Source organism: Thamnophis elegans, chromosome 4 (genome assembly GCF_009769535.1).
Source record: "Thamnophis elegans isolate rThaEle1 chromosome 4, rThaEle1.pri, whole genome shotgun sequence".
In the NCBI taxonomy this organism is placed as follows: domain Eukaryota; kingdom Metazoa; phylum Chordata; class Lepidosauria; order Squamata; family Colubridae; genus Thamnophis; species Thamnophis elegans.
Window position 1 is genome coordinate 58,292,053 of NC_045544.1, and position 72,089 is coordinate 58,364,141.

Sequence of the window (72,089 nt, forward strand, 5' to 3'; positions counted from 1 at the left end):
CCTGTACGTCAAGGTGTCAAATGTGAGTTCCACCATGCACGGTTAGACTACCTGAGTTACCGAGTGTCAAATGAGGGAATAGAGATGGACCCAGCCAAAGTGCAAGCCATCTTAGGCTGGCAACCCCCTCGCACCCGCAGACAACTACAAAGTTCCTAGGTTTTGCAAACTTCTACAGGCAATTCATCCCCTCCTTTGCAAAAATTGCCAAACTTCTAACAGATCTCCTGAAGACAGGGAGCCCAGGAACGAAACCCCATCTGGGACAACCACTACAGTGGGACCTAACCTTCAAGAGGCGTTCAAAATACTAAAAGGAGCCGGTGCTGAAGCATCTGACCCCGAGCAGCCTTTGTGATCCAGGCAGATGCCAGTGACATGGCAGTGGGAGCAGTGCTACTCCAAAGAAACAACCAAAGAAACTTACAACTCTGCACCTACACCTTCCACAAGTCCACAGACACAGAGAAACGCTAGGCCACGTGGAAAAGGAGGCTTTCACAGTGAGAGGGGCACTGCTAACTTGGAGACACCTGTTGGAAGGGGGCCAGAAACCATTCAAAGTCTGGATCGACCACAAAAATCTAGAGGTGCTTAGGACCCCACAGAAGCTATCACCCAAACAAGTCCGATGGGCTCAATACTTCAACTGTTTTGATTTTGATTTAAAGCACATTCTAGGGGGGAGGAACTTTCTAGCTGACGCCCTCCTCCCGCATGCCTCAGTACAAATGCAAACGGGAGCACGTAGTGAATACCATCATTCCCTCTACCCAAACATCTGCCCAAGTGACCACCAGATGCAACGCCATGACTGGCAAGACCGACTTGTAAGTGACCCCTAACCACGAGGCTCAAACCTGAACTGCTAGCAGACCCCCTGGTTCCAAAACAACCAACACATCTTGACAAAGAGAGATGGACCTTGCAGGGAAGGAGACAAAACTCTATGTCCCAGAATCCTACATACCTAATTCTCCAAGGAGTCATGATGCCAACCAGCAGGCCATTTTGGGTTGCTAAAGACTTTTACACTTAGCCCAGAGCAATTCTGGTGGGCCTGGCATGAGAAAGATGTAGATAGTTATGTGAAAAGTTGTACCATCTGCGCCACAATGAAGAGAATGACCAGGAAAAACCCCCTGGACTACTGCAAACAGTAGCAGAGCCAAGAGGCTGTGGAGGAGATCACAATGGACTTTATAGTAGAGTTGCCAAAAAGTGGGGGCAACACGGTGATTTGGAACTGGAAATAGACCTATTCTCCAAACAGGCACCCTTCATAACCTGTAGCGGACTACCCTCAGCTCACAAGCTGGCTAAACTGTTGTGAAGCATATCTACCGACTGCATGGAGTACCTCGAAGAATTATCTCAACAGAGGGGTCCAGTTCACGGTTAAGTTCTGGAGGGAGTTCCTGCAGTCCATTGGATCATCTCAGCATCTTAGTTCAGCTTTTCATCTGAGCACCAATGGGGCAGTAGAGAGAGTGAATGCCATGGTGGAGCAGTACCTGAGGTGCTATGTGAACTATCAGCAGTCCAATAGGGCAGACCTTTTATCTTTTGCTGAGGTGGTGTACAATAATGCTGTTCACAGTTGCACAGGACTCACACCATTCAAAATAGTGAGCGGTATGGATTTCGTCCCAATGCCTGAGTATGCAAGGGATCCCCCCCTCCTCAGTCAGCTTGGCTGACTGGATGTCGATGCTGAAAGCGACCTGGGAAAATGTCAAAAGGCACTGGCTAAAGCAACACACACCTATAAGAAACAGGCAGACAAACACCAAGCTCCACAACGGCCATTCTGGGTGGGTGAGTAGGTTTACTTCTCCACAAATATTTGAGATTAAAACTGTCTAGCAGGAAACTGGGGCCAAAGTTTATGGGACCTTTCCCCATAGTAAAGATCATCAACCCAGTCACAGTGCAATTGAAACTGCCTCGATTGTTGGGGAAGATACATCCAGCATTTCATAGCAGCCTCTTAAAACCCGTGATTGGATCCACTCTGAGACCACTACCCCGGGAGACCCCATGCCCTATGGTCATAGGGGGCCAAACCCATTATGAAGTCAGCGTATCCTTGATTCAAGGTGATACAGGAGACAACTCCAATAGGAAGGGCTACCCCTTATCAGAGGCATCTTGGGTGAAAAGTAGAAATATCCAGGCTGATCGCCTTATAGCAAAATTCCATGCAGAAAATTCAAGCAAGCCTGGGGGAGGGACACTTCCCTAAGTTATACACCTGTACTCAAATTGCTTTGTTTTACACAGGTCGCTTTCAGGAAGTGAGGGGAGCCGGATGTCAACGTCTAAAGGGTTTCCATGACTACTATCAACTTTAGGAGGGGGTGGGGGAAATACCATGCATACTTTTGGCCAGAGCAAAAGTCTCATATTTCTGTACTGGGATGTGAATGCGCATGTCCCAAACCCTGCCATAATGTCCTGTTGGAGAATGTGATTAATGACTTCAGCCAAAGGGGAGGGGACATAGGGGTAAAGTTCAGACACCATTAAGTGGGATTTAGTTTCGGCTCCACAGAAGTCCATGCCCAAGATGTTAGTCCTAATAAATGAAATGTGTTTTCTTTGAACTTTGTCTGGAGGCTCGTAAATTAATTAGGCCAACTCTTGGAAACTTCACAACATTACTTAAGGCAAAGCAAAAATTTTGAGTTGTTTGTGGAACCAGTAACTACCACCTCTGGCTGGCCCCACCCTCACCTATTCTCTGCGTCCCGAGTCTCAGTGATGGGAGGAATGGGGATTTTGCAGTAACCTTCCCGTGAGTGGGGAGGTAATTGAAGATTTTACAGTATCCTTCCCCGGCCATGCTCACCAAACCATGCCCACCAAGCTACACCACGCCCACCAAGCCATGCCCACCAGAATCAGTAGTAAAAATGTTTTAATCCCCCCACTGAATTATAGTGCTAGGTTTTACCAAATAGATAATTACCTGAAATTTGTGACATCCTCTTTAGTGTCTCATCAAAGGTCTTCTGAATCAGAGGGCTTTTTAAGCATAGCAGCATTCCCAGAAAACACCATTGGTGTCTGGATTTGAGGTATTTTATGCAGGGGAGACTTTTGTAGTAATTGATTTTCCTCATAACTGTCCAATCTTTTTTTGAGGACCTCATTGATTAAGCCTGCAAAAGTAATTACCTTAAGTTAATGTTTCCCTGAGTAGATAATCTCTTAACTGTAACGGTTTTGACATTGTATTTTGTTTCATCAACATAGACTCAGGATACACATAATTAAGGAAGGCAATAGAACTGAATAAAAAAGGCATAATTTGAAAGCAACAAGGATAGCAGGTTAATGCTGAAATGTATGTTCAGAAAGAAGTACCGGTAGATAGATAGAAACTAAACAAATAAGCTGCTGCTGTATCTTTTGGTTGTTGTGTGTTTTCTGAGCAGCTTTACAATAGAGATGTGTAGAATATTGGGCAAGAAACTCCTTGGAGTTTCACATCACCATTTTCAATCTAGAGGTAACATAACATAAGCAGGCAAGAAACCAAAAACTTCACTCCAAACACACTGCCCTCTTGGCACACTTTACAACCAGTTTCACTATGACATGGTTGTGTACTATGCAACATTACCAAAAACATGTAAACTCTCAGCTATTTCAGATGGAAGATTATTAAGTGATATGCCAGGGAGGGAGGGAGGAGAGAGAGAAAGAGAGACAGAGAGAGAGAGGGAGAGAGAGAGAGAGAAACTACGAAAATTAAATCATGCAGTTTTGCCAAAATGAAATTAACTCAAGGCAGTTACATTGATGATCATATGTGTTTTAAATACTTTTCCTTTTCTGTCTTATTAAATGCATGACAAAAACATTGGATGGGATTGTGGAAGCTATGACCAAGGCTCTTGATGGTTCACCCAGTTGTGCACTCCTGCATTAAAGCAAGCATTGAGTTCTGGCCATTATACTAGTGTCCTTTCCTCTCATTTTTGAATAATTCAGATGTTCAAAATGTTAATTGCTTGGGCATCACATTGATGCAGCTCTTCTCTGAGCAGCAGGAGAGATCCTGGATAGCCAGAGCATTTCGGCATACTTACAATCTGTCATTATTCTTCCTAGAAGCTTCTTCTGCAGCCGAAATTCTACACGGCCCATCACATATGGAAGGAATCCTTTCTCAATATCTATGCAAAGTACCAAAGGAAAACAAGTACTATACAGTGCTGTGATTCTTAAATAGGTAGAAAACTCCTGTCCACTAAAGTACAATGACTGGCTCTTTAGAAATTGTAATGAATAAGATTATACTTATCAGGTTCGTATTTTTTGTATATTATCTAGATAATTGTATGTGTGAAGTAAAGTGAGAAAAATGAAATATAACATGATCTTAGATGTACCGTAATTACATGGTGATATATCCATTCTGTTTCATTAACTTTCTTCCCAGATACATAAGAACTTTTCTCAGGTTAGCTAACTATGCTGTGCTATTTCTTTATTTTCTTTTGCATTTTAGATATGTACTCTCTTTCTTTTCTTACAAATAATTAGAATAATTTAGTGTTTTAAGTAATTTTTAATCTATCCAGAGAACTAAATAGTAGTGGTTTAAAAGTATAATAGAAAGGCTACTTAATACATATTTTAAAAATAAGTACAAAAATCACTGTGTGCTTTTTTATTTATCAGCATTATCCTTTATTCAGAAATATTTCCAACTATAAAATACTAAGGACTCTCACTTTGAAAGAAGGGGTAAGCTTGAAAATAGCACTGATTCACAATATCCGGAGGAGGACATGGTTTTTTGAAGTATACCATGTGGAACTCAAGAATATTCTTTATGAAACTAACATGGGATTCTGTATGGAACTCTTGAAGAATTCCGTAAGAAACTAATGTTAAAAAAGTCACTTGAAAATAGCTTTTTCTATCACTAGAATTTTGACTCTCAATCAGGGGTTCCTTATTATTATTATCGCAACAACAGAATTGTATCACAGTGGCCAGTTGTTTCGCCGGATTTCGCATTGATTACTAGTCGGGCCCCACCAGAGGGCCCGACTAGTAATCATATTTCATAATATATGTGCAGATCCAAGCAGTGCGGCTTTTTGCATTTGACTGATGGTGATTTTGTCAATTTTTAACTGTTTTAAATGTAATTCCAGTGCTTTTGGAATAGCACCCAGTGTGCTGATTACCACTCGAATTACCACTGCTGGTTTGTGCCATAATCGTTGAATTTCAATTTTTAAGTCCTGGTATTCCGCGATTTTTTCATATTCCTTCATGTCGACCCTGCTATCACCTGGTATTGCGATGTCTATGATTGTAACCTTATTTTCTCAACCAGTGTGATGTCTGGGGTATTATGTGCCAGTATTTTGTCCGTTTGTATGCGAAAATCCCATAAGATCTTGACCATCTGATTTTCAGTGACTTATGTTCCCACAGTTTGTTGTGTTTTAATATTATAATTTTTGCACAAATTCCAATGGATCATTTGTGCTACTGAATTGTGCCGCAATTTATAATCAGTCTGCACGATTTTTTTACAGCAGCTGAGTATGTGATCAACAGTTTCATCAGCTTCTTTGCAAAGTCTGCATTTGGCATCATCAGAGGATTTTTCGATTTTGGCCTTAATGGCATTTGTGTGGATAGCTTGTTCTTGCACAGCCAGGATTAGTGACTCTGTTTCTTTCTTTAATGTACCTGTTGTTAACCATAACCAAGTTTGTTCACTGTCCACTTTATCTTTTATTTTTTCCAGAAATTGGCCATGCAGTGCTTTGTTCTGCCAACTCTCCATTCTTGATTTTCACATCTTTTCTGTATTCTTGTTTTGTCTGTTGGGCCTTCAGTAGATTTTTGTTCTTAACTTCGATTAATAGATGTTCTTGACTTTCTGTTAAAAAATCAGCCAGTGCATGTTTTTCTTCTTCAACTGTTTGCTTCACTTGTAATAATCCTCTGCCACCTGATTTTCGGGGCAGATATAGTCTATCAGTATCACCACGTGGATGTAAACTGTAGTGCATTGTCATTAGTTTCCTGGTTTTTCAGTCCAAAATGTCCAAATCAGCTTGTGTCCAGTTAACTATACCAGCTGTGTATCTTATAACTGGTATTGTCCACGTATTTATGGCCTTGATTGTATTTCCACCATTCAATTTAGATTTCAAAATGTTCCTAACTCTGTTGGTATAGTCTCGCCTGACAATAGTTTTTACTTCTCCATGCTTGATGTTATCCAACTGCAGAATGCCTAAGTATTTGTAGGCTTCATTATCGTTGCATTTAATTAGTTGGCGATTGGGCATTTCAATTCCCTCACATGCAGTGATTTTGCCTCTTTTATGGATACAGTGGCGCATTTTTCCATGCCAAACTGCATTGAAATATCGGTGCTGAATATTCGGACTGTGTTTGTCAATGATTGGATTTCTATTTCTGACTTTCCATAGAATTTCAAATCATCCATATATAGTAAATGCGAAATTTTTTCAGCTTCTTTGGCTGTTTGGTAGCCTAATTTCATTTTTTTTAGGATTACTGATAGTGGGATCATTGCGATGATGAAGAGAAGAGGTGAAAGTGAATCACCCTGGAAAATTCCTCGCTTGATATTAACCATTCTGTAGATCTCATTCCCTACTGCTAACTCAGTTCTCCATTGTTTCATCGCCTTTTCAGTAAAGGATGTAATATTTTTGCTAATGCCAGTTGTTTCTAAGCATTTTATGATCCAACTATGTGGCAGTGAGTCAAATGCTTTTTTGTAATCAATCCAGACCATATTCAAGTTCGTTTTTCTGTTCTTACAATTTTCTAATATCATTTTATCAATTAGAAGCTGATCTTTTGTGCCCCTGCTCCTTCTTTTGTTCCCTTTTTGCTCTACTGGCAAGATGTTGTTTCTGCAATAATGCCTGTGAGTAATTTGAAGGTTGTTGGCAAGCATGTTATTGGTCTGTAGTTTTCAGGTGTTGTTCTTTTAGTTGCATCTTTCTGAATCAAGTATGTTTTCCAGTTCATCAATTTGGCCCTTTTGTAAAATTTCATTCAATTGCCTGGCCAATATAGCATGTAAACTGGTCAGATATTTGAGCCAGAAACCATGTAATTGGTCCTTTCCAGGTAATGTCCAATTCTTTACCTTTTTTACTCGATTTTTGACCATCTCAGTTGTTAGTTCTAATACTTGCATTTGTTTGTTGCCAATGCTTTTCTCAAAGTCATGTATCCACTTTGCTTCCTTATTATAGTCCTTTGCATTTTCCCACAATTCTTTCCAGAATTCAACTGTGGCCTGCTTTTCTGGTTTTTCACTTTTGGTGTCACCATTCACATTAAGACTTTGATAAAACACCGTTGGTCTGATCGAAATTGCTGATTTTGTTTATATTGGATGATTCGTGCCTCATATCTTTCAATTTTTCTAGCTGTTGCTGTTATCTGCTTTTTACAATCTCTACAGCTTCATTGATGTTTCTTGTATCCAATCTATATCTTCTGATTAGCCGATCTATGGTTTTCTTCTTTTTAAGCCGTTGCTCATGCATGTTCTTTAAGTTACTAGCATCTGCCCTTAATTTTTTGACTTTTTGTTCTAATCGGATTTTCCACTTTGGCTTTGATGCTTTTTCTGTTGTATGACTAGGTACTTTGATTTTAATGCCTAGTTCATTAGTGACTATTACAGCTGTGCTGTACATTAACTGGTTCGTTTCCAAGATGGATCCCGATTCAATTGTTGAAAACACTGCATTAACCATTTTCATGATAGGGGCCAAAATTTTCTTAGGCACAGTTTTTAGTGATGGTAAACGTTGCCTTTCCTCATTAAGCAGAAAATGCTCCATGATCTTATCCTTCAATTCTTTTGTTTTTGAGTTAGTTCATCAGTTGGTTCAGTGATAACTGGTTCTAGTGGTGTTATTTCCTCCCCGAGAGCTTCTTCTGGGAGTTCTACTATAATGTCTTTAATTGTGTCTTGAATATCAGTTATTTCCGCTTGTGATATTGTTTTTTTGGTTTTGCAATTTGCCTGAATTTCCTCAAGTTCAACTTCACTAAACACTTTATTCCGTATAATAAATCGCCTTTGGTCTGCTAGTCATTGTTCACTAACATTTGAATTGGATATTGTTCTTTCCATAATTCATACATTCGCTTTAAATAACCTCTTTTTTTCTGGTTCTGAGTTGTAGTAACAGGCCATTATGGCACGGTTTTCTTCTGCACTATATTTTTGTCATTTTGTTGGCTGGTCCACTTTAGCCCACTTGTCGACGGATGTCCAGGGACCCCAACATCCGCCGTGGCCCTTGTTAACCCGTGCGACGACCGATGCGTTATAAAAATTTTATTTGTTTCTTTCACCATATTGTATGGGTTGGCGGGGTTTTTTTATGGGGCCAGTTGCCAACCTGACCCCAACCCTCCTCCTTCTCATCCGGGCTTGGGACCAGCAATGGTGGAGTTGTTGTTGTTGTTGTTGTTGTTGTTATTATTATTATTATGATTATTATTCAGGTACTACGGTCTGAAAACTTTGAAGCCCTTGCTTTTAGGAGATAATCCAGTTGTCTAACTCCTCCCCCCCTGCTTGGCCTAGAATATTTTCTTTCTCCGTCTTCTCTCAGAGTTTGCGATTCCTTTCTGAATGTTTTGGGAAACCAATAGCTTTCTTTCCTTTCCTTTCCTTCCCTTTTTAAGTATGCAAAAGCAGCAATAGGTAACAACACAGTGGAGACTTTAGGATTCACTATTACATTTAAGACAGAAACCTTTAGCATATAATAAATGTTTGTGGTTTATTGATGCCAGCTCATCTTTAAATCTAAGTAACCTTATGCTTATTAACTTGAATATTTCAGAAATCAATTAATATTGATACAAATCTTTTCATTTTAATGGTTTAATTGCTTTTAAAATAATTCTACCCACTAGTCAACATTGTATAAATATTACTGTTGATTGATTTTGTGCCATCAAGTTGTTTGTGATCCTAATGACCACACAGATTTTCTCCATGGTAATCTATCCCTAGCTAAATACCACTGTCCCCAAAATAATAATAATAGAAATAATAGTTTGGGATCAAGCAACATAAATATTTTCCCTATCTGAATTTTCTCTCATCTTAAAAATAAATGACTGAGGCTCATGGTATTGTATGGATTATCCTTCTCTAGAGATTAGGTGAGATGATTAATGGATTTTAAAGCTCCTTTATACTTTGGCTGCTGCTGTTTTTACTGTAGCCTAAGTATCAGCTTAAGACACTTCTGCTTTCTCAATAGAACTTAACCGTCAAGGTCCTTGTGTAATTATATTACTTGCCAGTTTAAGCTACTCATTTAATTCTTACTGTAGGAATTTTCTTTTAATCACATCCATGTTATATAGAGTTTATCAGGGTTGATTTAAAAATAATAATTGCAAAAGATATTAAAAGGCAGTAATATCTGAACTTATCAAGCAAACACCACATGCAATCTTTTTCATCACCTTGAGAATTTAAAATTTTTTTAAAAGTAAGTAAAAAAAAATACTTATCAAGCAGCACATGAACAAAAGAAATACTGTCCTAGCCAAGCCGTTTAAAATATTCTACACATTTGGGTTTGACACATTTTGAGGGGGGCTTCTGCCAATTACCTCCCTACGACCTATAAGATCCCATAGATTAGGCCTCCTCCGCATTCCATCGGCCAGCCAGTGTCGGCTGGCAACCACAAGGAGGAGGGCCTTCTCAGCAGTAGCCCCGACCCTTTGGAACGAGCTCCCCGTGGAGATTCGTACCCTCTCCACCGTCCAGGCCTTCCGCACTGCCTTGAAGAACTGGCTCGCCCGTCAGGCCTGGGGATAAGGATTTCTACCCCGCCCGAATGTTGTATGCATGTTGCTCATTATTTTATTATGTGTTGTTGTCTCAATGTTGTATTTCCCCTTTCCCTGGTTTTCTGTGAGCCGCCCTGAGTCCCCTCAGGGAAAAGGGCGGCCTACAAATGCAAATAAAACCTCTAAAACCTCTAAACCTCTAACTGTTATCACACAGGATGATTTAAGGGATTACTGCACGGATGAAATGCTACCGGTTCAGACCAGTAGGGTTCAGGTGGACTGGCCTGAACCGGTAGTAAAAATGCTACCTCTTCGCCTGAACCAGTAGTAAAAAAATGCTACTGGTTCAGGCGAACAGGTTTTTCTGATGATCAACTGTGATGTGTGATTAATATTAAATGGCATGGCACAGCGGATTCCCCCCTCGCTATTCCCTTACCTTTGCAGGCGTGTTCAGCGAATGCGCGGAAGGTCTCTTGTGCAAACGCTCACATTGCTACTGAACTGGTTGCAAGGGTAAGTGGATTTTACACCTGGATTACAGATATGGATTAAAAAAATATTTCCAGTATGGACGACACTTACCTCTTTGGACTTCATCATAGAAAAATCCTTTACTTCGAAGGCTAAAAAAGACTGAAGGAATCAAATCTTCCAGATATTGGAAAGAAATGCCCTGGCTGCCACTTTCTTAGACACCATTTCTGCTTCTGCTTGTATTTGGTATTTCTTTGCCATCCGATGTTCCTTTAAATAATCATCAATTTTTCCATGAGACTTTTAGCAATGCGGATATTTTTACATAATATAAAAACGTGCAGACTTTTCCACTTCCCCCTTTTCTGTAAGTGAAGGTGATTGTTGTATTTTGATTGTCTTTTTAACGTTTGTATGGATCCAATTACAAGTCATTTCTCAGACTGCTTTCAAAAGTCAAGAAGGGCAAAGGTCTAACAAATTATAGCTGGGTTACCTGTCCCAAGGGACCTGTCTACTTTCTCAGGAGCTACAGGACCAAACTCCTTCCAGGTAACCAAGCAAAACTGCACTCCTGTCACCTCAACTCAATCTGTCTAATTGGAATTAAATTCCAAGTAATATCACCAACATTGTTTGATAAGCACTTGACTTATATTAAGAATATGCTGTCTGGATAAAGCTGTAAAAATCTATTTTTAACCCTAAAGTCAGGACAAGAAGCAATGGGTGGAAACTAATCAAAGAGAGAACCAACTAAGAAATATAAAGAAATTTCTTGGCAGTTAGAACAATTAATTAGTGGAATGATTTGACTTCAGAAATTGTGGGTGCTCCAACACTGGAAGTTTTTAAGAAGAGACTGGACAGCTACTTGTCTGAAGTGGTATAGGGCAGTGATGGCTAACCTTTTTAGTGCTGAAACGGCCGTACCAGTAGTAGCAGGGAGCAGCTGATAGAGTACCTTTATGGTGGCTCATTTTGCCCACCCTCCCGCCTGCATTCTATACATGTTTTTAAAGCAACTGGTCAATTGTGCGAGCTCCAACAAGCACCTGGGTGTCACAGGGGCGGTGGATTGCACATGTCTGTGCAGTATGCATGTACGAACAGGACACATGGCCCCTGAGCAGCGTACCAATAGCGACGGTAAGAGCAACCCCCACTGGCGCGTATGTGCAGTGGAACTGGGCTGGGGCAACACCTAACATGCCCATAGAGAGGGCTCTGAGAACCACTTGTGCCATAGATTTGCCATCACTGATACAGGGTTTGCTGCCTGAACAGGGAGGGGGTTGGACTAGGAGACCTCCAAAGTCTCTCCAAAGTCTGTTATTCTGTTACTTGAAGTATTTATGTTCTCTATCCCTCATATTTGTAGTTAATAGTATCAGTTTGTATTTCTTTACTTGCTATAAAAGAAGCTGTCATTTTGAGATCATATCTAATTTAAATTATTTGTAATTTCAAGTCACTGAAAACCTGACTGATCTGAAACTAAGTACATAAGAATCGCTAATTTTTAGAGTGGGATGAAAACATTTGATGCTCAAGGCAAAGGACAAGACGGCGCCTAGCCTAAATTCCTTGTTTAAAAAATACTACAGCAAAATACATAGGCATTCAAGCAAACCACTAAGTAATGGTTTCTACAAAAATTCTACCTTCTCTTCTCTATGTCGCCACTCTTCTTCTTCGAGGCGTTGCACTTCAGCCAACTCTGCATTGCGCAATTGCTGATAGATATATTGGTGTTCCCGAAGTTTGCTAATATCCTCTTCTTCCATGACTTCAAGCAAAGCTTGCTCCAAGGTTTTCCCTAACAACACCTCAAGCATTGGTTTAACTTCAACGTCAAAGTCAAAGAGCTGAGAGTTAAAAAAAAAGAGAGCCAAATAAATGCCGTACAATATCATTCTACTCCATGACAGGAAACAAGAAATATATTCTGGTCAGGTCATGCACAAGCTTTTCATTTGTTCAAGGGAGACAATCATTCTTATAAAGGAGAATATTTGTAATTCAGGGTTGACATGAAAAGTCCTTCGTGCTCTCTGACCTTGATTGTTTCCTTGCAGATGTTTCATTACTCAAGCTAGGTAACATAATCAGAGCACTAAGTTCAGAGAACATCAATGTCCCCCTCGCAATCACTTTTACCAAGCTTACAGAGTTTTGAAAGACTAGCTGGGAAATGGGAGTTCGGAGAAAGGCAATAAACATGACCCATTCCTAAGGATCGCATTGGGATTCTCAAAGGAAAATGAAATCCATCAAGGTTATAAAAATTGAGCAGATGAAAGGCTTTATGATACATATTGATATGCCTTAACTTTTTCCATTCATGAAGAGCATTAGGATCAATAGGAGCCATGGGAAGAGAAGAAATTGCTGTAATTGCTCAAGAGTCATTTTCCCTGAAAAGAAAGACGATGAAAAAATCCCCTTTCTCACTGCAGTGCCTGCAAAGCTCTGCTAAGCCCAATTCTGTTTCCAATCTCTTTGTTAGATGTTGTCTTTTTCTTCCTCCAGCTTCAATTGACCTAGGATAAGAGGGGGAAACTTGGATCCCTCCAGATGTTCTGAGCTACAAGCCTCAGCTTCCCAAATTAGTGGTCATGCTAATAGTAGAAATTAAAATCATCTGGACAAATAGAAGTATCTCACTCCAGGTCTAGAGGTAAACAACTTTGATATGGATGGATATCCTATGAGAAGTACTTTCTGTTTGCTTGAATTTTCCCATAGCCCAGAGACCACGACCTCCATCATTTCTCAATCAGGAATTGGAGACTGGAGTATACACCATTGTTATTTGTCTCTATTTTCCCATTTCATCATTATTGTTGTGTTTGGGCAACCAGTTCTAGCAATGAGTGTGGACATCATTAGGGCAGCTCCTTCAGTCCTTGTATCTGAGCATGCTCAGACGCTTTAAACATGCTGAGAGTGTAAATACAGCAAATGTTGTTAGGAAAGCAGGTGCAATGGGGTTTTTTCTGGAGCATCTGCTAGATGCCTGATTGCCAAGGAACTTAGAGACAGGTCTTTATGGCCACATCGCTGCCTCCCCCAAAATTAGCTGCCTCCCATTTTCTTGCAAGCACCCCAGTTACAAAAAAATAGAACTGGGGTTCAGAATATCTGATGTGGTGTTTCACAGTTCTCATATAGTATTGAATTTTAGGATGCTTGAAAGAACAGACTATTACAAAATGTTTTAACTTCTAAAGCAAGGCAAGGCTGTCAAACTCGTGGCCTGCAGTCTGGATGCGTCATCTGCTGGCCACGCCCATGCCCGGTTTAGTGAAGGGAAAATATGTCATGATATGTCATGTGATGCCGCCGTGATGCCACGAGTGTGACACCCCTGTTCTAAAACTTCTAAAATTAGGAAATTTTAAAGATATGTTTGGCAAAAAAACAACAACCCATTACCTCTTGGATTATCTAGAATAGTTTTGAAATATTGTAGGTACCTCTCCATCTTCAATTTGTGTTGCTACATCAACCCCAGTCTTCTGTGGGATGAACACTGGGCTGGGTAGCCTTTTTATAAAAACGTCTGTTTGACACTCCACATCAACTTCAATAAAACGATCTAAAATCTCTTCCAGGTACAATTCTGAAAAAAAACTCATGGAAGTCTGTTTTGAAAGACTTCATATTCCTAGAACAGCCACTGAAAACAAAATAGATTTCTTTTTTATTTTACTTTACTCAGGTGTACTTGTAGATTTGCATTAAAAAAACACAAAATAGTGGCCTTGGTCATACAGTCATGGTCACTATCTAGATTTTTTAAAAAAAAATTCCTCCGGCTTGTGAATATCCATTATTAGGACACTCTTCTTGCCCAGATTATATGACAATAGTATTGGCAGTACTGTTGACTGGAGTAACTTGTTGCTCTAAGGTGATTTGTTGCTCATTAAAAGCAAGTACCGAAATTATTAGCATGACACTATAACACTATGTATTGAATGTATCCTATAGTGAATATGTTTAGGATGTCATCTTGAAAATGACATGCAGTGTGTACAGTGCAGAGAATGCTAATAGGAAAGACAAAACCTTTAGTCCAGATGGGTCCTAATAGGTGTTAGAATGGGATGTGTATTAGCATAAACCAGTGGTGGCTAACCTTTTTGGCACAGAGTGCCGACATAGGAGTATGCACATGTGCGCCGGAGCACCGAAACCCGGAAGAGAGCAGCTGGCCAGTATGCATGTGTGCGTGGCCAGCCGCTCTCTTCCAGGTTCCATCGCAGCTGGGCTTCGTGCATGTGTGCGACAGAACCCAGAAGTGCAGCTAGCAACAGTGATATGCATGTGGCCAGCTGCTCTCTTCCAGGTTCTGTCACATGCATGTGCACCAGCCAGCTGGTCTTCACTGGCTGCATGCCGTCGCTAGCTGCACTTCCGGGTTCAGTTGCACGCATGCACAAAGACCAGCTGGGTGATGTACATGTGCATGCCTGAACCTGGAAGTGCAGCTGGTGATGGCGCACATGCTCACAAAGAGGACTCTGTGTGCCACCTCTGGCACATGTGCCATAGGTTCACCATCATGGGCATATATCCTAGTGACATACTCTTTTTATAATCATGGGGGAAAAAAGTATGAAATGTAAGAAAAATCAGGAAAATTGAAAAGAAAAAGGGAAGTTCTTTCATGGTCCAATGCCCATTATTTGGGTGGATATTTCTGCCCAACAGAGTATCCTTCGTCTCAGGTCCAGAAGTCATTTGATAATTGGTTGATGCTGTCTGGTGCTTTACCTGTCTGCACATCACTGCGATCTTCAAGATCCCCAATTTGTGGTGCATGGACCTCATCCTCTTTCTTTGCTTGCCTCCGTTCAAGCATTTTCTTGTAAGCTTCTTGCCGCTTCTTGATTTCAGCCATTGTAAGTTCTGAAATCTGGGGAGGAAGGAGAAAAATTCGCTGCTATTTTACATGGTGGTCTTTCTTTTCTTTTTATGGCTGAAAACAGATATTGTATTTTTTTAAAATACAAATAATACAATCATAGTACATATACATCTAAATAGAAAAAAAGAAAGAAAAAATAAAAAGAAAAAAAACATATATTACAGAGCACCCCCACCCCTGGAGACCCTTCCCCCTTATATTTCTTCATCTAGAACAACTAAAAGATTATATTCCAATTGTGCCTGTATCCCCTCCAAATCAACATACTATTCTTGAGTAGGTTTATTCCCTTTGCTTTCTACCAACACTGATTTTATAAAATTCACCCATATTTCATTATAATTATTTGTTTTGATCATCCTTTTTTAAAATTTAATTTCTGTTGTTAATTTATCATTTGTTGTCAAACTCCAAATTTCATTATACCACTCATTTCTTTGAATATCCCAATTTTGTCCCCAATATTTAGCCATCACTAATCTAGCTGTCATTATCAAATTTACAATAAATTTCTTTTTGTTTCATTTATATCCCATTTTTCCTCGCATAGTAATGCAATTCTCAGTGACATGTATAAATTTACATTCAAGAGTTCTCTAATTTCTCTAAACACCATGTCCCATATTTTTATGCATAATCCTACCATATATGGTTATATGTTCCAACCTCTTTCTTGCACCTCCAACAAATATTTGTATATTTACCATCTATTTGATTCCCAAATTTATTTTAAACATTTTGCTTGCTCTTCTAATTCAGTTAATATTCTATATATTTCCCTTTCCCTATATATTCTTCATTCATCTCACATTCTTTTATAATCATTACAAATTTTGTTAATTGTCTTTCTCCTTAAATCTTTCTTCCACTTTTCAATTTCTCTAATTATATTAAATTCAACCAATTTAATTTCATATCTGCTAAAACATTCTTTAGTTGTGTTATATCTCTTTATCTTTTTCTTCCAGTCTTCCCATTTATATATCTGATTTTCTTTTAGTTTATTAATCCATTCTTTCAATTCAATCTTAGGGAATTTCTCCATTTCCACCACCGGTGTTAAAGGAGAAATTCCTGGCATTAGCTGGTATCTTCATTTATTTACTCCAACATCCTAATTTCTGATGCATGGACCTCATTCTCTTCCTTTGCTTTCTTCCGTTCAAACATTTTCTTGTAAGCTTCATGTTGCTTCCTGATTTCAGCAGGTGCAGATTCTGGACTCTGGGGAGGAAGGAGAAGAATTATTTGCTATTTTACATGGTGTTCTTTCATAATGTCTTACATATAGCTGGCTTTTCTTTCAAAAAATAATGGGGTCATACACTGTGCTCCCATCTCCCCCCCTAACAACAACCCTCAGAAGCAGGTTGGGTTGATTGAGATAGTGTCAAAGTCTCCCATGGTTGAGAGAAGACCTGAATCTTGATCTCCTTGCTCCTAATCCAACTATATCACACTGAGTTTCATTTGGAGACTGAAAATTGTATTGTATTGTGTTGTTTGTGTTGTGTTGTGTTGTGCTGTGCTATGCTATGCTATGCCATGCCATGCCATGCCATGCCATGCCATGCCATGCCATGCCATACCATACCATACCATACCATACCATACCATACTATACTAACTATACTATACTATACTATACTATTATATTATATTACTTAAATATAGTCCCTTGACTTCCTGGGAGGAGCTTGCTGATGGTGGCAGCTTAAAATAGCTGCCCCCGAATTCCTGGTCACGTATCTGTTTAGATGATCATCTATCTGACGTCTTAACAGGTTTCGTATCCTTCAGGCAAGAAGGGAAGAAGATATAGTTTTGCTGGCAAATGCCCTTCGATTTTTGCAGCTTCTGTGTCTGCAGAGAGAGGGGGGCCAGCCCAAAGCAGAACGGCATCCGTGCTGGGAACTTCAAACTGCCTTGTGCAGTACAAAGTAAGATCTCTCCCACTCAGTTCACAGCTTTGATTTATTTGATTTTAATACGAGCTGAATCCATTTACGAGGACATTAATTGTTTACCAAGATCCTAGCTTCTCTTCTTTTTTACAAGATCTTCCTCTGAAAATCTATTTACTTAGAGGCTTTTAAAATGGCGCCGAGCTGGCTGGATTCTCCTGTAACAATGATTATTTTCTTAATCTCCTTGTTAAACGCTACAGAATTCTAAAACTTCAAAGGAGTGTCTTATCACCCTGCTTCACAATCGGCCAGCAGAAACTTTTTAATTAGTTTCATTTTTACAAGACTTCCTTTCTCTCATTAATCTTGCTTATCTGGAATTTAAATGGTGATGAATCTGCTGAACTGTCTTGTTACAATGCTTATTTTCTGAAATCCATGGTAAAGCTTTGCCAAGCCTCAAATTTCAAAACAAAGGGAGAAATTCAGCATCTTTTCTTATAGCTGCACAGTCAGCCAGCAGAGTTTTATTAACTGCTGGAAGATAAAATTTGGAACCAAAATTTTTATTTCTCTTCCAAATGTTACCTATACTTAAAAAAGATGCAAATCTTTTAGAATGGCAGAAGGGTATCAACAAATTTGTATGGGCAGGAAAGAAGCCGAGGGTAAAGATGAAAATAATGCAAGATGTACGGAGAGAGGAGGCTTGAAATTACCTAACCTAAAATATTATGATGCAGTGGCGCTATCTGTAATTAGTGATTGGACTCATTTAACTAATGATAGAATACTGAATATCGAGGGACACGATCTGGTATATGGTTGGCATGCTTACCTGTTATTCAACAAAAAATTGGATAAGAAGTTTAAAAGTCATATTTTAAGAAATGCTTTACTGCGGATCTGGAAAAAATACCAATATAAATTAAATGACAAGATACCCATGTGGGCAATTCCTAGACATGCAATTGAAAATATGAACATAGCACAAAAACAGGATAGAACCACCTATAGACAGCTTCTCATTTTGGAAAGGGGGTACTACAACTAAAATCTTTAGAGGTATTAAAAGGAGAAGGTAGTTCAAACATGGTTCCAGTATGGGCAATTACAGGCCAGGTGGAAAATAGATCAAAAAATTGGTTTTATCCAAACTGAAGATAATTTGTTTAAACAAATAAGAGATCAAAGCTTAATGCATATAAAGAGGATATATAATGTATTAATACAGATGGATTCGGAAACAGAATTAGTTAAAGATTGTATGATAAAGTGGGCTCAAAATATTGAAGAACCAATAATGTTGGATAAATGGGAAAGAATATGGGTAAGAAATGTGAAATTCACACAAGCTCAAAACCTGAGAGAAAAATTTTATAAGATGTTCTATAGATGGCATTTAGATCCTAAAAAGCTGGCTTCTATGTATCCGAATGTACAGCCTAAATGTTGGAGGTGTGGTTCTCTCGATGCTACATATTATCATATATGGTGGACCTGCCAAAAGGTTAAGGCATTCTGGATAAACATATGGTGGATTATGCAAAATATCTTTAAAAGAAGGATAAAGTTTACTCCTCAGTTATTCTTACTAGGTATATGTACTGACTTTACAGTAGAGACTAACTTGATTCTGCACCTAATAACGGCAGCAAGACTGTTGGTGGCGCAATACTGGAAGAAGGAAGACTTGCCTACAACTCAAGAATGGACATTGAAAGTTACAAACTTAGCCGAGATGGCTAAAATATCGGCATATCTTAAAGATCACTCAAATGAGAGATATAAACGAGACTGGAAAAAATGGATTGACTATATACAAAATAAATACGGGACCAAGAAATTCCAGTTAGCCTATGCTTAAGATCAGAAATGATTTAAATTGTTTAAAGTTAGCTCAGCAAGAAGAAGCTAAGATCAATGTAGAGATGTCATTAATTTCTTTATTTCTTTTTTCTCAATAGATTTTAGACTGTGTTTGTTAAAAATCCATACCGTGTACGGGTTCTGGGAAGTCGGGGGGAGGGAAGGAGGAGGGGGGTTGGGGGGGGGTGGAGGAGGGAGGGGTATACATTAGGCTAGACAAGAATTTGGTGGTAAACTAGAACTATTTTGACACACAAAAATTGTACTCTGATGTCTTACTGATTGAGGAATGATGAAATGTTTGTTTTAAAAGAAATAAAACTTTTGAACCTAAAATATAGTCCCTTTTAGTCCTCAAGAAACTCTTCGGATTGTATCATTGTATTGTTTCCTTTTTATTCTCTTTGGTTATTGTTATCCCCTTCTTTTGTGTATGAAAGCAACAGAAAAGCAGTTTACACAAATGTTATCCAATGCAGCAGCACAAAATGCAATATAGAATCAACATGTTTACATATATAGTATTGGGATCATCACACACATCTTTGAACTATCCTAACGGCCCTTCATTCAGTATCCTTTGCTGGCATCTAGCAGGCAACACATCCTCTGTGTTTTTCCCAAGCAAAGCAGTGATGGTGAGCAGATGCTCTTCCACAGATGGGAGAAGAGCAACAAGTCACAGATGACTGATAGAATAAACCAAAAAACAAAACAAACAACAGCCTTTCAAACCGTATGGAGAGCTACAGGACACACAGTGTAAAGCAGGGGTGTCAAACTCATGTTGTCAGAGCAGTGTCACGTGATGTATTGGGACTTCTCTCCCCTTTCCTAAACTGGGTAGGGGCGAGGCCAGCACGTGATGCATCCAGCCCATGGTCCGTGAATTTGACACCCCTGGTGTAAAGCAGGTTTGTAAGGAATTAAACCTTGCAGAATCCTTCAGGAGTTATTCTTGAGTAAATAAGGCCTTTGAGACTGAAATACAATGACCTTCAAATTATATCCCATATTTACAGAACATTAATGAGGTTCAACCAAAGTTAGGACCGATAAGGCCATCAGGTTTTTATCTTGCTTCATTCATGCATCCATAAATATCCAATCTATTAGATTCTGTGTTCTTCTATCATTCCTCAGGAATGGCATGACTTTCTAGAACATGAATAGCACAGTATTCCTTGGCATCATGTTAGAAGGCCTCATCGCACATTACATTGATTGGAATAAAACAGGGTTGAAACTACTATGCTTTGCATATTAATACAATTTTTATGATCCTTCATTAACTGTCTTAGGCATGTCTATTTGCAAGTACCAAGAAGATCCATGAATCCTGAGAATTGATAGGACTAGAGTTTTAGGATAGTTCATGTAGAGGTTATATTAGGATTATTATCAAGACAGATATTTTGAGCAATGGACATTTACTTCAGAATTAAAGTCTCCTTTCTCCAGGGATCTGCATTTGACCTATAATTCATGAATTGCGGACTCGAGAAGTACATCTAATACATAAACATTACATTGCTAGTTAAGTTTCCTTATTGAAGATGAAATAGAATACATACAGCGGAGGGAGGGAGGAGGAGAAGGAAAGAGAGAGAAGAGAGATATCAAGGCCTATCAACATGTCTGCCTCAGCATTCAAATCAGTGGTGGGATTCAGCCAGTTCGCACCTATTCGGGAGAACCTGTTGTTAACTTTCTAAGCAGTTCAGAGAATCGGTTGTTGGAAGAAATCTCCTTTTGGTTTTTTCCACTTTTACAGGGCTAATCCTGTAAGGAAGGCAGGAAGGAAACATTCTGGTGTTGTTTCTAGCCTAATCTTTATTGCCCTGCATAAAGAAACTGCCTCTCCCGTTAAGCCTTATTACATTGTAACAGCTAAAGCAAATCACCCATCAACGTGAGTGACTTTGAGTTGGCTACGCCCACATGGTCACATGACCATTGGGCCATGCCTACCCAGCTGGTCATTAGGGCAGAGAACCGGTTGTTAAATTATTCGAATCCCACCACTGATTCAAATGCTAGTTTTTTCCTCCTACCTGCTTTTGAGTCAATGGACATTCTTCACCTCAAGTTGGGAGATATATTCAAACTTTACATAGTGGCTCTGTGTACTCTCAACTTTAGTCCTTTGAGCACAACCATGCAGGATATTTTGGGAAGAATTATAAGTGACCTGCTATTACCAATTTCTGGAATATTTTCCAACTTCTCAGTCTAGTATACTGAGATTCTCTGGTGGGACCCACCCTTGCACTAATATATCTGACTTTTCTTAGAGGAATTCAGACAAGTCAGCTGAGCGCTATCATTTGATGAGATATTTTGCAACAGAAATGTTGTAACTATAATATATCATTGCATAAACTTTCCATTAGCTATCCAGTTTTGATTTCTTTTCTAAAATGTGTGCCTAAAGTCATGAACATGCTAATCATATGATCATGAAGGCTATTTCCCAAAGTGTGCCTTCATAGATCATTTATGAAGATATTGAAGAGTACTGGGCCTAAATCTGAACCTGGACCACTTACTTCCCTCCATGTAGATGAGGTTTCACATTGAATATGGTTTGTCAGCCAGTTCAATTCCATCTGGTGGTGATGCTGACTATCCCATATTTTTCTAGCTTACCAAGAAGTAGGTTGTGATCTACTTTGACAAATGCCTTATTGAAATCTAAGTATACTATATCCACAGCATTTAGCTGGCCTACTAATTTAGTCACTTTATCAAAGAGTGAAATATTTCTTTGGCATGATCTGTGTTTGATGAAGCCATGTTGGCCACTGGTTATAATTGTATTTGTTTCTCGGTGTATAAGAAAGATGGATATTTGTTTATAGATAATTTTGATATTATAATGATTCTAATGAGATATTTATTTGTTTATGGATATTTGTTTCTAGGTATTTAAGAAAGCTGGATATTTGAAGATGGAAATGCATTTATTCAGTGATAAATCTATGCATGAACATCACTCAATGAGCAGCACATGTGAATTAGGTACCATTATACCCACATAAGAGCCGAGGTAGCGCAGTGGTTAAATGCAGCACTGCAGGCTACTTCAGCTGACTGCAGTTCTGCAGTTCGGCTGTTCAAATCTCACTGGCTCAGGGTTGACTCAGCCTTCCATCCTTCCGAGGTGGGTAAAATGAGGACCCGGATTGTTGTTGGGGGCAATATGCTGACTCTGTAAACCGCTTAGAGAGGGCTGAAAGCCCTATGAAGCAGTATAAAAGTCTAATTGCTATTGCTATTGCTATAAATAATGAAGTACTAAATATTTCACCAATAACATTCCAGCATTCCTATAATTAAGAGAGATAAAATATTTATAAGAAAAGGACCTACCCAGGGTAACATCTGCATAGCATATGTGTTTCCTCGAACCACTCTACGATCATACATGAGGTTCCCATAGTTATTTGGCTCTTCTCTGTAATCCATAAAATTAAGAAGGAAATATATCAATGTCTCAAAAATACTGCCAATAAGGGATTTATGAAAGAGGCACAAAAATATAGAAATTTGATTCCATAAATATTCAGGCTGTGTGATAAAGCTAAATGCTCTTATGAAATAGGGGGCATTTAACAATGTGGGATGTAGATGGACTTTGTATCTATTCAGTTTTAGATTGCCTACTTTGACTGTATCTCTTCCTGATCTCAGATGGCAGCTTTCTCCACATCTGGTTACTAGTACCTGATATTTTCAGAAAAAACAGAGATGGAAGAGTGATTTTGTGAAGCAGCTGCTCTAAACTAAGTTTGGTATCTCCTATGGAAATGAATTATACTTTGGGTTTTAGTGATGGTGGTCTTTCCAAATAAAAAGATTATACTGGCACAACTCAATAGAATTATTAAACTGAGCAACTTTGCACTCTTTGGGCAGTGAGGTTTATGACTGTGGGGGTAAAAACACAAATTGGTCTTGCTAGCAGCGGAAAAGGTACAGACACTTTCTATGTCAGGGTTCCAAGTAATACATCACAATTCAATAAGAACTCTGAGGCAAACAAGTTCCTCAAAGAACATTCTTTATTAGGACATATCAAATTGGCATATTCCTGGTGGAAAACCTGCTCTACGTTGGCGCCGGCTTTCCCCCCAATTAAAAGTAAACTTTATCACTTCCCCCCAGAGTCTCACTTCCACGGTCCAATCAGCATTCATCCCAGTTGCTAGATGATCTCAGTCTCCACCCTATGGATACCTGGATGACTATCCTTGATTCCCAGGGGAAAGAATTTTATTTAGGCCACAACACCCCAGCTAATCTCTGCAACCCCCCTCCTTGGCCACTTCGCTCCAGGCTGTGTCAGCCCTGAAGCAGTGAGAAAAGAACCTCCCTAGAAACTACAAAAAAAAAATGGCCTCAGTTCAGCCAACTTCAAGGTTGACATTCTCTTTCAAGGAGATGCTCACCTGTAATGCACAATAGGATGCATTTGTTAAACGTAACATGAATAATAGCTAGGTCAATAGAACCCATTACCCTTTTTTCAGTTTCCAATCCACTGCCACTGTCCCAAATGGTAGGATTTTTTCCTCAATAATAGAAAGACATAAAGAAAATTATCCAGTATAGTGCTGCTGTTATCTGGAATAAGCATTTCAATGAAAGAAAAGGATCTTAATAATTTTATATACAGATGTTTAACAGGATAGATTTAATGCTCATTTGAATGCAGGGCTTGAGTTTGAAAACTCTAATTGGCAAGGTAGAAAAGAATATAGTGGTGAAGGCTTGATCAGCCTGAGTCAGATTCATAATTGGGTTAGATGTTGAGTCCAAGACTGTAAAGTTAAGTGTCATTACTCACTGTACATTGTTTATGTAGTGTTCTTGATACCGCTTTCTGTTGGGTACCACTCGGGGATGGCTGCTGTAAGTGTAGGTTTCTGTAGAAGCTCTTGCATCCTCCTGGTTGAGAACCATTGAGGTCGTGCTGGATCTAAGCTACCATGGGTTCCAAGAGAGATTACAAAGACTTAGTGGAATTGTGGAACAATCCACCCTGCCTACTGTTGTTATGCAATGCAAATTCCAACCTTAACAACAGTTGTTAAGGTAAACTGGGAGTAGGGTTGATTCACTGGAGTAGGGTTGATTCACTGGAATTATTTGAATGTTCCTAACATATATGCTCTCCTGCATAAAAAAAGCCAGAAGATATTCTATTCCAAAAGGATTTCACTTGATTTAGTCAGGTTGAGGTGCTTGTGGAATTCACATCATGTCTTATGTAGCACCAAGGAATTTTGATTTGCATCTAAACTAAGCTTCTAGGAATAGAAAATCACCTTTCATTTAGGGATAGCAGAGAATTGGACATTGATTGAATCCTGATAATGGAAGGGGAGCCAATTGAGAAAGTGTCCAAACTTGCTAGATTTTTTCTAGGTAGGAGAACAATCTCAGATAATATTCCCAGCACCTCATAAAATGATGTGGTTATTATAGCACAGTGATGGCTAACCATTATGTTGCTGTGTGCTGAAAATGCGCAAATGTGCATGCAGATCCATAAAGCAAGGCTTGCATGACTCCCCCATACGCTCCTCCCCCTGCGCACATGTGCGCAACCCCTGCATGTGCCCCACTCCCATGCATGCATGACTCCACTCTGCTCCCCCACTAACCCTGCATGCGTGCATGACCCCCCCAGAATGCACCCTGCCCCTCCATACATAAGCGTGCGACCCTGTACATATGTGGATATACCTGTGCACTCCCCTGTTCTCCCCCATCCCCCCATGCATGCATGTGTGCCCTTGTGCTCCCCCTGCCCCATGCTCACACATGAGTCTCCCGCATGGGCCCCACTCCCTGCGTATGTGCGACAGAGACCCGAAACCAGCTGGAGGTACATGCACTTGCGTGGTGAAGCTCACGTGCTCACAGAGAGGGCTCTGCGAGTCACCTGTGGCCCACATGCCATAGATTCACCATCACAGTTATAGCTAGTATGATTCTTGTCATCTCCACCTTCCTTTTGTCTTTCAAAATCTTCAGATATTCTACTTAGATTTCTGATTTTTTTTACCATAAAGTGCTGGAATGTTTCGTAAGACACTCATTTTAAAGATCTGCTGCTTTTAATCTTTTTAGTTTTTAATGCTGTTTAGAGCTGTTTTTTAATGAACAAGACTGCTTTGATCATACCAACTAAGTAGAATGGACAAGGAAAAAAATGAGATTATGCTATTGGTTGCCTATAGATGATTGTTGGTGTCATAGTCATGTGCCTTGAACTACTAGCTCTAGATTGCAAGATACTGAGAAGCAAACCACAGCTATTGCAGCTATTGCATTAAAACTGTCACTACATTTGCAAAACAGACGCAGAAAAATAAGGACTGAGTGATTAACAAGAAAATCAGATTAATGTGCAAAGCTTATCAATGATAAACGTGAAATGAAAGCTCCCATTTTAACTGGGAAGAAAAGTGATGTCATTTTTATTAAGATGCAATTTCTTTTAAACTAGAGATGGGGAATCTATGAGCCAAAATGGAGATAGCCCTTGGGAGAACACAAGTGAGAGTGGAAGAGATTGAACAATAATGATAGAAATGGAGAGTGAAGAGAAATGCCCCTTTGCAATTAATCAGTTCAAATCCTTTTTTTTTGGGGGGGGAAAGGACCAGAAAGATAAAATGGGCAATTAAATAAAAGAAGGATGAGTTGGAGAAGAAAACCGCCACAAGTAAATTATTCAAAACTAGTGGTCAGGAAATAAAATGCTGATGAGGGAGAAGAAGTAGAAATAGAGAAAATGGGGTTTAAGGATTGTGAAAAAGAGAGAGAACAGGGTTAGAAGAAAGGAAAGGAAACAGAAGGAGTGGGAGAAAGGAAAAGTGATATCTTTATTTATCTTTGGCTATAGTCTTGGTCACCAATGCTGTGCTGTCTCTTGACAATAGATCCCTCAAAGCATTCAACTCTCAACCACAAGAATAATAAATATTTACCACAGCTTCTATCCAGCCTTCTCTTTATGTGTGCCTGCAAAGGCATCAGGGATGGGTTCTGACAGCCCCTACCGCTGGTTTTCTTGCTGTGCACGTGCGCAGTGCAAATAAAATTGTTCTGTGCATGCACAGAACTGAAAAACAACATGGGGGAATTGGTTTGGGGGCATGGCAGGCCTGGGTCACTGCCGGTTCCAGTGACCCTGCCAAACCACTAATGGTTTGGCGAAACAGGTCCGAACCGGTAAGAACGTACCACTGAAAGGCATCCTAGAATGGGTAGGACTTCAAATTCTCTGTATTTTTGATGGGGGAGGGGAAGTAATAGGGCAAAAGAGGGAGACATTTAAGGGAACTTCCATCCATTTCAGCTTCCACTTCTCTAAAATGGTATTCCATCCCTGCCTATTTTTGATCCTGTGGTACCACAGTGTGATGGATCCTTCAGTCCATTGAAATTTGTGTCCTTGCAAACGATGAAAGAGCCCTGCATGCTGTGGTGGGGAGTGGCTATGGTGCTGCATCTTGAAGACTTCAGGCAGGATTTTCTGCCATCCGTGTCTTCAGCAATACAACCGGTGACTAGAGAGCGCTAAGGGGACACCAAAGGCTAAGAGATAGTGCTGGGCTTAGCCCCAATATGTCACGTGACACCGCTGTGATGATGTGAGTTTGATTGGCACCCCTGATGTACTTCCTCCTTTTTTCAGTTGGTGTTATTCTGATCAGAAAATGGTGCAACTAATAGCATATTGTTGTAGAGGACAACTTTAATTTATTCACAGAAACAAAAAAAATCAGAATTGATTGTACCCAACCTGATAGGAATTGTGAGTCATATCATTGCAACTTTAACTGTTTACCTTAAGCTTCAAAAAACATGGGGAAAGTCTCGAGATCTGTGAATAGATGGAAGCACTGAGTCATTTTCCTAGAATATAATGGTTGTCATACAGTCACAACAAAATAAGCAAATTAATGAACCTAGCAACTTACATCAAAGATGGGAATGGAAATGGCCTGGTAAATAGAAACCGCCTTGTTCTCTGACACTTTAGGAACATAGATTAAGAACATCTAGATTTTAATCTTAATAGGATTAACTCAAATCCTTGTTGAGAGATAAGTACTGATTGTGAATTCAGAAAACCCCCACCAGCAATAGAAAACAATCTGACTTTGATTTTTAGTTTCCATGTTAATGATTTCCTTTGTACGGAACATAAACAGACGTGACTTCCAATACCAATTCTTCTACATGTTTTTAAATGAAACTCTGTGTGTATTTAAATGAAACTGTGTATATTTTCCGTAACCTTGTTAATAAATACATGTAATATTTTAGTCCTGTATGTGGGAAAAGAGTCAAATGTACTGTATTAACTAACCATATCAGATCCACCTGATTATCAGCTAAGTTCATACAAAGCACTCGTCCCCAAATAACCTGTTCTCGGATTTGATTAGTTTAGCATTCAGTTCAAATTCAACCTAAGAGTAGAGTCAAGCCAGATTCCATGGATGCAGATTCTAGGTGCTAATGCTTCTCATCAGTTTGGGGCCAATTACACCTTTCTGACTTACTCAGTCTGATGTCTTCAAGAACTCCAGTAAAGTCCAATAAAGTCCATGCACATAGCTGATCTTTGGAGAGCTATGTTTCCTCCAGAACTATTCACTTTTGTTTGTTCACCAAGGATGATTGAACATAAAGGGCCTTGTGAGGTTTCCACCACTGGCCCTGTGGAAATGTTGATCCTGGGAATGTGGGAAGATGTGCAAGAGTTTTATGCAAGCTGTATCTAGACTTGCCAGTTGGCTCATATCATTCAACTGAAAACATGAAGAACAAGAAGAACAATACCTCTTTCTTTTTGAAAATATTAACTTTTGTGTTCTTAAGCATGCATATAAAATGATCTAGTGGTCACAGAGTCTGTGATCAAGCAGCCACCTCAGCTAAAATCCTCATGGTTCATCATAAGCAGGACTGGAGTTGCTGGCTGGGGTAGGGGGGATGGAACAGAATCCATCGCATTAATGTCAGGGCTAAATAATTTATATGGCTGTTTGTGGGACAGATCAGGAAAGTAAGGAGCTTAGGAGGTCACAGACCCATTACTGTCACCCAACCTTCTTCAGGCAGGTCCGTAATAGGCCCTGTTTTGTTCCCAATATTTCTGCCATTATTGGGGAAAACCACTGGGAACATGCATATGATGTTCTGTTACATACACCTTTGCGGTGGAACAGGTCTTCTGCTTCATCTGGCTCATCATTTGCTATTTTAGCAAGTAGAATTGTTTTCTAGGAGTCAATGCAGACATTTATTGGGAAAAGACCAACTTTAGATTTTTCAAAATAACCAGAGTGCTGGAAATACTATATGCAGGATGTTAGATCACAGAGATACCTCAATTTATCTCTATTTTGCTTTTCAGAGAAACATCCCTGAATATACAGGCTGGTCATGTAACAATGTGGTTCCGAGCGAAATTTTAGGGGACTGTTTAAAAGAAGCTACCTGACTATTCCTGGGATATTAATTGCCTTGGCCTTCTTCTATACTACTGCAACGTGCTCTACATGGGGCAGCCCCTGAAGAGCATTCGGAGACTTCAGCTTGTCCAGAATGCAGCCGCGCGAGCGATCGTGGGTGCACCTCGGTACACCCACGTTACACCTATCCTCCGTGAGCTGCACTGGCTGCCTATTGGTCTTCGGATATGCTTCAAGGTGCTAGTCATCACTTATAAAGCCCTTCATGGTATTGGACCTGGGTACTTGAGAGACCACCTGCTGCCAATTACCTCCAACAGACAGATTAGATCCCACAGATTAGGCCTCCTCCGAATTCCATCCACTGGCCAATGCCGATTGGCTACCACCCGGAGGAGGGCCTTCTCTGTGGCTGCTCCAGCCCTCTGGAACGAGCTCCCTGTGGAGATTCAGACCCTCACCATCCTCCAGGCTTTCCACAAAGTGCTTAAAACCTGGCTTTTCCGACAGGCCTGGGGCTGATGAGATCCTGTCCCCGCTCGAATTGTGTGGCTGTTGATTGTTTTTAAATTGTGGTGTTGTTTGTCCGTTGTCTTTTTTTCCTGTTGTATCCCCCCCCCCCTTACTTGGTTTGTGAGCCGCCCTGAGTCCCTCTGGGAATAGGGCGGCATAGAAATACAATCAAATCAAATCAAATCAAATCAATCAAATCAAATCAATACAGAGAATAACAGAATTGGAAGCGACGTTGGTGGTCTTCTAGTCCAACCTCTTGCCCAGGCAGGAAACTCTATATCATTTCTGACAAATGGCTATCCAATCTCTTCTTAAAAACCTCCAATGTTGGAACATTCACAACTTCTGGAGGCAAGTTGTTCCACTGATTAATTGTTCTAACTGTCAGGAAATTTCTCCTTAATTCTAAGTTGCTTCTCCCCTTGATTTGTTTCCACCCATTGCTTCTTTTTCTACCCTCAGGTGCTTTGGAGACTAGCCTGACTCCTCTTCTTTGTGGCAGCCCCTGAGATATTGGAACACTGCTATCATGTCTCCCCTAGTCCTTCTTTTCATCAAACTAGACATACCCAGTTCCTGCAACCGTTCTTCATATGTTTTAGTCTCCAGTTCCCTAATCATCTTTGTTGCTCTTCTCTGCACTATTTCTAGAGTTTCAACATCTTTTTTACATTGTGGCGACCAAAACTGAATGAAGTATTCCAATTGTGCCCTTACCAAGACATTATAAAGTAGTATTAACACTTCACGTGATCTTGATTCTATCCCTCTGTTTATGCAGCCTAGAATTGTGTTGGCTTTTTTGGCAGCTGCTGCACACTCATATATTTCAAGTTAATATTTGTAAATAAAGCAACATTGATATTAAGAGTGTCAGTGGCTGAAATTATATAGCATACTAAGTATTTATTTTAATACCTTTTTCTTGAATAAACCATAGTGCTGGATTTGGATATTCTACTAAACCATAATCCCTGGTTAGTGTTTGGGTTCACATACTACATTGAAGCCAGACAAATAAACAACATTATGGCATTATGCAATGAGCAATTTTTATAGTATTTTGATGAATCATAATAAGGTTTAGGTTTAAGTTTAGGTTTCGTTTTATTTATAAACATATGTCATGTTCAGCTCCTGGAATTATGGGGAAACATGAAGCTACACAATGTTGATCTGCATGAATATTCTGTCGGGATTTCTTCAATTTAGCATTTTCCAGATGAATTACAACGGCATCTTTCTGATGTCTCAGACTACACAACTGAGATTTGCCATTTCAGCACATCTAAAGCGCATAAAGTTGGGGAAGACTAAAATAATTTAGAAAGGCTTTCAGATACATTCAGACTCTTTCTCTCATGCTCACCCTGGTCCAAGTGTGATATGTTCCAGAAGGAAACTTACATTACTAAAACTTTCAGGGATAAGCCAAGGTGGCGCAGTGGTTAAATGCAGCACTGCAGGCTACTGCTAGATCAGCAGGTCAGCGGTTCAAATCTCACCGGCTCAGGGTTGACTCAGCCTTCCATCCTTCCGAGGTGGGTAAAATGACCCAGATTGTTGGGGGCAATATGCTGACTCTCTGTAAACCGCTTAGAGAGGCCTGAAAGGCCTATGAAGCGGTATATAAGTCTACTGCTATAGTATCATGAAACAGAAACCTTGCTGTTTCTACTGCAAGAACCATTTCATAACACTGAGGTTTAGTTCAGTTGGAAATCATTTCCAAATAGGAAGTGGGGGAAGAAACTGTATCACTTGAGAAATCCAAAACCAGACAGAGCAGCAGATCCAAGTCTGTTGCAAAGTGCACGTTTGCTTGGTCATATGACAGAGATTGGCTCAAGAGCTCTACAGCATTTCCCCTTATTTTCTGCTTCTCCATTTCTTTTATATTGGATCCTTGTCTAGACTACTTTCAGAAAAAGGAGAAACCACTAATGCGGGGGTTTACTATAAGAACAAAGTGGATAAAGCTGCTCGACTTATTGTATGGGTTTTGAAATGTGCTTTTAACATTCAAGGGAATAGACAAGCCCAGATTAGGACATAATTATTTTGTACAAAATGGTCCGAAGAGCAAAACACAACACCCTGGATACTAGACAAAATACAATTTTATGGAAAATTGGATTTATATCTGTTTAGGCAATAAAGTTTGGCAAAAGTCTTGCTTCCATGCCTGGCATAGAATGTATACATTTGTACTGAAATGAGAAAATTAAGTTTAAACATAGGATTCTTTTGCACATTGTAAGTGCTCAAAAGTTATCTGATTGTTCTGTAGCGTCATATATTCTTGCTTGTTCTTTTGATATGACCCAGACATGGTCCTGAGGCGGTACACTTGAGGGGTCAAAGGCAAATTTGCCCGTGAATGTATTCCAATAACAAAATCCACAACTGGTTTTTTGTCCTGGGAGTCATTGATCAAAGAGGATCTGTCATTAAAAAGGTTCTCATTTGCTTTGTTTGTTATCTCTTTCTTGAGCCCTGGACATCCAGATGCAGGATCATGCGGAACCTTGGGGGGCCTCAGAGGATGAGCTCTTAAACTGTTGCGTGATGGAAATCTAACAGAAGAAAAGTGTTTGGTTGCCTCTTCATAGGAAGGAGGCCTTCTAGGTTTATTTTGATCTACAAGTCGAAAAACTTCAACTGCCGACATAAAACGGGACCTCAGTGGACAGCCTGAGGGTTCTGGACTGGGAATAGTCTCATGAGTTGCTTGAGCAAACTGACAGGAAAGTGCTCTTTCTTTTCTGGAGCCCTTTTTGAAACTGCCTTTTTGAAAGCAACCCCTGCCACTTTCTGTTTTGGCCAGCAGCATCTTGCGGGGTGGCACAGAAAAACATGGCGTGCTTCTTGAGCTCTGAGACAGCTCGGTCACTTCCATTTGAAAGTTTGGCAGAGAAGGACTGCGGCCGAGTTAAGATGTTGTTCTTGAAGATGGCAGGTGATGGGAGTGGTGAACTAGTGAATACAGAAGAGTCTGAGATAGAGGAAGCACTGTCTAGTGAACTGGAAGAAGATGTGCTGAGTAAGGAATCACTTGATAATTCTGTGGGGAAGTTGGCTTTGATTCTGAGATCTGATGGCTTTTTGTTCCTGTAGCGCCCGGAAGGATGGGATTCTTCAACTGTCTGCATTCCCATTCTCAGCTCTCTATTCTTCAGTCCCAATTCCTTCTGCCGAATAAAATTCTCCTCACTTTTGGAAAGTTTTGGAAGTTTCACACAGCTTTTCCGGCAATTCTTGGAAGACTGTAAGTCTGGTTCTGAGGATCTCCTCTCAAGTTTCTTCATTGTTGTTTTAAAATGAGTCAGGGAGAAGGCAGAAGGGATCTGGGTTCGCGGATGTTTGGGATACAATTCTGTACTGCTTGGTCTGCTGATGTGGGATAAACCCCTGGATTGAAGGTCACTGAGACTGCATTCCCCTTCAAGGTCTGTGCTGTCATAAGCAGAATCACGATGCTGGTCTGGTGATGACGTGTCTGGAGGAAGGAAAGGAAATGTTGAGACTAATCTTGTACAGATCAGCATTAGAAATACGTCTGTCTCCACTAACTGCTATAAAGTAATTATAGTAAAGTAGTAAAGTATAAAATTAAAGTAATTGTAGCAATTGAGGAATAAAGCCTTCCTGCCCAACATAGTGAATAGGATATTTAAAAAAATATTTTAAGGGTACAAAATCTAGGCAAGGGATCAAATTACATAGAAATAATAAAACTTAACTGAACAGTCCCTGAAAAGAAAATGATCAAAAAAAGAGAAACAAAAATATTTGAACTATATTTAATTAAACTTAGACATAGTCACCGGTTTATCAAAATATCATATAATGCTATATTATAATTTGATATTCACAAACTGAGCCCAGTCTCTCTGATAAATCTTCCCAAAACTTTACACATATTATTTCTGTTTCTCTACCCTGGTTTGAAAGGAACCTCAATGATAGGTGACTGTCTTGTCAAACTTTAAGAGACACCGTGGTTAACATTTAGAAATAGTTTACTGTCGTTACCAGTTGGTTATTTTTTGCCACTTCCTTAGCAACTAGAATCAAACATTGGTAAACAGTACTTTCATTCAGAGAAAAATGATTAGCCAGACTCTGTTTTAAACATATACTTCACAGACATGCAAAATCAGGGTACCTGTCATATGCAGGGAATTATCAGTATTCCTAGAAAACAGTGAGTAGATTTCTTCTCCAAATATATCTGAACAATTATTAATGAGGAATTCCACCAGTGTCTTCACCTATGCAAGCCAAACAAAGAACGCAAATCAGAGGATTTGCAGAGTCATTTCAACATTATTAGTAGAATCTATATATTAAGAACTATATATTAAGAATATTTTGATAGGAGATCCACATGGAAATTCCAGCCTTGAAGGGTACAAGCAGGAAAACAACATGCAGAATTCTTGTCTTTTAAATCTTGCCTTGCTTTCCAGTAAGAATAAATTACTTCTGAGATAGCAACCCCCCCCCCACCATTGTTTGTTTGTTAATGTTGGCCTGTTAATCTCTTCATTTGAACCTATGGAAGCTTATTTTCCCTGGGAATAACTTTGCAATTGTGTTGATGTGCCTTTAGCTGGTTGCATAATTCCCAAAGCTTATGTCCTGATGCTAGAACTAGCTTCTTCCACTGAACCACAATTGCAAGACTTTTAATGATTGCATGTTTTAAAAACCAACGAAGAAAGCTACACTTTCCAGTCAAGAGGATCTGAACTCTGTACTTAAACTGTTGGGGAGTTTCTTAACCAGCTAACCAGAAGATAATTATACATTGCCTATGAGCTCTTGGTTCAGGATGGAGAACTTTTGCTTTGAGTTTTGGAGTTATATTTTCTTGACAGCAATTTATGTTTGGGGTAAGCAGGCTTAAAGCCAACAGTGATGTAACCTGGACTATCTTCTTTTTCCCCATAAGATCCTTTACTTTCTCTTCTTCTTCTCCTCCAGTCTTATACAACATAAGGTTGGATGAAGATCTTGAACACAATCTGACTCTAGAGCGATACCCAATTCCATTTGTTGGAGTGGTTGCCTTTGAGGTACTCCCTTTGACCCAGATAAAGCATGATCCTCTGTCTTAATGCTTGTAGTTAAAAAGCCCCAAGGCAGAGTACTTTTCTGAACCCATCCATGTCGCTTCTGCAGAAATGTCTTCTGCAAAAGGAGATGCAAAAAGTCAAAGGCTAGCAAAACATCAATTTGAAGTAGCACTTTGCTCGACTTTGCTGCCTAAGAATGAGACACAGCTTCTTAATACCACATCAGAGAGGCAGTTTATTGAGGGATGAATCAGAGAAGTGCCCCTTTAAGGCTTCCCATAATTCTAGTGTGTGGGAGCTGAATTAATTAGGATGTTGCAATGCAACCACATTGGTTCCTAATCTTGGCAACTTTCAGATGTATGCACTCAAACTCTCAGAATTCTGGCTCAGAAATTCTGGGAGTTGAAGTCCACATGTCTTAAAGTTGCCAAGATTGGGAACCTCAGGTCTACATAATAGGGCCACTATTTCAAGTGTGAAACTATTTCACTGTGAGTCAGATAAATGCCAAAGGGATTCATGTTATACTGACTGGCTTCCTTGTAGCTAGAGAAAAAAAAATCAAAGATAAAAGACACGTGGAACAGGTGGAAAGAAACCCAAGGTACCTTATCATTTAGTTTTTTCTGGATTTCAAGTGGCAGGCTTTCGTTCCAATTTGGACTCAACATGGTTGGTCCAAAACAGATGGCAAGATTGTTGGAATCCATTTTGTTGATTTTGGAGTTTTGGCTAATGTGGTGAAGAAGAGAAAGCAAGTGTTTGAGCAAATGAAGATTTGGCTGTGGCAATTTGCTTGCAACCCTGCAAAAATGAACATATGAAAAAAAAGTTATCCTCAGATTGCAGCTTCTGTATTTTTTAATTTTTAAGTTAAACTTTGCATTCACTTATATGAGTACTAACACTTTCTCTAAAATGTGGAAGTATTGATTTAAAGTGGTTATCCAAAATTCCCATTCAAAAGTCCCAGTCAGTGAATTTATTGTGAATTTTTCTGTGTGGGAGATGGCCAGTTCCAAAATGTTAGCTAGCTAGCTAGCTAGCTAGCTAGACGCAGATAGACATAAATGCCTGAGTAGACAACAAGCAGAAATTGTTCTGTCTCTTGGAAAATTATGGGGTGAAATGCTGTTAAATTTATCATTAAACATGTATAAGATATGTATAAATGAACATATGTTTATTTTCATTAGGTGGTATTCATCAGCTGGAGATATTACAAGTATTCCTTGTTTAGTGACACAACTGGGACTGGCAATTTAGTTGTTAAAGCAAAGCAGTTGCTAAGTAGAGCCATGACTCTGCTTATGAACTTACTTCAACTTTCTTTTGCTTTACAGAACTATGAAAGCCCTAAATGTGAGGATTGGTGGCAACGTTACATTTTGATCACCATTGTAACTGCAAACAGTCTCTGAAAGAGGCTATCAGTATTCATTGGTTTCCTTCATGGGACTCTATCTCTTTCTCTCTCTATGTGGGTGTGTGTGTGGTGTGTGGTGTGTGTGTGTGTGTGTTGTGTGTGTATGTATGTATGTATGCATACATGTATGTATGTATGTGGGAATGTATGCACATTTTATTCCTTGCATTGCATTCTGGCATACTTTCCAATGTGAAATGAATTGGTGGCATTGTGTTGTCATAAAGTCAGTCAGATTTGGTTATGGGATGATATTACTGCTCTCTCCCACTTATATTCTTCCAGCCTTTTTAAATGGAAGGAAGAGGAAAAAATGGCATTATTGCAAAAGCCATTTAGATTTTTTACTTTCCCCATTGCTAGTGTTTGCAGTGAGGATTCATACTTCCTCCTACAGTGATTGCTTATTATGAATAGTTCCCCAGCTTTCAATCAAGATGAATAAAAATATGGAAAATAAAAAATATGGAAACCCACACATGTCTAGTCACAAGAGAACATCTAAAATTGGAACAAAACACAAACCCTAACCACATTTTGGGGGAAAGAAATCCTATTGAATTCAATGAGAATGACAGGGAGTAAAAATTGCAGGAAATCCTTGGGTAGGCTGCACTATTAGCCAGGCTTATTTGACAGCAAGACTCATTAAAAATATGTCATTTTAAGCAGGTATAAAGTTGCACGTCAATATAGCCTTTTTCTTTCTGTCACATTTCAGAATAGATAGGAAGTGTAGTACAACTTTAACCTAAGGTCTATAGTCTTAGATATCATGTTCTCTGGCATCAATCAAATTTTCCAGAAAAAAACTTGCTTTGCTTCATTGATGAGTTTTTAGGGAGGAGGACAGAATGCAGAAAGGAATTGATAGGTCATTTCCCATTCATAATTCTCTTCCTTAGTTTTTTGTTGCATGAGTGAGATTAAAAAGGGAACCATGTAACACTTTTTGATTTCTTGAGCTTAGAGCCATCTGTCTGGAAGCATCCAGGATTTCAGAATCTGTGTCTATGTGAGTTACTTATTACAGAACAGCAAAAAGCCACTCTGGAAGAGAAGTCTACTTACTCTTTCATGGCTTCAATTTTTTCTTGATGATTTTTTTTTCTAATGCTGTCATCCACTCATCGTGAAGCTCAGTCAGCAACAATTTGTGGGGAATTTTCGGAGGAAATCCTGCAAGAAACAAACTTCAGTTTGGGGGGGGCAACTGTAAGCCAACGTGCAACATGCATCCTGGAACTCTTTCAATTTGGTTCATACCAGTGGTGAAATTCATTTTTTTTTTACTATCAGTTCTGTGGGCGTGGCTTGGTGGTGTGACAGGGGAAGGATATTGCAAAATCTCCATTCCCACCCCAATCTGGAGCTAGCCAGAGGTGGCATTTGCTAGTTTTCTGAACTACTCAAAATTTCTGCTACCAGTTCTCGAGAATCTGCTGAATGTCACCCCTGGTTCATACCACAGTTTTTGGGGACTGTGTATCCCTAAGTCAGAGACAGATCATAAAAACAACAGCTCTGTCTCCTATCCTTTTCTGTCAGGAGGCTAAATACATGAGATGCAACAATAGCGGAATTTATTTCTTAACTGCACTGGTTTTAGGAATATCTCTTCCTAATATTTAAGAAACTGGGATCTACAATAAGAAACCAAATTAATAGATGTATACCTTAAAAGCCACAGCTAGCAGATAAACGGACTTTTTTTCTAAAGCAATGTTGTCTCTAGCATTTAATTCCTCTCTCAGCTCCTTGCGGGCCTTCTCATTGGCGCCTATTCGGAATATCCCTTCAGTGAATGGTCCTTTTTGGTAGAGTATTGTAAGGATATCCTAAAATGTGAACAGGAATAAAAGAATATTACTATATTAGATCCAAACAGGGAACTGAACGCCATCATTATCCTATGCTCACTTTTTCAGTAGCATGTATTTGGCAAGACAACATATACATTATTCATACATTATATATTTCCTGGGTTGGGCTCCATGCAACTGTTCCCTGTTCTTCCTTAATAATTCCCCCCCTCCCCATATTATTTTCCCTAGCCTTTAGACTCTTTCCTTTTTAGCTATCCAAGACTAAAGTAGAAATTCCTTGCAAAAGGCAAAATTCTAGACACAATATTATGAAACTTCAATAATACAACTCATGATTCTGTTTCACCTTAGAGAAGAGTCTGCTTGGCATAGATTTGAATTATTTTAAATAACATTTAATTGTAATTCAACTTCTTCCATATATGACTAGTAGGAGGAAGAAAATCTTCCTATTGCATAATCCTATTAAGGATTATGTTACACAGCCAAAGCACAAGGCACTATTCATACATGATGGATACAATACCCTCCTGTGTATTTACCTGTATAGATTTGGGCAGTGTATCTTCAGCACCATAAACAAGTGATAAAGGAAGATCAAACAAAGGGGGTTTCAACACAGATTCTAGATGCCCCTGACTTCCTGATTCATGGGTAAATCGTCTGAACATAAATGGGAAAGATATAACATTCTTTCTTTTCCTGTGACGATCTGTTGGAAGAATAAAAGGAGTAAGAATAATGTGCAATGAATGAGTGACATCATGAAAACATCACTAGATACATGAATATAGGATTATAGAATTATATGAATCAGCTATTGTCAATAAAATGATTTTCAGATGCTTTAGACTGTAGCTCCTACTCTGATCAATTGCCACACTGGCTAGGCATGGATTGGGGATATTGAGTTTTGTAGCCTGTTGCAGATTGGGGAAAGTTACTATAGTTATACGGCTAGTCCTCAACTTATGATCACAATTGAGCCCAAAATTTCTGTTGCTAAGTGAAACATCTGTTAACTGACTTTTGCCCCATTTTACGACCTTTCTTATCACAGTTGATAAGTAAATCACTGCAGTTATTCACATTGTTGTTAAGTGAATCTGACTTCCCCATTGTCTTAGCTTGTCAGAAGTTTACAAAAGGTAATCACATAACGCTGGAACACTGCAACCATCATAAACATGAGTCAGTGGCCAAGTATTTGAATTTTGATCACCTGACCATGGGGATGCTGCAATGGATGTAAGTATGAGGAACAGTCTTAGTCACTTTTTTCAGTGCTATTGCAACTTTGAACAGTCACTAAATGAGCTGTTGTAAGATAAGGGCTACCTGTACTCTTTATCAGCATTCAGCAATGTTAGAAGAACAATCAGATCAATTGAATCTAAACAAATGCAGTTTGTAAAACTTAATTGGTAGCAAAAGGACCATCCCAGGTGTTCTTGGTATCAGAGGTAAACATTGGTTTCTTGTCAAAAGTGATTGAGAACATTCAACGTGGTCAATATATCACTTTTGAACTGATCACAAACCTACCTAGCTTATTTAAAATGGCACTTAATTATGTTCTACTATCAAACCAGCTGTAATCTCTGTACCTCCAACTTTGTTCTTGCTGAAATAATACAGTCTGTATCACTTGCATATTTAAATTTTATGCACAATCCCCTTGTTAAGGAAATCAGCCTGTGTTTCAACCATCAGTGGTGACAATTAAATACCGGTATGTAGTTAACCTGCCATCTTATGGTTTGTCCTAGAACAGCCAATCGATCAACCAGATTGTTTATAGCTCTAGAAATTTCAGGTGTATATATTCCACTAGGGGGCAATTTAAAGTTATCAGTTATGATTTAAACCTGAGAACCCACCAGCCTGTGACTACTACATAAAAATGTGGCCACTTTCACTACCAGAAAAGCATAGTCAACTATCCATTTCCTTGAGCAAACAAGAGCTTGGGTCTCATTCTGTCCCTTCCTGCACCATCCAAAAGAACAGAATAAATGCCCTTCACTTGTAGAGAACAAAGTTCAAGGTACATTGGGTTTAGTAGAATCTCACTGGTCATGTTTAAGAAGGGTTGCACACATACCAATCAGCTGATATGGCTCATCTTCATTATCACATGTCATGAAGAAGTGACGTTTTTGAGATCCTCCTAAAATTTAACAAGTCAGTAAAAATGATCAATCCATCATGCAGCATAGAGTCAACTAAAGCTGTAATACATCACGTTGCTCAGTTCCTTAAAATAAAGAGACAAATCCCACACTCTCTTGTTTCAGGAAAGGATGCATTCAATTGCAACACTGAATTGCACTCAACCAAACATTAAACAGAAGCAACAATAAATATGAAAACTGTCCACAGCTATCCCGTTTACTTTGGTTAAATGAATCCTTAGTGAGCTCTGCAAATATAGATCTAAAAACATGATAGCAAGCAAAACATGGTTGGTTTCACCATGGTTACTATTGACATCAATGGGTCTTTTATTATTCAGGACTAACTAAACTTCTATTGATGTCAATGAATTCATTCTAAATTTGAGTGAGTAATGCAGGGAAAGGTAGGTGAGAAGAAAAATTAACATACAGTTCAGACGGGAACTAATGTGTGATAGAGAGGATTGCAGTCAGGAATTTCCCAGGGCAAATGTGAGCTGTTTTATGTGAGCTGCTCTTTGGATGTCAGCCATACATCCAAGTAAGGCTATAAAGTGATTGCTAACTGTACTGGAAACAGGCTCACTGAAATTAATAGGTTTTTGAAGTAACAGGTGTTTAGCATTTGGACATTATAATCCAAACCACAGCCTTTCATATTTCTACTCAATACTCTATTATGAGCACAAATCTCTGGCTTGAACTGTAGCAGGGAATGTAACACATTCATTCATGTCTAAACAGATTTCCCAAAATTTGTAATGAGTGTGGGTAGCAGTTCAGGAGTTTTCATTTCATTCAGTCTTGAAGGTGATTTGAATTTGGTAACTATAATGGTGCAAGCAAAAGATCAAGTGTACTAGTATAAAATATTGACTAGAATTACAGTGCTATTAAAAATAGCTCCCCCCAAGCTAAAGCTTAGCAGGAATGACTGAGCATGACTTCACAAAAGCATAGGATGTGTTGTACAATTCTGAGTGAGTTTACTCAGAAATAAGTCTCACAGAGTCCCATAAGAAGTACTCTTACAATCACAAACTCTAATACATAGAAAAGGCAAAGGGCTTTATGTGTATTTACCTCTGATGAGTGTGCATTTAAAGCCTCCATTTCTTTTGCATTTAAGCTTTGGGCTGTAAAGTAAAACAAAGGAAAAATATAATCAGAAATCATCTAGTTTCATCAGCCCTCATTCGCATCACTTCTAGAGAGAAGAATATGAAGAGAAAAGACACTCACTGCATTGCAACTGCTTAGCACCTTCATCAGTAATCAAATTGTTATAGCTTTAATGATCTTGCTTCCCTGGATTCCTCTTGTTTGCCTATTTCAGAAGACAAGAACGATATTAGCAATCTCTGCTGAAGCACACAACCGTACTTTTTTCTGTTGCAAAATTAAATTCGACACAGATAAAGCAATTTAAGACAGAGGTGTTGACCTAAGTAAATCATTTTTTTCCTATTCATTGTTTCTGATTTCTGAAGGAAAAAAATGCCCAAAACCAAAAGGAGGCTTGACCACTCTATAGATAGCAGATCCACTCTTGCTCTGAAAAAATTTGTAACTTGTTGAAATAAACCAGAATGAACAAACCCTACAGATAGTCCTTCACAGCACAGTGTTATAGCAGCTCTGAAAAACCACTTGTTAATCACATGATAAGTTGAACGAATGTTCTACAGTTTGAAATAGCAAGGAAAGACATGAATAATTCACTAAAATAAAACGATCATACGGTATGTGCTAAGAATTTATCAGTCAGTCAAGCCTTGTCCTGAAGTTCATTATGAACAAGCATTTGTCAGCAATACAACATAGCTAAGCTGGTCAGGGAGTGGGGCTGAAGACGATCTGAAACTTTTTTCTGATTCAAAAGCCCCAAAGTAGAGAATTGTCCTGATCAAATCCATATGCTTATCTTACAAACTTACCAGGAAAGGGTCTCTGGCTGAGCTTTTTCACTTTAAGCGAACCGGAGAGGAGGAGAAAAGCAGCATAACCCCTTGGCAGTATCTACTGTAACTCGCTGGAGAACACTGAGGATTCAACACTCAGCCCACATGTGCCGCATTCGGAATGACTGCTGGTGGTTGTAGTTGAGGAGGCAGTGGAAAGTCACAACGTCAGAACAACAGGAAAAAGCATCACAATCAGAGGGCAGAGCTAAGCAAAGCATTCACTGGCAGATACTTGCTACCTCATGGGTTTCCTCTTCCTTTTAGGGCAGCTGCAGCAACTGCTGTAAAAGAAAATTTTCCCCCACTTCTTACAAAAAAAAGAAAGTCCCGTGTGGCCTCTGATAGAACCGTGATGGAACAGATGAGGTGTGTCACAGGCAGAAGTTCCAAATTACAAGGACAATCGGGTGGGATGTGTGAAAAACTCTAGTGCTCCGTAGGTTGGCTTAAGGAGGCGTACGCAACTATAAAGGGCAACTTATACGTCCAGACAGAAAATTCTTATCAGAAGAGTGTATCTTTTATGTACAATTTGTCTGAAGATATCAAATCTAACCACATGTAAACCTCAGTGGCTTTAAAAGTACAAGTTTAAGTACTCAATTAACCTTTTCAAATGTACCCATCTTGTGCACTGAGAGGTATTGACAAATACATCACATTCTTCTTCTCAAATTTATTATCTTTTTATTGTTCTGATTGATTCTTTACTTTTGGAGGTGGCATTGTAATAAAATAGTGTTATCGTATAATGATCAGATTATTGTTACGTTTGTTCCAGTATGTAGAGTATATGTCTAAAGATTGACTCTCTCTCCCTCTGTCCCTCTCTCTCTCCCCCTCCTTCCCTCCCTCCTTCCCTTCTCTGTGTTTATGTGGCTGTATGTTGTAAAAAAAATGTAGGACCAATTGTTACATACTGTATGTGATTTTCCAGAATGATCTTTTGTCCTCAGAAGATTTGGGCATCACAGACTTGAATATTTTAGCTATGCATCCTTAAAGTAAATATTAAAAATTTCCCCAAGTGTTCCATATAGATCTACTGTCCTATTATGCAAAGCGACCAGATCAATGTTTTAAAAAAGAAATGCCAGATTAGGAAATGGCCCCTATTTAAGTCCCATAAAGAGTAACAGAAATCCACCAAGATAGTGGAGCAGCTGGTTGGAGGCAGACGGCACCGGGGAGGGGGGGTGTTGGGTTGGGATGGTGGTGGGGAGATAAAAATGCTCACTGGCCTGAAAGGAACAATGGGCTCCTTGCAGCTGCTGAGGTGGGTATGCATTTTGTTTAGACATGGGAGTCGCTCAACTGATTTTGCATCTCACAGTGACAGATGGCTTATACAGAGAGGCTTGAAGCTCCCCTTCAACTGCTCAAAGGTTGGGATTCTCTCTGTCTGAAGACCAAGAGAACTTTAGAAGCTACTGAGCAGGGTGTGGGGGTTGGGGGGGCAGGAGTGCCTCATAGGCTTGACATAGTTCTTAGTGAACTAGGCAACCTAATTCCAGAGATTTGAAGAAAAAGGACATAATGAAGCAGCCTCTTAGTGTGTCCCCAGTTTCTATATTAAGAAAGGAATCTTTTTTTTTCTTTTTCTTCCAGGCTAATTTATTTACACAAATGGGATATAACTTTGGATGTTCACCAAGAAAACCTCTTGGTATCTGTTCAGAATACACACACACACACACACACACACACACACACACACACACATTTATCAGCACAAATGCAATATATAACCTCAGAAAACATATATATATATTATATATATATATATATATATAGTGTGTTGTGTGTGTGTGTGTGTGTGTGTGTATGTGTATGTATATTATATATATATATATATATGTATATGTATGTATGTATGTATGGTTATGTATAGTGTCACAACTAGTATGCCCCAATTATGGGAGGAAGCTAACTGCTTCCATTATCTGTCAATCGGCTCATCACAAGAGTCCATCACGACGGAAACCCAATATTTTTACTGTTGCCTTTGTATATTTGTGTTGTATTTGTGCTGATAAATAAATAAAGGGAGACTAGTACAAATACAACACAAATATAACAAAGGCAACAGTAAAAATATGTATGTATATATCTATTTATCAGCACAAATACAACATATACACACACACACACACACCCACACACACCACACACACACACACACTAACACACTGTCTTGTTATTTCTTGATAGGTTAAGGATTAATCATGCCTGACCCTGTTAGTTTCTAAGGTTAGCCAGATACTATCTATGTTAAATGTTGCAAATAAATCTAATCTCACCTTTTGTGAGTCTTGTCCCACCCCAAACCTGCATATCTGAAATGTACAACCAGAAATGTGTGAGTGGAACACCCCTTGGATCATACCCGTAATTTATTTCGAATGTTTCTAAATTATGGTCTATGTTACAGCAAATCCAAATTTGTATTCAAACAAAACATCATAATATTAATTCTTCTCCCTCCCCAAAAGAGAAGAAAAAAATAGAGAGTTTATACAGGGAAAGATTCCTTGGACTGTAGAGCAGATCCTCACTGTCTAATAACTTGGCACACAGGTCCTTGTATCTGAAAAAACCTATGTGTGTAGTGAGACATGGTTTAGAGTTATTCCACACAGAATGAGGTTTCAATTGGACTGTGCTGCTGGTTTTGCCCCCTTTCCTGAAGCATAACTTTTGTGTTACTTTGTCATGACCTTTCCCATAATTTTCTCTTTGCATAATCCAATAGTCTCCCCAACCAGCATATCGACACCTAATCTTCACATCACCTTATTAAATGTCTATGGAGATTCTCAGTCATCCTGGTCATGACAGGGCTGTCTTAATGTATGGACCTGATGGACACTTGCCCGTGGGCTCCACAAGCATAGTGGCCCCAACTAATCTGTGTATGTTAACCCTTCAATGCATCTTGTATCATATAAATACAGCAACTGTATGGTTTACTGAGTATTATTGTGTTTTTCAAGTCTTGTGTATTGTTCAAATATTTTTCATGTTTATTAGTTGTTGTTGCATAGCATGTTTTTAATATTTCAACACCTAGTTCATTGGAAGTGCCAATAAAATAAATATATTTTATTTTTGACCATTTACATTTTTATTCCTGTGAGTAGTTGTCGAAGTGGCCCCAGTACACTTCTTTGCCTGGTGCCCATAATGTTGTTGATGGCCCTAGTCATGGTTGTCCCAAAGGTGCTTTTTCAAAAGGCAACTGAACTTTGTTTTTCCTTAAAGACATTTTGCTCTCATCCAAGAAGCCTTCTTCAGTTCTGATTGAAGAAACCAAAGAAGCTTCCTGGATGAGAAGTGAAACATCTTCAAGAAAAAACAAAGTCCAGTTGCTTTTTGAAAAAGCACCTTTGGGATCACCTGGTTAACTTTTCCCCAGAGAAAAAAATGGTTGCAGAATGTTTTCCCTGGAGAAGAAGCTGATTAATTTGTAAGGTCAATCAGCCTGGCTTCCCAAGAAATATGGAAGTCCCTTAAGATAATGAATGTATGTAAGGTCAGAGCTAGTTTCAGATGAGGATAAAGCTTTATGAATTTGAGTCATGCGGCTATTTTTTGCAGCTGCTTCAACAACATTGAAAAGTGAAAAAAAGTTTCTAATGAAATGCACGAGACTTTGTGGCATGCACAGCGCTTTCAATTATCATATTCCAAACTGAAATTCATGAAACTCTTAGGTGATCTTAAGACTAATGAAACCTGCCAAAATATACTGCACTACAGAGAAGAGAGACAAAGACAGCTAAAAGGATCTTGGAAATCAAAAGTTACAGAGGCAAACCGCGCAGGATTATTATTATTTTTCTCTCTTCCTCAGAAAGCATTTTTTTTTGTTGCTATGAAACTATGAGAGGGAAAATCCCAAGCATCACAAATGTGTGTCTGTTTTCAAAAGAGTTTTAATCAACTTATGACAGTTGCAGATGGGGGTTGCCTGTGAACAAATGGGGACCAATCTGTGTTCGTTGCACTGTCATGCTAATGAGAAAATAATGGTAAAGGTTCACAACGGTTACAGGGACAAAAGGTGCTACTCAGCCAAGGCGGGTTTTAGTAAAGCTGAGTGCACAATGGAGGAAAATAATGGGAATCCAGGACTGGGCCTCTGGATGTTCATATATAGAATGGATTCCAGCTTTGTCAGAGTTGGCACATTCATCTTCTCCAAGGAAACCACTGAAACATTGGATAAATAGAAAAGGCGCCATTATGTAATGCATGGACAACAGCTTTTCTTCTCTTTGTTTTTTTTAAAATATATTTTGCTCTCTTAGCCTTGCCAGTAAACTTAAAAGAAACCACCCCTGGTTCCCCCTCCCACACGGTGTTTTTGAGATTCAGAATGGCTCTCAAAGAGGAATTAAAGTCCATCATGCAGCTTGATTGCTTTGTTATTTTCAGTGCATAGTTAGGAATGGAGGTTGTGTGCCAGATTATCCCTAGACATTTTGCAAGGGAGGAATGCACCTATTCCATAAAAACATCAAATACCAAACTTTACACATTGAAAAGCCTGAAGTTCGGTACACAGCTAGCCACTGATAATGAGTAAACTGTCAGGCCTGGAAGTCATCTTTTACATTGGGCCTGCCACATTTTCTGCTGTGGGAAAATTGGAGAGGGGATTATGGAGTATAGGAGATAGTCCTAAATAACATTCCTTTCTCAGAGAGTCAGGACATCTTGCCCTGCATCTGGAGTGGTGTGACTGGGACGCATCTCCAGTTGGGACAGTGCCTGATTGGACCATGGGATGGACATGTGTGTGGGCAGGGACTTGAACTTTAGTTTGGGTGGGGAAAACCTGGAAGATTTCATATTTGGGTTTTCCCAGATTGCCAATATGACATCTCTAATAAAATGGAACTTTGAGGACACTCAAGCCTTGGAGTCTTCTTTCGTTAGGGGTGTTACTTGGAACAAGCTTCATTTCCAACCAGTGCTAGCAGGGAATAACAGTGCTGGCAGCAAGTGACCAAGGAATTGTGTTGTGGCCTCATGATTGGAATCCAGAAGCACTCTTTGAAAAACCAAGCTTCACCCTTAGATATGAATGAATGTTGTTTTATTGCTGGAGTAATGTACAGGTAGTCCTTGACTTACAACCACAATCGAGCCCAAATCTATGTTGATAAGCCTTTGTGTGAATTTTGCCACATTTTTCAACCTTTCTTGCCACAGTTATTAAGTAAACCACTGCGGTTGTTAAGTCAAGTACCATAGTTTTTAACTGACTCTGGTTTCTTCATTGACTTTGCTTGTCAGAAGTTTGCAAACATGATACTGGGGCACTGGAATTGTCATAAACATGAACCATTACCAAGCACCTGAATTTTGATCATGTGACCATGGGGATGCTGCAACAGTCGTATGTGGGAAAATGGTCATAAATCAGTTTTTTCAGTGATGTTGTAACTTTGAATGATCACTAAATGAGTGGCTGTATGTTGAGGACTATGTTTATTTATTGCTGTTTTTAAGTTTGAAAAGCCTTTTGCGTTTGCCTGGAATAGGTGGCCTACAGATACAGCAAATACATAGCTTTAGATGTACATACTTCGTTTTGGACTCTATTAATAATGTCCTCATAACATGTCCTTTGTTGCTGTTAGTTGCAAGTCATGTCCGACCCATTGTGACCCCTGGACAACGTTCCTCCAGTTCTTCCTGTCCTACCATCCTCTGGAATCCATTTAAGCTCATGCCTACTGCTTCAGTGACTCCATCCAGCCACCTCATTCTCTGTCGTCCCCTTCTTCTTTTGCCCTCATCTTTCCCAGCATTAGGCTCTCCTCCGTGAGTCCTTCCTTCCTCGTTCTATTTGGGCCAAAGTATTTGGTTGTTTCATCTTCAGAATCTGGCCTCCTAAAGAGAGTCAGGGTTATCTCCTCTGGGACTGACCGGTTTGATTGCCTTGCTGTCCAAGGGACTCACAGAAGTCTTCTTTATGCCCTTTAGTTCCACCAAAGCTGGCATAGAGTGAGCAAAATGTCACCTGTCCCCTGGGAACATTAGTAATATGGTGTTTTTTTTATAAAGAGTCATAGAAACTACAGCTGCAGGAGACTGATCCTGAGAGATCAGATTGGTCAATCAGCATATCTCCTGCGCAAATTCTTGGTGTTAAACAGAAAATCATACAAAAACTAGAAAGTACAGTCACTCCATACTAATTGTTGTCAGAAGCTGTGGAAACCCTTTAATCCATTATGTGTGTGAACTAGTTACATATTGCAGGCGGACTCCAACTGCTTTTAATTGCTTTATTAGTTTAAATGGACCTTTTATGCAGCAGAGGGTTTGGGCTCTTTTAAAGAGGGTTAAAGCCGTGTTCAAAAGTGGATCTCATGTTGTTTTCAAATAAGCCAAAACCCATGTCTGTGAAAAGTTTATAAGCTCTAGAAACTGCTGGTGAAGCAATTATCAGACCAGATTGATTTTGTTCTATGTATGTGGCCAAATCCTGCTGCACTATCTATAAAACCAGCCACACCTTGATTGGATCAATGATCAATCATAAATTGTTTTATTTTGTTCAGTTTGTTGGAGTCTGGTTGGTGACTGTGATAAGGACACAGATGTTTGTGTGTGTGTGTGTGTGTGTGTGTGTGTGTGTGTAGCAGACATGTCAGGAAAAGTGAGTATCTGGATAGGTCTGAGGAGTCATTGAGAGCAAAAGAAGGCCCTTTATTTCTGAGAACACAGACTAGGAGGCCTTGTGAGGCCTTAGAGTTCCTCTAAGAATTCATGAGTCAGGCCCATGACAAGCTATCCTGAGCCAGAATTTCCAAAAAAAGGATCAATTTTAGTATTGACTCCAATCATTTACAATCATAAATAAGCTGACTCAGATTTCCAAAGTAAATGATGGTGTGTGAAATCTCACTTAATGTGGAGTGGTCCAAAAAACAAACAAACCACCTTATGTGGAAGTGTTGTCTATGAATCTAGATGGAGCAATTGCATTTTGTGTATACAAGAGCTTGATGCTGTTGAAAGAAGAAAATTAGATGGAGAAAATAAATCCATTAATTCACTGTATAGGGACTGTCAAAAGATGAATTTCAGAATGAAGAGCTGAGAAGCTAAACTCTTCCAAATCCTCCTGGAAGGTAAGGGATCTGACACCTGGAACCAGGGATTCTTAAAAACTATTTCCAGTGTACCTACAATGACATGTGGGACTTTGAAAACGGACACAATTAGTTTTTTAAATTTCTTTGCATTTTTAAAAATATTCAGCACTTAATGGACTTGCAAAGCAAACTACAGTCAGCAGTGGAGACCTGAAGCAGCAGAGCCATTAAGATGGACAATCAAGCAACTTTTTGACGTCCTCTACTTCCCTCCCCGTACCCCAAGGCTACAGTAGGTATTTGTGCCTTGTGTGTCTTTTGTCATGCTTCAAACAGACTCAGTTTATTGTGTGTGCTCTGTGGGTGGCAACTTTTTGAAAAGATATTGCTGCGACACTGCCTTCTATAGAGAAGGAGCTGCACTGATAATCCTATTCCATAGCCCAAACGACTTCTTAGGGTTTCCATCAGGGTTGCAGGTAGGGCACATCACCTGACCCAGGGGTGTCAAACTCAAGGACCGGGAGAGATTTGGCCCATGTAGTGCTTAGATCTGACCTGCAGAGGCAGCCCTGGAGACAGCAAAGGACCGGCCTGCGGTGCCTCTGCCAGCAAAAACGGAGCTTACATACATGGCCCTGCCGTTTTCATTAGCAGAAATCCGTCTGCAATTTCATTGCAGGAATCCGTCGCAGACAAAAATGGAGCTCAGGAGCCTGTTTTTGCTGGTAGAGTGCTCGGGCCACCACAGGTGCCCCGACACGAGTGATGTTGAGCTGATCCTGCCTACCCTGCCCATCCCATCCTCTGATGTGGCCCTCAATGAAATTGAGTTTGACACCCCTGGCCTGACTTCTTCGTACTGTGTTTTTCTTTTCTCCCAGCATTCTATGAGTTTGAATGCACTTTAAATGCACTGTTTCACCAAGAAACGAATTATTTTATTTCCTCCCCCCCCATTTGAAAAAAAAGTCGGAAATCAATTCCTCAAATACATAAAATAAACTGATTACACTTGTAGAAGTGATCCGAATGCAACAGTTTGGCAGCTATCTGCTTAACATTTCCCAAATGAACTTTGTATAGTGTACATGATATTCTATAAACACAATTATCATAGATTTAGTTATCCTTCTTACAATCTTTCTTATCCAAGACCTAACTTGCACAACTACTGCAAAGTTTGCCAAGTTGCCACAGCCATAGCTATGACTTGCAGAAACTGGATGAATCCTCTTTTTCTTTCTTTCTTTCTTTCTTTCTTTCTTTCTTTTTCTTTCTTTCTTTCTTTTTCTTTCTTCTTCTTCTTTCTTTCTTCTTCTTCTTCTTGTTAACTGTTTCAGGTTTTCTTTCTCTGCCCCCTATTTTAAATTTTGTATTTATATTTATTGAAGTTTCTACATTTGAAATTGAGTAGATGGGTAGTCGCAGCAGCATGATTGAATCCATTTATTTATTTACTTATTTGTATTCCACCTTATTTGAATAATAATTTATACAAATAACTCAAGGCAATGAATATATCCAACCTTCCTCCTCTTATCATCCCTACAACAACAAACCCTGTGAGGTGGTCTGAGAGAGAGTGAATGACCCAAAGTCACCCAGTTGGCTTTCATGGCTAAGGCAGGACTTGAACTCACACTCTCACGTTTTCTAGCCTAGTGCCTTAACCACTAGACAAAACTGGCTCTCTTTATGTGTCATTGATAAGCCTACAAGAGACAGGGCTTCAATCAAGCTATCCTGACTCTTTTGAGCCCTCTTTGATTCCAAGCCCTTCTAAGGGAATTTGAGTCAGGACTGGCTGGGCAGCGCCCCCCGTTAACCACCCTCTTCTGGGCCATGCCCATGCCCCTACCCCCCCGCCTGCTGAGTAGAAGGAGGCGGCGGGGATGCGTTGCTAGGCAGCGGCAGGGCAGAGGTGTGCGGCGCTGCTGCACTTGCCCTTGGGGCTTTTCTTATGGACATGTTGGCTGGCGCTGCTTCAGGGCGCCCCGGGTGCTGGCTCCTCTGAGTGCAACCCATTCCCCCTCCCAAGAAGACTGTTTTCTTTTTAAAAACGCCTCTGCAGACGATCTTGAAAACCTGCGGGGTTGCTTTGGGAGGGGAAGACAGGCAGCATTCTCCCTATCCCATCCCTGGTTGCCTGCAGCCTCGGAGCCTGCAGCAACTTGCACAGTAAAGGCAATTAAGAACTTCTCTCACTCGTGAGATTTTCTTTACTGTGCAAAGGCTTGCTTTAAGGCTGCAGGCTCTGAGGCTGCAGGCACCCAGGGAGGGGGCAGGGGAAATGCTGACCATCTGTCCCCTTCCAAAGCAATCTTGCAGGTTTTCAAGATCACCCGGAGAGGCATTTTTAAAAAAAAAATCCTGAAAAGCCATAAGATTTGGAGAGACGGGCAACCGGTCTTTTTTTTTGGGGGGGGGGAATCCCTAGAACCAAGAGCACAACCCACATGTCTTGTTCAAAGAGCAAAAGAAAGGGACAGGGGAGGAGCTTGGCTGTTTGAAAAGCCCTGCTTTGAACTCCTGTCCTGTCCCTTCTTTTGCTGTCTGTACATGCAGTGCGGGTTGCGCTCCCTTTTCTTTCATAGCCAGCTCATTTCCAATTGGGGAGGGGGAAGAAATTGATTTTTTTCTGTCCCTCTCCATGGATCCCCACCCCAATTGGAAACAAGATGGCTATGAAAGAAAAGGGAGTGCAACCCGCACAGCTTGTTCAAAGAGCAAAAGAAGGACAGGAGAGGAGTTTGGCTGTTTGAAAAACCCGGCTTGGAACTTCTCTCCTGTTCCTTCTTTTGCTGTTTCTACATGCCAAGCGGGTCGTGCTGCCTTGTTGGCAAGGGCACTTTGCAGCGACAGGAGCCAGGAGCGGTACCGGCGTTCCCGGAAGTTAATTACTTCCGGTTCACCGACCATCCGATTCGCGCGAACCGGGGCGATCTGGGAGGAACCCACTCCTGAGTGAAATGCTTCCTTTTCTTTTCTATCATAAGTGAAATTTGTATCTATGTATGTAGTATTTTATTTTATTCCCACCCCCTGCATTTTTGAACCACCTCAGTGAGGGATTCTGGGCAGTTCACAATGAAATATAAGACTATAAAAGGAGCATAAAAAATTAAAATATTAGAATTAAACTTTCAAAATTAATTTTTTTAGAGGGAGGCAATGATTAATAATTATTAAGCTCTGTTAGAAATCAATTGAAAAGATTGAAGGGAAGGATCTCATTCTGAGATTTATCGATACACCCCCCCCATTCTAACTCAAGAGAAAGGAAGAATAGTAAAAATGTCAATCTCCCCTCCCTTCCCCAAAAACACAAGCTTTTGGAGTGGAAAGCCATTGGTAGTTGCTTTCTAGGTCAAGGGGGATCAAGGAAGGAGCAGTGGAATCCACCCATCAAGGGCAGGATAAGGAAAACATCAAGGCTGAACATACCTGTGACCAGAATGGAGGAAAAGAATGAAATTGAAAAGGGACTTCTTCAGTTGGCTTCATTTCCAGCCAGACTCCCGTGAGCTTACGCATGCTTAGCTTAATATTAGGTTGCACAATTTGTTAGACACACATTTCCCGTGGCCTACTGGATAATCTATACACATTTGGCCTGAGAAAATATGGGACAAAATGTTCTGAAGTAGAAAGAGCTCAGCATTCAGATAAATCATGCAGACAAACAAAAAGTAGCATTCTTTTTTCAAAAAAAAAAAAAATCTCTATCTCTATCTGCTGCATTGCTGCTGTAGCCACTGGTACTGATTCTTATTGCTTTTTAACGAACTCTCTAGTTTTTTAACATAAAATATCTTTGTTGTAGTCCGTACAAGGTTATTTCGGTTCTTCATACCACATGGATTTTTGCGACAAGCAGAGAAACCCACTTGGAGTCTAGGAGATAGTCCACAAAAATGTAGTAGCAAAAAATAGTTCAAATGCCCTGGACCCATTTTGGATGCCCGCAAGATAAAAGGCACCCCATTTTATCTTGTTTTTTGAAAGCTGCTTTTCCTTCTGTTTTAAAATGTCATATTGTTTTTACCCTCGTTAAATGTTCTGTTATTTTTATTTTATTTTAATTAAATGTATAAGGTGCCCAACTGCACAAGGATTGTGGATCCATATGGTAACAACAATCCTAAATAAAAACTAAAATGTCTGGAACAGAAGAGGAAAACGATGGCTCTTTCATGACTTGTGGACTTCAACTCCCAGAATTCCTGAGCCAGCTGGTCTAGAGGAAGAACAACCATTAAAAAAAATAGTCAAATGCAAAGGATTGTCATCTCTTCTGACCCAAAGCCTGGAAAAAGATCCAAGTTTTCAGATCTCTTTGCAACCCCAACCAGGATAGGGGAATTGATTCCAGAACAGGAACTATGACAGAGAAAGCCTGCTTCCTACGTCTCAAGTGATGCAGCCTAATGGATGGATTTGGAGCATGTCTGCTGTGCCGATTTTACAGACTGGGCAAAATCTGTGACAGACAGTCCTTTAAGTTATCAGACCCTCTGGCATGAAAAGCTTTATCAGTGATCACCAGCAGTGCACCTAAAAGCCTATTGATAATCAGAAAGCTCATACACAAAGGTGATGAGAAGGCCTGCTCATAATTGCCTGTGTCAACTGCCATTTTCCAATGTTTTCAAGGGCCGCTCCATGGGTAAAATGTTTTCAGAATTCCTAAGATAGATAAAACTAGTCATATTGTAACTGAAGCACTATCGCCTTACAGAAAACAGTATAATGTTTTCTGTATAAGAACCGTGGTGGTGCAGTCAATGTTCCCTCTAAGATGCGCGCCTGCGCGGTCGTGCAGGTAACAAGGAAAACACCGCGCACAAGTTTTCAAACTGCAGCACAGTGTTTTTTTAATGTCTTTAAATGTGACTTTAAATGCCCAGAGACCGATGACGCTGCAGAAGGGGGAATTCCCACTTGGTCCTCTGGGGCTTCACGGTTCCTGGGAAAATGGGATTCGCTGGTTGTAGCCTGCGTTTCTCTGCACATCCGGGGTTTCTCAGGCATTGCGTCGTCTGAAGGCCCCGTTCTGGGCTGGGCAGTTTTCTGCGATCTCTTCGCTTTGGGGAGAGAGGGAAGCAGGCTTGGAGTTGGACTGCCTGAGCCAAAGGGGTCACGGGATCTTGAGACTTGATTTTTGAGGCAGTACCAATCCATTCCACTCTTTCCTTTCCCTTTCTGTCCCTTCTTCTATCTTCCTTTCCTTTTCCTTTCCTTTTCCTTTCCTTTCTCCTTCCCCTTCTCCTTTCCTTTCTTCCTTTCCTTTCTCCTTTCCTTTCTCCTTTCCTTTCTTCCTTTCCTTTCCTTTCCTCCTTCCTTTCTCCTTTCTTTCTATCTATTCCCTTTCCTTCTTCTCTTTCCTTTTCTTTTCTCTTTCTTTCTTTTTTCCATTTCCTTTCCTTTCTCCTTTCCTTTCTCCTTTCCTTTCTCCTTTCCTTTCTCTTTTCCCTTCATTTCTCCTTTTCCTTTCCTTTTTCCTTCCTTCTTTCCTTCTTTCCCATTTCTTTCCTCTTTCCTTTTCTTTTTCTTCTTTCCCATTCCTTCCTTTCCCTCCCCCTCCCTTCCCTTCCTTCCTTCTGGGGGTTCTGAGGGAGAGGGATGAGACCCCTTTTCCTCCTTGCCCCTCCCCAACATCTGCTCTGATGGCAATTATGGCTTAAAAAAAATTTCAGGTGCTAGGCATGAAAATGTGCGCCAAATACTATTACTTTTCCACACACACTGAAAAAAAATTAGAGGGAACAGGGGGGGTTCCTCCCGGTTCGCCCACAGTTCGCGCACTACCGGTTGGTCAGTGAACCCGGAAGTAATTAACTTCTGGAACGCCGGTACCTGTCCTGGCCCCTGTCGCTGCAAAGCGCCCTTTTGCCGGCGCGTCGCAGCTCCCTCGCTCACTCCCTTGCCCATCCACAGCTCACTTGCTCGCTCCCCGCCTGTTCCCACTAAGCCCAGCCTGCCGCTCACTGATTGGCTGGAGTCCAGCCAATCAGTGAGTGGGCTGGAGGTGAAACAAAGCTTTTTTTCGTGCTTGACCTCCATTTGAAAATTCCCTTCGGCCCTTTGCCTTCCAGGAGCTTGCTGCTGCCCCCTCAGGTAAGCAACTAAGCCCTGGCGGCGGGACTTGGGAGGCTTTGGGTGAGTGGTGGCGGCCCAGCTTTCGCAAGGGAAGGCCTTCCTCGCAAAAAGCCGTGGGCTGGCGCATGACACACAGCCGAAGCCGGGTGGGGGGCATTAGTGGCGTTAGCGGTGTTAGCAGCATTAGCTGCATTAGCAGCATTAGCGGCTGAAGGCAGGAGGCGGCAGCCTAGCTTTCGTGAGGGAAGGCCTTCCCTCGCAAAAGCTGCGGGCTGGTGCATGCCATGCAGCCGAAGCCAGGTGGGAGGCGGGTAGCGGTGGTAGTGGTGGTAGTGGTGGTAGCGGTGGTAGCAGCTGAAGGTGGGGGGGGCAGCAGCCTAGCTTTCACAAGCCGCGGGCTTGCATATGCTACGCAGCCGAAAGCGAGTGGGGGGAGCGGCCTAGCTTTCGCAAGGGAAGTCCCCAGGCCTTCCCTTGCGAAAGCCGCAGCCTGGCAGAGAAGGCGGCCTAGCCTTTCTCAAGGGAAGCCCCCCGCCCTCCTCTCCAGCCCTTCCTGGCTGGCTAAGCCTGCCAGGTGACCTGCTTAGTGACCCTAGCCTTGTCTGAGGGTCCGGTGTCTTACCTATTCTGCTGCCTGCCTGCTTCCTGTGCTTCCATCCATCGCGATGAGGATCCATCCATCGCATCAGAGTGCTGCTGATTCTGCCTGCTGGTAAATGAGCTGGGTTTTTTTCTTTTATTTTTTTAATGTATTTTAAAATAATATTTTATTTAATGCACAGAATTTTTAAAAATAGTTTTACTTAAAAGTATTGAGTGTAGAATATTTTAAAATGGTTTACTTCAATTTATTGTTTGTGGATTCTTTTTTTTAATTGTCTTAGACTTTAAAAAAAGATTCTATCCAAATAAATTAAAAGAAACCATTTAAAAAAATTCTATACTCAATACTTGAAATGTATTATGCATAGAATTTTTATAATAGTTTTACTTAAAAGTATTGAGTGTAGAATATTTTAAAATGGTTTACTTTAATTTATTTTGGATAGAATCTTTTTTAAATTGTCTTAGACTATTTAAAAAAAGATTCTATCCAAAATAAATTAAAATAAACCATTTTAAAATATTCTACACTCAATACTTCGAATGTATTGTGCATAGAATTTTTATAATAGTTTATTGTAATTTATTGTGTATGGAATATTATAATGGTTTCATTTTAAGTTATTTGTGTGGAATAGTTTGAAATGGTTACAGTGTAAATTATTGCTGGTGGATTGAACTAATGGTTACAGTATACTATGGCTGGTACAATAACTTAAAATTGTTACAGTGTAAATTATTGCTGGTGTAATACTTAACAATGGTTTTTTAAGGATTTCTTTTATTTATAGAATACCTTTTTAAATTATTTTTGGGGAATTTTATTTTTTAATTGTTTATAAAATATATTTACTACAAGAAATGTTATTCCTTTTTGCAAATGTTTTCTTTGTGATACAATATGTTGCTTTTAAGTGTTCAGACCAGGTTATGTGTCTCAAAGTGTCTGCTTTTCTATGGGCAGGCCAGGTTTCTTGCAAGGCAGCTGTTGTCAGATTTAGTGTGTTTTGCTCTCGTTGTTTGGTTAATTCTGAGGTGGTTGATGGTTCTGTGAGCGCCTGTCCTTTGTAATTTCCATATTGCCTTGATGGTTTTTATTCCAGTGACTTTGTCTTTCCTGTCCTTAGGCTTAGAGAAAAAAAAACTGGCTTCATTGGCAGTCTTTTTTTGGGGGGGGATTCTTATTTTTTGGTGTTTTCCTGGCACTGTCATAGTTTGTGTCTGTGGGTGGGTGGGTGTGTAATGTCCCGCAGTTATCTATGCATTAATAATGATTTAGTAATATTAATAATATCTAGTAATTAGTAATATCTAGTAATAACATAGGTCTTGGCCACTCCCACTAGGTCACATGGGTGGCAGCCTGGCAGGCCACTCCCATCTGGTCACATGGGCGGCAAGCCACTCCAACAAAGGAGGCCACGCCCACAGAGTAGGTTCGAACAATTTTTGAAACCCACCCCTGGAACATTGGGTGCAGTATTGCAGGTTAATTCTGTTCACTGCCAGGAGTTTGATTCTTTTGATCCTGACTGGCTCAAGCTTGATTCAGCCTTTCATCCTTCTGAGGTCAGTAAAATGAGGGCCCGAACTGTTGGGGACAATATGCTGACTCTGCAAACCACTTAGGTAAACAGGTCTAAGTGCTATTGCTATAAAGGATTGGCAAATGAACAATATAGTTCAACTACAGACACAGAACTATTGAGTTGCAAATGACTTCTAATATTCTGCTATCCAGACTTACTGTGTTGCAATGTAGTCAATGTCATTCACACTCTTGCAGATATCCTGGACTTGTTTCAGATTTTAAGGCATTTTGTTGTTCTTTTCAGATAATGTCTATGCTCTCTTCCCTATGTCATGGCTTCCTGCATTTTCTGCTCTTTTTTTTATGTCAACTGTTCAATTTGCCATAATAAAGATTATCAAGAGTTGCAAAGGATTAGATGGGTGCTGAACTGAACTGTAACTCCAGGGATCGAAATTAATGGCTTTCTAGCCTTGGCTTGGAGATCTTCAGTGAAGGGAAGTCCATCATTTTTCTACTTAACTGGCTCCACTGGAGTAGTAAAACATTCACATATTGAGATAAATATAGTTACAAACTACATGTCAGCATTCCTAGTATCATGTAGAATTAAATCAGAGTCCAAGGCAAAACAATCCTTTTGGTTCCAATTTAATAAAGCAGACTTCTTAGGCATATCTGTGTTAATCCCAATACTGGAAATGACATCAGAATTCCACCCAGTTAAAAGTTCATGATCTTGTCCCCACACCCACAATCCATCACATAGTCCAATTTTCTTCCACGCTGGCATCCACACCCAGCTTCTTCCAGTCAGGTGTACCGGTGCGGAGACAAAGAATGACCTTGGCTTCTAGTAAAGAATGAAAACAATACATTCCACAATCTCACTCCTGTCTATTCCCCCCTCCCATCAACTATATTAATGAAACAGCATAATGAAATAAGAGAAAGTGTGACAGGCCAAAATTCTAAAAGGAATATAATTGCAGGCCTGACACTACAAATGAAATAAAGAGATAAAAATAATCTTTAGTTTGGTTATTAAAAGCAATCAAGCAAATTTTATAATCTAGTGTTGGGATGTCATTGGGATGGAAATGTCCCCTTGGAAAGTCCACAAGTGCCTGAAGCATTTTGGATGCCCTGACATCAAAACATTCCTTCAGTAAGCTGTAGAACTTCTTCGGAAAAGGATTGGAAGGAACAACGGAGCAGCAGTAGAAAGAACCACATCATTTAAGTTACGAATATGTGTGTTCTAATAGGATTATATATGCACATGGGTTTATGCATTCTGCAGGGAACGAAGGCACTGCTTACACTAAGTGTACTTTAGAATACTTTTTTGCTCATACAAAGTAGACTGAGTCTGTGTAACCACAGCAAAAAGATCGGCGTGTTAAAAATTCCAAACATCTTCTCCTTTTAAAGAACCATTTTGGCTATCCCTTTATTCATTTATCATATGAATAAATTAAATTGAGACAATTTTCTCTGAGAACAATGATAGCATGTTCCCTTATAAACAAAACCTTATTTGGTATCTGGCTGAAACTTTCCATAATGAAGATCTTTTCCTTCAGACCTTTCCAAAATATTTGGGAAATCCATACATAAGGGAAGGCATCATTCAGAAGGCAACTAAAGTTCAGCTTAAGTTTATAGCTTCCAACTTGCATGGTTTAGCAGTTGCGAAGTAACATGGTTTACAAGCTACTCTAGCTGAGCTGCAACATACACTGAACAATTGATATTGGAAAGAAGAGCCATACTAGTTCAGGCTAATTTACTCCAGTACTCTTTTTATACAGCGATCAAGCAGTTGCCTTTAAGAAATCCATGAGCAATACCTGAGTGCAATAATATTTTACAGGATTCTCTGGCATTGCACATTGGATGCCTGACTCGGGAAATAGCAATCTTTGCCCTCCTAGATGAAACAGTGTAATGCCATTGTAGTGTAGTATTTAAATGTTGAACTAGGACTTGTGAGGCCCAGGTTGAAGACCACTTACAGCCATGAAGCTCACTGGTGACTTTGGGACAGTAATGAGGGTCTTCATTTTTGCTGAAAGTAAAAAATACCATAAGAAGAACCCTGAAGTCCAATTCTTCCATATCCATAATTGCTACAAAGATGAAACACATAATGCAGGTATTGGAAGATATCTTGGAAATCATCTAATCCAACCATCTATCGTGTGCAAAAATATACTCTTATAGCATACCTGATAGAGGAACATTCACCTTCCATTTAAATACTTTTAGCAAAGGAGAATTGTCCTTTTCAGTCACTGTTCCATTGTTAACAAGGAAGTGAGAAGTTCAGGATAATTCCTTCAATTTAACCTTCTTCCAAAGGTGTCTCATCTGGTAGAAGTGGTCCATGAAGTGCAGTGCAAGCATCAAAGCTCACCACCTCGTTTGGAGTGAGCATCTTGTTTGAGTCCTTTGGGCTTTCACAGCTGAGGCTGGCCAGCTGAATGTACATCTGGCATAGTCTTCTGCTTGACAACAGTGAGAAGACACTGAAGGGAATGTTAATCCAGGATGGAAATGTATGTATATGCCATTACTCATTGTTGGTTTGCTTGTGGAGGCTCGCTACATCATAGAAAAAGCATGTGCCTAAAATTGGCAGTGCAAGGTATTCAGAGAGCATCAAACAATCAAGGAGTGATCCAACCTAGAACTAAGGAGAAATTTCCTGACAGCTAGAACAATTAATGATTAATTGCCTTTAGAACTTTTAAGAAGAGATTGACACCATTTGTCTGAAATGGTATAGGATCCCTGCTTAAACTGGTGGGGATTAGAAGACCTCCAAGGTCCCTTCCAACTCTGCTATTCTGTTATTCTGTTATTTGTACTGCCCCTCTGCCTTCTATTCATTAAATTTATATGCTGCCCATCTCACTGTCCGAAGTGACTTTGGGAGGCTGTTGAGGCTGGGTGCAACAGCATTCATCCTGAAAAGAAACCAGGTTGCAGCAAGCTTCAAGCTTGCAAGAAGATGAGGCCAGGGCAGTATGCACCTCAGCAGAAGAGCAGAGAGTTCCCAGTCTGGTCCCAGAAGGTCTTGCCTTCTTCTGTCAAACTGATTGTCAAACCTTTTTGTGGCTTTTCCCTTTGTCCACCCTTTGTATAAACAGTCTGGTGGCCTCATCTTTGGGAGGTCCTGTTTTCTTCCCTGCCTCTTATTTGACGATGGTAGATCTGTTGTCATTCTGATTTTTCTCTGACTGAATGGGAACTGACTCTCATAATGATGCTGGTTGGGGGGAAAAAAAGAAAGCCATCAAGTGCCATCCTAAAAATATCCTGCATGAAATCTGTAAGGATAAACGTGTCCAGAGGTATTTCACGAGAGAGCACTCCACTCCTCTGTTCACAATAGAATACCTTATGCCACCCAGGCTCGAAATTTTGGGCTTGGACAATCTGGAACTGCACCCGCCTGCATAGCATAGTACACTAAATTGTCTGCTACAATGTCCTACCTGTCAATGACTACTTGAGTTTCAACCACAATAATACTGGGCAGACAATCGATACAAACTCAAGGTAAACCACTCCAAACTCGATTGCAGAAAATACGACTTCAGCAACAGAGTGGTCAACGCCTGGACTGCTCTACCTGACTCTGTTGTTACAACCCTCAAACCCCCACAGCTTCAACCTCAAACTGGTCTACCGTGGACTTCACCCCATTACTTAGAGGTCTGTAAGGGGGGCGTGCATAAGTGCCCCAGCATGCCTACCGTCCCTGTCCTACTGTCCCGATTTATTTGTATTCATTTCTTTGTTCATGTCCATGTTCAGACTTATACCTGTTATCTTGTATATGTTTGACAAACTACAAATAATAAATAAACAAACAGACAAACACCCATTTGCTGGTTGGATTGATGAGGCTCAGTGAAGTTGGCCATATGATATTGATCTACTTTGGAATAAGTTACAATCTCTGAAGAGAAGATTCAGAGTATGTCTATACAACAATAGTTTGACTGTTGGTTTTATTAAGGTGACCAGACGTCCCGCTTTTGGCGGGACACCCCCGCTTTTCAATGCATTTTCCTGCGTCCCGCCCGCCTTTTTAAAAGGCACGCTTTTTTTGGCGCTCGCAGCTCCCACCCATCAGCTGCTAGCTTGCTGGGCTGGCTCATCGTTCTTTTCTCTATCCTACCGATGAGCCAGCCCAGCAAGCTAGCAGCTGATGGGCGGGAGCTGCGAGCACCAAAAAAAGCGTGCTTTTACCTACCTACAAATTTAAGCCAGCCCAGCCTGCCGCTCACTGATTGGATTGGCCTGGACTCCAGCCAATCAGTGAGCTGGCTGGGATGAGAAATTTTCAGCACGCCTGCGCGAGTCTCCATTTCCTTTCGTCAAAAGACGAAAGAGGTTGCAGCTGCGCTGACTGGTGAGTAAGAGCCACGAGCGGATGGTGTGAGATCGCCGCCCGGTAGCCCGCCAGAAGCCGCTCCCGCCTGCGGGCCCCTGCCCTGCCGCGTCCAGCGTGTCTTCAACAGCAAGCGGGTTGCCCGCCCGCTCTAGCTGCGTTGCCCACACGCGCGGGGATTCAAGAAATCCGGCCGGGATACTTTGAATCCCCGTGCTGTGTGGGCAATGCAGCTAGGCGGGGGGGGGGGAGCTTCGCTTGAGATGACCAGGCTATGCCCTCCATAGCCTGGTCATCCCAAGCAGAGCCCGCCTAGCTGCGTTGCCCACACGCGCGGGGATTCAAGAAATCCGGCTGGATACTTTGAATCCCCTGCGCGTGTGGGCAACGCAGCTAGGCGGGGGGGGTGGGGGAGCTTCGCTTGAGATGACCAGGCTATGCCCTCCATAGCCTGGTCATCCCAAGCAGAGCCCGCCTAGCTGCGTTGCCCACACGCGCGGGGATTCAAGAAAATCCGGCGGATACTTTGAATCCCTGCGCGTGTGGGCAACGCAGCTAGGCGGGGGGGGGAGCTTCGCTTGAGATGACCAGGCTATGCCCTCCATAGCCTGTCATCCCAAGCAGAGCCCGCCTAGCTGCGTTGCCCACACGCGCGGGGATCAAGAAATCCGGCTGGATACTTTGAATCCCCGCGCGTGTGGGCAACGCAGCTAGGCGGGGGGGGGGGGGAGCTTCGCTTGAGATGACCAGGCTATGCCCTCCATAGCCTGGTCATCCCAAGCAGAGCCCGCCTAGCTGTGTTGCCCACACGCACGGGGATTCAAGAAATCCGGCTGGATACTTTGAATCCCCGCGCGTGTGGGCAACGCAGCTAGGCGGGGGGGGGGGGAGCTTCGCTTGAGATGACCAGGCTATGCCCTCCATAGCCTGGTCATCCCAAGCAGAGCCCGCCTAGCCTGCGTTGGCCCACACGCGCGGGGATTCAAGAAATCCGGCTGGATCTTTGAATCCCCGCGCGTGTGGGCAATGCAGCTAGGCGGGGGGGGGGGAGCTTCGCTTGAGATGACCAGGCTATGCCCCTCATAGCCTGGTCATCCCAAGCAGAGCCCGCCTAGCTGCGTTGCCCACACGCACGGGGATTCAAGAAATCCGGCCGGATACTTGAAATCCCCGCGCGTGTGGGCAAGTGCAGCTAGGCGGGGGGGGGGGGACGACTCCGCTTGGGATGCCGGGTCATGCTGTTGAAGACGCGCTGGACGCAGCAGGGCAGGGGCCCGCGGCCGGGACAGAGCCAGCCACTGCTCCCAGTTGGGGACCGGACGCCCTTAACTTAGCAACCCTGCCATTGCTCGTAATCTTGAGGCTCCACGCGAAAGGGCCCGAAGCGCGGAGGAAGGAGAGGCGCGTCGGGCATCCAGATCGCAGCGAGGAGAAGGAGGAGGAAGGTATTTATTATACTTGTATTTATTATACTGTGGATTTGGTCTGCATCAACCTGCCGCCTCCCCTCACCAGGCAAATCACAGTGAAAACTCTGGGTGAGTCTCCACAGAGAGCTGGCGGCAGCTGGCTAGACTTCTAAGAGGTGGGGGGGAGGAGGCAGTGGAAGAAGCAGCAGCTCCTTGAAATGGGGGAGCAAGCCTTTCTCCATTCAACAGATCCAATATACAGAGTTTTATTTTTTGGCCCTAAAAATATTGTCACTGAGGATGACAGAATTTCTTCATCATTGCTATTGGCCTCAAGTAGCAATAATTAAACATGGTTTTTAGTGTACTTAGTTAGCTATCTGCTTTTTAACATTACATGGTATCAGTTTCAAGAATGCATGCTATCCTGAAAATTTGTAACAAACTTGTTGAAGGGCCTATGAATATTTTCTAGTTTAGTGTAGAATAAGTATTCTTAATAAAAGAAAAAGTCATTTTATTTAATCAATTGCATTCCTGTTTTATAATGGCATTAATTAACTAAACTGGAAATAAATCTATGTTTTGCTAGAGTTTAAAATTAAAAAACCTTACATTTTGTTTGCTATATTTTAATCAGAGTTTTGCCAAGTGAAATTATATAATGGTTCCTCATGTCTCTGTAATTTTCTAAATCTCATCCAGAAGTACCCACAGAATCTGGCATTTTCAGCAGAATGATGCTGATGCTAATAAAAACATCCTGATTTTTCGTGAAAGGATGGAAAGAGGAAGGAAGGAGGAATGAGAGATCTAAAGAGCAGAAAGACAGAAGGCAGATAGGCAAGAGGAAGGAAGGAAGGAGAAAGAATGGAAAGGAAGGAAGGCTAGAAGGAAGAAAGAGGGAGGGAGGGAGGGAGGGAAGGAAGGTGAAAGGAGGAAGGAAGGAAGGGTACTTCCACTTGTAGGGCCTGGGACTGAATGCAGGAGGAGTCTCTCCATAGGATCAGCTGCTCCTCTGATCATGGTCTATGAAATGTTTACTGCCTGCCTGATGCAAATTTAGACAGATGGTGCTTTGGGCTGCCCCTCAAATCCCCCTTTACTCCTCCCCCTGTAGAATTCAGCCCCCTGAGTTTTGCCTTTGAGGGGCATGTGTGGTTATGGCGGATAGCAGAGTCAGCTGGAGGTTGAGAGGGATTGGGGCTTTTGTCCGCCTGTGGAGTTCTCCCCATGGACAGGATGGGATTGTTGGCATGAAAGGGATCCGGCACAATCTCAACCCTGTTCCAAGTAAAGTTGCCTTTTGCAATTGGCTACCGGTAATCCTTGACTTACGACCAGGATTGATCCCCCAATTTCTGTTGCTAAGGTAAACGTTTGTTAAATGATTTTTGCCTCATTTTGCGACCTTTTATTGCCACGTTAAGTGAATCATGGTGGTTGTTAAGTCAGGACATGGCTGTTTAGGACCAAAATTACAATGGCATTGAAAAAAGTGACTGATGACCATTTTCACACTTAGTGATCGTTGTGGCATCCTCATGGTTACGCGATCAAATGTTGATGTTTGGCAACAGATTCGTATTTCTGATGATAATTTGAAATGGTGACAGTATAAATTATTGCTGGTGTAATACTTAACAATGGTTTTTAAGGATTTCTTTATTTATAGAATACCTTTTTATTATTTTGGGGGGATTTTTACTTTTAAATTGTTTATAAAATGTATTTACTACAAGAATGTTCCTTTTTGCAAATGTGATCTTTGCAAATCTTTGTGATGCAATATGTTCCAACCAGGTTTATGTGTCTCAAAGTGGCTGCTATTCTATGGGCAGGCCAGGTTGGTGCAAGGCAGCTTTGCCAGATTTGGTGTGTTTCACCCTCATTGAATTTTATATCGTATAAAGAATGGAAGGAGGAAGGAAGAGAAAAAAGGAGGAAGGGAGTGAGTGAGGAAAGAAGAGGATGGAAGGAGGGAGGAAGGAAGGAAGAGAGGGAAAGAGCAGAAGACAGATAAGGTGAAGGTAGATAAGCAAGAGGAATGAAGGAAGAAGTGAGGAGTCTCGAGGAGGGGGAAAACATTTAGTGACCAAAGTTACAATGGCATTGAAAAAAGTGACTGATGACCATTTTTCACACTTAGTGACCGTTGCGACCATTTTTCACACTTAGCGACCGTTGCAACCATTTTTCACACTTAGCGACCGTTGCAGCATCCTCATGGTCACGTGATCAAAATTTTGTTTGGCAACAGATTCGTATTTATGCTGGTTTCAGTGTCCTGGGGTGACCTTTTGACAAAAAATTTTTTTTTAATCAAGCTCCCCCCCCCCCCCCGGTCAAGGGTGTCCCTCTTTTCCAATCTGAAATCTGGTCACCTTAGTTTTATACAAATAGATGGATGACCGAACGTAGAACAGGGTCACATTTTTAAATGGCAATGCTCTGCCAAAAATCAAAATCGGAGGAGGAGGAAGAGGAAGAGAATGAAGAGGGAAAAGAAAAGAGAAAGGGAAAGAGAAAGGGGAAAGGGAAGGGAATAGGTTGTGGTGCAGTGGTGGGTTTCAACATTTTTTGGAACCTCTTCTGTAGGTGTGGCCTGCTTTCTGGGTCCACTGGTCCACCGGTTCTTCTAACTGGTTCGGTAGATTTGATGAACTGGTTCTATCGAATAGATGCAAACTGGTAGGAACCCACCTCTGTTGTGGTGATGAAAGAATGCTACATGAGTCTGCTGAACAACCTGCCGAAATTCTTGCTACATGAACCAAATTGGAGCAAGGGAGCGACTTATTTTTCTAAATAAGCTTATCTTAATTTATCTTAACTACATTAAGGAAGGTGTTGTGCTCTGTAGATAAGGCCAGGCTTCTATTAAATATTAAGGAAAAACATCAAGAGGAAATTCCACCCATGAGGCCATTCCATAAAGAAGAATTTTGTCAGTTCCTAAGGACAAGCCCATCATTAAGAAATTTACTGAGAGTTTTTTTTTCCTTTGAAGAATTTGGAAAAAATGTCCTGTATGTGTGAGTAAGAGTGCTGGGCTCTCCTACGCTTGCCACTTATTTCTCTCTTGCTTTGGCTTGTCTTTTGAATTCTATCTTCCCAGCCAAGTATATATATATGTGTGACTGGAGTATCCAAAAACAGGCTAAGAAATATTGGAATGAAAAACTACAGAGGTTTATTCCAGGGATTTGAAGGCAAAAGTTAATGCATCTAACCTAATTATCACTTTTATGCTAAAATCTAACTTCCCTCATCTTGTTTTATTAGTTATGACGGATAAGATTTTTAAAAAATGCTTAACTTCTAAGTTTCATTGCTATCTATTCTCTATAATATTTTTTAATTGACAGAATCTGGTAACGGATTGACCCTTCTGGGAATAAACGTGCTTTTCATTCACAGAAACAAAGCAACAATTTGGGGATGGTATATGACACAATGCCAACTGCTTTTCTAATAAAGAGGAAGAGTAAATAGCCTGCATATCTCTGGTGCAGTGACTCAGATAAGTGTTACACAAGGAATGGAATTTAAGAGCAGTTGGACATTGTGAGAACTATTGGGTGTGAGGGTTCCCCCCCCCCCCCACAATATTGTGATTCCTAGTAATTTTTACAACAGGCATTTTGAGTTTGTGAGACTATGACAAAGTTTTTTAGTTAGGAATCTTATCCTATCTTAACTGAGACGGGAACTCTTTATTAAGCAGTTATATGAATATTCCATTGAAGTCGAGTTTAAGCAGTTGCTTGTTTTAACTAGCTTTTGTTTAATAAGCCATGATGGGATCACATATTAAGCCATGGTTTCCAAGCTTAAATAGTTGGTTGGCATATTACATAAACCTAAACCAAACAAATCATGTTATGGCTTATTCAGATAACCTAATCAATGTTGTCACCGAGGGTACATAGTAGCTGGACCTCTAGTTTGCATTTTGTCAAGATAAAATCACTCTTAGTTGGTACTAGAGATAATTTTTTCCCAATTCAAACTTGACTTTGCATTACACAAAACAATGGAATTCCAGCAAATATTATGGGATAGACTTCGGTTATCAAATTGTTTACATGAAACTCTTTTAAATATTGTGCACATACACCACTTCCCTTTCTTCTCTCTCTGTGGGTTGAAAAGAACCCAGCCACACAATCGTAATTCTTCTCCTAAATTAGGACTTGTGAAGTTGCCTGGATCAAGGATTATGATTCATAACAGACTTTGGTCAGTTTCCAAAGATTGATTGCAGGCACTGGCAATCAATCTGAAGCTGTAAGGTAAGTTAAGCAGAATTTGTTATAACCCCTCCCAGCTTGTAGATTCAAGAGAAGCAGAACCAAAAGCAATAAGAGAAGGAAAAAAGAGGAAGAGAAATGAGTCAAAGGCTCAGAGAACTTTTCCACCTGCTTTTTAATATAATGTTTTATATTCCACAAATATGTATATTGGGGTTTGAAATGGAAGGTAAAAAAAAATCACACTTGCCAGCAATCAGATGCAATTTCTCACCAACCATTTAAATATTTTAAATATTTAATATTTTAAGTTAATATTTTTCCCCTAAGCAGGTCTCTCTGAATTTGCCTCAGATATTTGTTTTAGAAGAAACTATGATTATTTAGAGATGTGTATGAACTCTTCCGTGTTGACGAATTTCACTCTTCATTATTCTGGTTCTCCTAATCGTATATGGTACATTAGGCTTATTCTTAATGGATAGATAACTAGTGTAGTGTTAAGTGTATGTGTGTGAGGAGAATTACTCCTTCCGTGGATTGCTACCTCAAAGTTGTTTCCTGATATACTTTTGATATGCTTTGGTAACTAGGAGCCTGAAACATTTGTCTTGGAATTTGAGACACTGTGAGGCAGTGTAGCAATAAAGGTATAGGAAGAAGAAGACCCAAGTTCAAGTCTAACCTCAGCTACAGATGCTCACCAATGACCTTGGGCCAGTCATTCTCTTTCTGGCTAAACTATGTGACAGGGTAAGTAGAGAAGAAGGGAACACTATGAATATCATCCTCAGTTCCTGAATGACAGGTGAAATACAAAGCTATAAAATATATAAATAAATACAGAATATATATCCATTCATCCTCGAAATATGACCACAAGGATGCAGAATTTGATCTAGATTTTGTTATCTAAAGTAGTTTTTTTTCTTTTAACAACCCTGCAATTTCTTGCATCAGGGTGGAGTCGGGGCAGCTAAATGAAGCTGAGAATTTATCAATGGGATACCCTTCCTGGCTCCTACATGGAGCTCACAGCAAGATATTTTTCTCTTTGTGCCCAGAGAGAGAAATATCTGCCGCTACCTAGAATTGAACTCAAAACCTCCTAATTGTGAGGTGAGGGTTCCACCTCTAGGCCACCACGCCATTCTTGTTATTTAAAATAGTTAAGGGGGATGTATCTATAACAGCTCCCTTCTCCAGTGTCTGGAAGTTGTAGAGGGGAAAAAAAGCACATTCTGTTCTGAAAATAGATTGCTCTTCATGAAAATACCTCCAGCAGTCACTGATTTTTGTCATCTTAGAAGTTCCAGATTTTTAAAAGGCTGTCATTTTATACATCTTGAAAACTGTATTGAAGTTGCAAATATATTTCTGAGGGTGATGTATAATCCATCTTGACAAAATTGCAGTTAATTTATTTAGTGGAAGAATTGCTAAATGAGAAAATAAAGTTTTTCTTTATATTTATAGCACAAATTCCTGCAGCTCAGAATGAAATTATTTTAATGCCCAGGGATATAATTCATCTTGGTGCTTGGAAGCCTTTTTTACTTACTGCATATTTTTCTGCAGTAAAAGCCAGATTCACTTAAAAGCCATCATACTGACTGAACAACTGCAGTGACTCACTTGATAACTATGGCAGGAAAAGATGTAAAATGGGGCAAAACCTGCTTAACAATGATCTTGCTTAGCAATAGAAAAGGTCGGGTTCAGTTGTGGACATAGACTGAGGACTACTTGTATATGGTTTCTCTGGCTGGTATTTTACCGCCTTTTAATGAAGATTGGATTGAGAAATGGCAACTGGTTCAAGCCTGATTTATAGCTGATTGTAGATTTGAAATTTTTGTTCCTGTTCAACATTTTAGATCTGCCTTTTCCATTCATGTAACTCCCAATGAAAATGGATCAAATGTTGGCCATACTGTATGGGAATCATGGGATTTGTAGTTCAACTCATCTGTGAAAAACCTGGATGGAGAAGACTGCTCTAATTAACCAGAGGAACAGCTTGCCTTCATCACTGGATGATTCATCATTGGAGGTTTTTAAGAAAAGACTGGACAATCACTTGTCTGAAATGGTATAGGGTCTCCTGCTTGAGCAGGGGGCTGGACTAGAAGATCTCCAATATCCCTTCCAGCTAGATTCTGATTCTAATCATTGTGGCTACAATCCTAGGAGAAATCCTTCCTGATATTAAGAGACTTCTGTCAGAGCATGATTTAAGGATTAAATTGTATAACATGATCTGCTGTTATTATTTTATAGCATATCTGTTGAGTTCCATTCTTCATTTTCACCAGTTTGTTACAATCCTCAATTCCAAATGTCAGAGGTTTACTAAGAAGAGCAAATTCTTATCAAAGGCAAGGAACAGAAATTTACTTGCTAGAAATACGACTCAGTTCTGCAAAATAGTGTCATAAGCTAATAGGTTCAAATGTTAAGTCATGTTTCGGCTTAATTTAGTAGTTTCTTGTAAAACTCAGTATCTTTCTAAAGGCATATACGTAACTATTTCTTGTCTTCCATGAGCTCTTCCTCTTTTGTTATCCACAATGAATAAGAACCTTTCCCAAATCATGCATTCTGTAAATAGAATATATCCTGAATTAGGAATATATTTCATAGGGCTGCATTCTGTATTGGCCTTTGAAGGAGTCAGAGAATATTTTGGGCATGTGATGCCTCACCTGGAAAAATACACCATACTTCACTTAATTGTCTGGGAAATGATTGAAGGCAAATGAGGTCCAGATAGAAGAAGAACATCATGGCTTCAAAATCTAAGGGACTGGTTTGGACAAAACTCAGCAGCACTTTTCGTGCAGCTGTTCATGAAAATAGGATCGCCAACATTTGATGACGGATATGGAAGAAGAAGAAGGAGGAGGAGGAGGAGAAGGACAAGGAGAAGAAGAAGAGGAAGAGGAAGAAGAAGAAAGAGGAGGAGAAGGAGGCCATGGTGTAAGAAATATGCATATCTAGGAAAAGCAGTGAGCAGGGACATAATTTTTTAAAAACCACAAATTTGATTTGATGTACATGTACAATGTATTTGGAATTTGAAGAGCCGAGGTGGCGCAGTGGTTAGAGTGCAGTACTGCAGGCCACTTCAGCTGACTGCTATCTGCAGTTCAGCGGTTCAAATCTCACCGGCTCAAGGTTGACTCAGCCTTCCATCCTTCCGAGGTGGGTGAAATGAAGACCCAGACTGTGGGGGCAATATGCTGACTCTGTAAACTGCTTAGAGAGGGCTGAAAGCCCTATGAAGCGGTATATAAGTCTAACTGCTATTGCTATTGCTAATTAACAATATGTTTCATAAATACAGTTAATATAATTGCCAGTGGCAGTGGCTGTCTGATTACATCTACCAGATGCTCTCAAAATTTCAAGTATTCATTTGCCCACCGCATCCCCCAGATGTTAACTAAGTCCAAACACATTTGGAGGACATCAGATTTGATATTCAATTTATCCTCATTATTTCTTCCTCTAGCACAGGGCTGTCAAACCCGTGGCCCGCAAGCCAGATCCGTCCCGTGCTGGCCACACCCACATTCAGTTTAGTGAAGGGGAAAAAGTCCTGATATGACACGTGATGCTGCTGTGACAATGCAGGTTTGATACCGCTGGTCTAGCACCATCACTACTTTTAATGCTGTTTTTCTTGTAAAACATTTTAGGATGGTGACTTTGGGCCAGTCACTCTCTCTCAGCCAACTAACCTCACAGGATTGTTGTTGTTGTGGGGAAAATAGAAGTAATAAAGGGATATAAACAAACAAACAAACAAATTATTTGTAATAAGAAGCAATACAGAAACCCCTGTATCAAAATTGATAATAAATCATAGAGGACTAACTATGGTACCTTGTTCCCTTCTTTGTCTTACTGGGTTAATTTGTTTGTTTTCCTACTGTATAAGACTGTCTTACCCATCTTTTTTTAATAAGGAGAATTCATTCAAATGACCCGTGACTGGAAGGTTTATAATCCAGTAGTTGGTTGGGTGAAACTTGAAAGTTCTCCTTTTTTTTTGTGAAAGCAAAACTCCCTGCATTTTGGAACTTCCCATTTCTGGCCATTTTAGACATACCACAAACCTTTCTTAACGGTTTTTTAAAAAGTTTCATTTAAAAAAAAAAAGTCAAACAACAAAATAATGTGGCAATACAAGACCACATTGTAACTGAATTTAGTGTAATGTATTCTTGAGAAAACAGGAATTTCAGAAGTGACATTTGATTTCTATGAGGCTTTTTTCTTTTTATCAGACTTATTGAGACATCTTGTAAAATAATCAATTTCCTTTGTAATAATCAATATGTATCACAGAGCTACTGCAATTATTCCAGGCAAATTGGTTTCTGGAACAAAATGGGGAAACAATAGATTCAGGATAGACTATCTCCTGAATATCTCCAGGATAGATTCTGGAACCTTTGCTGCAACTCTTAGTTTTGTTGTTCTTAGATTTTATATTATATTTTATATTACTGTATACACAGGTAGCCCTCAACTTACAACCATTTTTTAGTGACTGTTCAAAGTTATAGCGGCCTTCAAAAAAGTGACTTATGAGCATTTATCACACTTACAACTATTGCAGCTTCCTCATGGACATGTGATCAAAATTTGGATGCTTGGCAACTGACTCATGTTTATGACGGTTGTAGTATCCCAGGATCATGCAGTCATCTTTGTGAGCTTCTGACAAACAAAATCAATGGGGAAGCCAGATTCAGTTAAGAATTGTGTCTGTAACTTAACAACTGCAGCTATTCACTTAACAGTTGTGGCAAGGAAGGTCATAAAATGAGACAAAACTAACTTAACAAATTCTTGCTTAGCAATGAAAATTTTGGGCTCAATTCTGGTTGCAAGTCGAGGACTACCTGTATTAATCTTGGAATGAAGAGGTTCAGGTGACAATATATAGTAATTTTACAGCTTTCTATATCCACTTTACTGCTTAGCTTCTATAATTCTCCCTTCTGCATTGCCTTCCTATTACTTTAACTTTGTCCTATAATGTAGCAAAGGTAATATTAACACTTATAATAATATTCATGATTTGTATCACCATATATTTGTATTCTCTATTTTCTGTTTTGGC

The 72,089-nt window shown here is 40.3% G+C and overlaps 2 protein-coding genes across 2 annotated transcripts; both read right to left on the reverse strand.

The window, feature by feature from the left end:
* Positions 1–3,003: 3,003 nt before the first annotated feature.
* On the reverse strand, positions 3,004–27,125 carry RSPH3 (radial spoke head 3). Its single transcript, XM_032216020.1, is given in 11 exon segments — positions 3,004–3,164; positions 4,098–4,184; positions 10,444–10,524; positions 10,527–10,605; positions 12,000–12,203; positions 13,815–13,960; positions 15,118–15,259; positions 16,406–16,495; positions 22,420–22,552; positions 23,897–24,033; positions 27,045–27,125. Coding segments are annotated over 11 exon segments (1,341 nt in total).
* Positions 27,126–31,152: 4,027 nt separating this feature from the next.
* On the reverse strand, positions 31,153–41,663 carry TAGAP (T cell activation RhoGTPase activating protein). Its single transcript, XM_032216417.1, is given in 13 exon segments — positions 31,153–31,903; positions 31,905–32,562; positions 33,232–33,337; positions 34,756–34,951; positions 36,645–36,678; positions 36,681–36,740; positions 36,743–36,752; positions 37,250–37,411; positions 37,942–38,111; positions 39,504–39,569; positions 40,660–40,712; positions 40,819–40,903; positions 41,514–41,663. Coding segments are annotated over 12 exon segments (2,130 nt in total). The 5' UTR covers positions 40,824–40,903; positions 41,514–41,663; the 3' UTR covers positions 31,153–31,293.
* Between the last annotated feature and the right edge of the window lie 30,426 nt (positions 41,664–72,089).